This window comes from Schistocerca gregaria, unplaced genomic scaffold, assembly GCF_023897955.1.
Source record: "Schistocerca gregaria isolate iqSchGreg1 unplaced genomic scaffold, iqSchGreg1.2 ptg000481l, whole genome shotgun sequence".
Taxonomy (NCBI): domain Eukaryota; kingdom Metazoa; phylum Arthropoda; class Insecta; order Orthoptera; family Acrididae; genus Schistocerca; species Schistocerca gregaria.
Window position 1 is genome coordinate 219,850 of NW_026061891.1, and position 72,089 is coordinate 291,938.

Sequence of the window (72,089 nt, forward strand, 5' to 3'; positions counted from 1 at the left end):
GGTCACCGGATGGTCGCGCTTTGTCAGTCTAGTTTTCTAATTCGACGCAAAACTGATTGTTAATTTTATTCCTCAAGTACTCTCAGTTACGATGGAACACAAATACTGCGATGGTTTTCAGAACATCGTCTTCCAGCAGATTTATCTCCAAGCATGCCTGGGTCACCACATGATCGTTCTCCTGCGAGTAAAGTTTCGGTTATCCGACGCAAATTTGACAGTTAATTGAGACATTCCCACCATCCTAATGACGATGCAACACAGAAATAGCGTCGCGATTCAATACATTGGTCACTAGCCGACTTATCTCCGAGGGTCTAACGCTGCCTCATACCAGATGGATGTATAATTTGGGTGTCAAATTTCTTGTCTCCGACTCAAAACTCTCAGCTAATTCTCATCGTCAGATCCTGGTATGGACGACGGAACACACAAATAGCGTCGCGATTCAGTACATTGATGTCTAGCGTAAGTATCTATAAGGGTCTATTGGTGCCTCGGTCACCGGATGTTCGCTCTTGGTCAGTCTTGTTTTCAAATCCGACGCAAATTTGACAGTTAATTGCGACATTCCCACCATCCTAACGACGTTGCATCACAGAAATTGCGTCGCGATTCAATACATTGGTCACTAGCCGACTTATCTCCGAGGGTCTATCGCTGCCTCATACCAGATGGACGTACTCTTTGGCAGTCAAGTTTGTTTTCTCCCTCTCATAACTCACAGTTAATTCTTATTGTCAGATCCTGGTATTGACGGTGGAACACACAAATGGCGTCGCGATTCAATAGATCGATGTATAGCGTAACTATCTACAAAGGTCTATTGGTGCTCGGTCACCGGATGGTCGCGTTTTGTCGGTCTAGTTTACAAATCCGACACAAGATTGGCAGTTAATATTATTCCTCCCATACTCTCAATTACGATGGAACACACATACTGCGATGGTTTTCGGAACATCGTCGTCCAGCAGATTTATTTCCGAGCATGCCTTGGTCACCACATGATCGTTGTCCTACGAGTAAAGTTTCGGGAATCCGACGCAAATTTGACAGTTAATTGCGACATTCGCAAAATCCTAATGACGAAGCAACACAGAAATTGCGTCGCGATTCAATACATTGGTCACTAGCCGATTTATCTCCGAGGGTCTAACGCTGCCACATACCAGATGGATGTACAATTTGGCTGTCAAGTTTCTTGTCTCCGACTAATAACTCACAGTTAATTCTTACCGTCAGATCCTGGTATCGACCATGGAACACACAAATAGCGTCGCGATTCAGTACATCGATGTCTAGCGTAACTATCTAGAAGGGTCTATTGGTGCCTCGGTCAGCGGATGTTCTCTCTTTGTCAGTCTAGTTTTCAAATCCGACGCAAATTTGACAATTAATTGCGACATTCCCACCATCCTAACGACGTTGCAACACAGAAATTGCGTCGCGATTCAATACATTGGTCACTAGCCGACTTATCTCCGAGGGTCTATCGCTGCCTCATACCAGATGGACGTACTCTTTGGCAGTCAAGTTTGTTTTCTCCCTCTCATAACTCACAGTTAATTCTTACCGTCAGATCCTGGTATTGACGATGGAACACACAAATAGCGTCGCGATTCAATAGATCGCTGTCCAGCGTGACTATCTACAAGGGTCTATTGGTGCCTCGGTCACCGGATGGTCGCGTTTTGTCATCTAGTTTTCAAATCCGACGCAAATCTGACAGTTAATTTTATTTTCTCTCATCCTCTCAATGACGATAGAACACATACTGCGATGGTTTTCAGTACATCGTCTACCAGCAGATTTATCTCCAAGCATCTATTACTGCCTGGGACACCACATGAACGTTGTCCTACGTGTAAAGTTTCGGGAATCCGACGCAAATTTGACAGTTAATTGCGACATTCCCACCATCCTAACGACGTTGCATCACAGAAATTGCGTCGCGATTCAATACATTGGTCACTAGCCGACTTATCTCCGAGGGTCTATCGCTGCCTCATACCAGATGGACGTACTCTTTGGCAGTCAAGTTTGTTTTCTCCCTCTCATAACTCACAGTTAATTCTTATTGTCAGATCCTGGTATTGACGGTGGAACACACAAATGGCGTCGCGATTCAATAGATCGATGTATAGCGTAACTATCTACAAAGGTCTATTGGTGCTCGGTCACCGGATGGTCGCGTTTTGTCGGTCTAGTTTACAAATCCGACACAAGATTGGCAGTTAATATTATTCCTCCCATACTCTCAATTACGATGGAACACACATACTGCGATGGTTTTCGGAACATCGTCGTCCAGCAGATTTATTTCCGAGCATGCCTTGGTCACCACATGATCGTTGTCCTACGAGTAAAGTTTCGGGAATCCGACGCAAATTTGACAGTTAATTGCGACATTCGCAAAATCCTAATGACGAAGCAACACAGAAATTGCGTCGCGATTCAATACATTGGTCACTAGCCGATTTATCTCCGAGGGTCTAACGCTGCCACATACCAGATGGATGTACAATTTGGCTGTCAAGTTTCTTGTCTCCGACTAATAACTCACAGTTAATTCTTACCGTCAGATCCTGGTATCGACCATGGAACACACAAATAGCGTCGCGATTCAGTACATCGATGTCTAGCGTAACTATCTAGAAGGGTCTATTGGTGCCTCGGTCAGCGGATGTTCTCTCTTTGTCAGTCTAGTTTTCAAATCCGACGCAAATTTGACAATTAATTGCGACATTCCCACCATCCTAACGACGTTGCAACACAGAAATTGCGTCGCGATTCAATACATTGGTCACTAGCCGACTTATCTCCGAGGGTCTATCGCTGCCTCATACCAGATGGACGTACTCTTTGGCAGTCAAGTTTGTTTTCTCCCTCTCATAACTCACAGTTAATTCTTACCGTCAGATCCTGGTATTGACGATGGAACACACAAATAGCGTCGCGATTCAATAGATCGCTGTCCAGCGTGACTATCTACAAGGGTCTATTGGTGCCTCGGTCACCGGATGGTCGCGTTTTGTCATCTAGTTTTCAAATCCGACGCAAATCTGACAGTTAATTTTATTTTCTCTCATCCTCTCAATGACGATAGAACACATACTGCGATGGTTTTCAGTACATCGTCTACCAGCAGATTTATCTCCAAGCATCTATTACTGCCTGGGACACCACATGAACGTTGTCCTACGTGTAAAGTTTCGGGAATCCGACGCAAAGTTGACAGTTAATTGCGACATTCGCAAAATCCTAATGACGAAGCAACACAGAAATTGCGTCGCGATTCAATACATTGGTCACTAGCCGACTTATCTCCGAGGGTCTAACGCTGCTTCATACCAGATGGATGTACAATTTGGCTGTAGAGTTTCTTGTCTCCGTTTCAAAACTCACAGTTAATTCTTACCGTCAGATCCTGGTATCTACTATGGAACACACAAATAGCGTCGGGATTCAATACATCAATGTTTAGCGTAACTTATGTACAAGGGTCTATTGGTGCCTCGGTCACCGGATGGTCGCGCTTTGTCAGTCTAGTTTTCAAATCCGACGCAAAACTGATTGTTAATTTTATTCCTCAAGTACTCTCAATTACGATGGAACACAAATACTGCGATGGTTTTCAGAACATCGTCTTCCAGCAGATTTATCTCCAAGAATGCCTGGGTCACCACATGATCGTTCTCCTGCGAGTAAAGTTTGGGTTATCTGACGCAAATTTGACAGTTAATTGAGACATTCCCACCATCCTAATGACGATGCAACACAGAAATAGCGTCGCGATTCAATACATTGGTCACTAGCCGACTTATCTCCGAGGGTCTAACGCTGCCTCATACCAGATGGATGTATAATTTGGGTGTCAAATTTCTTGTCTCCGACTCAAAACTCTCAGCTAATTCTCACCGTCAGATCCTGGTATGGACGACGGAACACACAAATAGCGTCGCGATTCAGTACATTGATGTCTAGCGTAAGTATCTATAAGGGTCTATTGGTGCCTCGGTCACCGGATGTTCGCTCTTGGTCAGTCTTGTTTTCAAATCCGACGCAAATTTGACAGTTAATTGCGACATTCCCACTATCCTAACGACGTTGCATCACAGAAATTGCGTCGCGATTCAATACATTGGTCACTAGCCGACTTATCTCCGAGGGTCTATCGCTGCCTCATACCAGATGGACGTACTCTTTGGCAGTCAAGTTTGTTTTCTCCCTCTCATAACTCACAGTTAATTCTTATTGTCAGATCCTGGTATTGACGGTGGAACACACAAATGGCGTCGCGCTTCAATAGATCGATGTATAGCGTAACTATCTACAAAGGTCTATTGGTGCTCGGTCACCGGATGGTCGCGTTTTGTCGGTCTAGTTTACAAATCCGACACAAGATTGGCAGTTAATATTATTCCTCCCATACTCTCAATTACGATGGAACACACATACTGCGATGGTTTTCGGAACATCGTCTTCCAGCAGATTTATTTCCGAGCATGCCTAGGTCACCACATGATCGTTGTCCTACGAGTAAAGTTTCGGGAATCCGACGCAAATTTGACAGTTAATTGCGACATTCGCAAAATCCTAATGACGAAGCAACACAGAAATTGCGTCGCGATTCAATACATTGGTCACTAGCCGATTTATCTCCGAGGGTCTAACGCTGCCACATACCAGATGGATGTACAATTTGGCTGTCAAGTTTCTTGTCTCCGACTAATAACTCACAGTTAATTCTTACCGTCAGATCCTGGTATCGACCATGGAACACACAAATAGCGTCGCGATTCAGTACATCGATGTCTAGCGTAACTATCTAGAAGGGTCTATTGGTGCCTCGGTCAGCGGATGTTCTCTCTTTGTCAGTCTAGTTTTCAAATCCGACGCAAATTTGACAATTAATTGCGACATTCCCACCATCCTAACGACGTTGCAACACAGAAATTGCGTCGCGATTCAATACATTGGTCACTAGCCGACTTATCTCCGAGGGTCTATCGCTGCCTCATACCAGATGGACGTACTCTTTGGCAGTCAAGTTTGTTTTCTCCCTCTCATAACTCACAGTTAATTCTTACCGTCAGATCCTGGTATTGACGATGGAACACACAAATAGCGTCGCGATTCAATAGATCGCTGTCCAGCGTGACTATCTACAAGGGTCTATTGGTGCCTCGGTCACCGGATGGTCGCGTTTTGTCATCTAGTTTTCAAATCCGACGCAAATCTGACAGTTAATTTTATTTTCTCTCATCCTCTCAATGACGATAGAACACATACTGCGATGGTTTTCAGTACATCGTCTACCAGCAGATTTATCTCCAAGCATCTATTACTGCCTGGGACACCACATGAACGTTGTCCTACGTGTAAAGTTTCGGGAATCCGACGCAAAGTTGACAGTTAATTGCGACATTCGCAAAATCCTAATGACGAAGCAACACAGAAATTGCGTCGCGATTCAATACATTGGTCACTAACCGACTTATCTCCGAGGGTCTAACGCTGCTTCATACCAGATGGATGTACAATTTGGCTGTAGAGTTTCTTGTCTCCGTTTCAAAACTCACAGTTAATTCTTACCGTCAGATCCTGGTATCTACTATGGAACACACAAATAGCGTCGGGATTCAATACATCAATGTTTAGCGTAACTTATGTACAAGGGTCTATTGGTGCCTCGGTCACCGGATGGTCGCGCTTTGTCAGTCTAGTTTTCAAATCCGACGCAAAACTGACAGTTTATTTTATTTTCTCTCATCCTCTCAATGACGATAGAACACATACTGCGATGGTTTTCAGTACATCGTCTACCAGCAGATTTATCTCCAAGCATCTATTACTGCCTGGGTCACCACATGAACGTTGTCCTACGAGTAAAGTTTCGCGAATCCGACGCAAATTTGACAGTTAATTGCGACATTCGCAAAATCCTAATGACGATGCAACACAGAAATTGCGTCGCGATTCAATACATTGGTCACTAGCCGACTTATCTCCGAGGGTCTAACGCTGCTTCATACCAGATGGATGTACAATTTGGCTTTCAAGTTTCTTGTCTCCGACTCAAAACTCTCAGCTAACTCTCACCGTCAGATCCTGGTATGGACGACGGAACACACAAATAGCGTCGCGATTCAGTACATTGATGTCTAGCGTAACTATCTATAAGGGTCTATTGGTGCCTAGGTCACCGGATGTTCGCTCTTTGTCAGTCTTGTTTTCAAATCCGACGCAAATTTGACAGTTAATTGCGACATTCCCACCATCCTAACGACGTTGCATCACAGAAATTGCGTCGCGATTCAACACAACTAGTCAACTCCGAGGGTCTAACGCTGCTTCATACCAGATGGATGTATAATTTGGCTAAGTTTCTTGTCTCCGACTCAAAACTCTCAGCTAATTCTCACCGTCAGATCCTGGTATGGACGACGGAACACACAAATAGGGGCGTGATTCAGTACATAGATGTGTAGCGTAACTATCTATAAGGGTCTATTGGTGCCTAGGTCACCGGATGTTCGCTCTTTGTCAGTCTTGTTTTCAAATCCGACGCAAATTTGACAGTTAATTGCGACATTCCCACCATCCTAACGACGTTGCATCACAGAAATTGCGTCGCGATTCAATACATTGGTCACTAGTCGACTTATCTCCGAGGGTCTATCGCTGCCTCATACCAGAAGGACGTACTCTTTGGCAGTCAAGTTTGTTTTCTCCCTCTCATAACTCACAGTTAATTCTTATTGTCAGATCTTGGTATTGACGATGGAACACACAAATGGCGTCGCGATTCAATAGATCGATGTGTAGCGTAACTATCTGCAAGGGTCTATTGGTGCCTCGGTCACCGGATGGTCGCGTTTTGTCAGTCTAGTTTACATATCCGACGCAAGATTGGGAGTTAATATTATTCCTCCCATACTCTCAATTACGATGGAACTCACATACTGCGATGGTTTCCAGAACATCGTCTTCTGTATCTCCGAGCATGCCTTGGTCACCACATGATCGTTGTCCTACGAGTAAAGTTTCGGGAATCCGACGCAAATTTGACAGTTAATTGCGACATTCCCACCATCCTAATGACGATGCAACACAGAAATTGCGTCGCGATTCAATACATTGGTCACTAGCCGACTTATCTCCGAGGGTCTATCGCTGCCTCATACCAGATGGACGTACTCTTTGGCAGTCAAGTTTGTTTTCTCCCTCTCATAACTCACAGTTAATTCTTACCGTCAGATCCTGGTATTGACGATGGAACACACAAATAGCATCGCGATTCAATAGATCGATGTCCAGCGTAACTATCTACAAGGGTCTATTGGTGCCTCGGTCACCGGATGGTCGCGTTTTGTCATCTAGTTTTCAAATCCGACGCAAAACTGACAGTTAATTTTATTTTCTCTCATCCTCTCAATGACGATACAACACATACTGCGATGGTTTTCAGTACATCGTCTACCAGCAGATTTATCTCCAAGCATCTATTACTGCCTGGGTCACCACATGAACGTTGTCCTACGAGTAAAGTTTCGGGAATCCGACGCAAATTTGACAGCTAATTGCGACATTCCCACCATCCTAATGACGATGCAACACAGAAATTGCGTCGCGATTCAATACATTGGTCACTAGCCGACTTATCTCCGAGGGTCTAACGCTGCTTCATACCAGATGGATGTAAAATTTGGCTGTCAAGTTTCTTGTCTGCGACTCAAAACTCTCAGCTAATTCTCACCGTCAGATCCTGGTATGGACGACGGAACACACAAATAGCTTCGCGATTCAGTAGATTGATGTCTAGCGTAACTATCTATAAGGGTCTATTGGTGCCTCGGTCACCGGATGTTCGCTCTTTGTCAGTCTTGTTTTCAAATCCGACGCAAATTTGACAGTTAATTGCGACATTCCCACCATCCTAACGACGTTGCATCACAGAAATTGCGTCGCGATTCAATACATTGGTCACTAGCCGACTTATCTTCGAGGGTCTATCGCTGCCTCATACCAGATGGACGTACTCTTTGGCAGTCAAGTTTGTTTTCTCCCTCTCATAACTCACAGTTAATTCTTATTGTCAGATCCTGGTATTGACGGTGGAACACACAAATGGCGTCGCGCTTCAATAGATCGATGTATAGCGTAACTATCTACAAAGGTCTATTGGTGCTCGGTCACCGGATGGTCGCGTTTTGTCGGTCTAGTTTACAAATCCGACACAAGATTGGCAGTTAATATTATTCCTCCCATACTCTCAATTACGATGGAACACACATACTGCGATGGTTTTCGGAACATCGTCTTCCAGCAGATTTATTTCCGAGCATGCCTAGGTCACCACATGATCGTTGTCCTACGAGTAAAGTTTCGGGAATCCGACGCAAATTTGACAGTTAATTGCGACATTCGCAAAATCCTAATGACGAAGCAACACAGAAATTGCGTCGCGATTCAATACATTGGTCACTAGCCGATTTATCTCCGAGGGTCTAACGCTGCCACATACCAGATGGATGTACAATTTGGCTGTCAAGTTTCTTGTCTCCGACTAATAACTCACAGTTAATTCTTACCGTCAGATCCTGGTATCGACCATGGAACACACAAATAGTGTCGCGATTCAGTACATCGATGTCTAGCGTAACTATCTACAAGGGTCTATTGGTGCCTCGGTCAGCGGATGTTCTCTCTTTGTCAGTCTAGTTTTCAAATCCGACGCAAATTTGACAATTAATTGCGACATTCCCACCATCCTAACGACGTTGCAACACAGAAATTGCGTCGCGATTCAATACATTGGTCACTAGCCGACTTATCTCCGAGGGTCTATCGCTGCCTCATACCAGATGGACGTACTCTTTGGCAGTCAAGTTTGTTTTCTCCCTCTCATAACTCACAGTTAATTCTTACCGTCAGATCCTGGTATTGACGATGGAACACACAAATAGCGTCGCGATTCAATAGATCGTTGTCCAGCGTAACTATCTACAAGGGTCTATTGGTGCCTCGGTCACCGGATGGTCGCGTTTTGTCATCTAGTTTTCAAATCCGACGCAAAACTGACAGTTTATTTTATTTTCTCTCATCCTCTCAATGACGATAGAACACATACTGCGATGGTTTTCAGTACATCGTCTACCAGCAGATTTATCTCCAAGCATCTATTACTGCCTGGGTCACCACATGAACGTTGTCCTACGAGTAAAGTTTCGCGAATCCGACGCAAATTTGACAGTTAATTGCGACATTCGCAAAATCCTAATGACGATGCAACACAGAAATTGCGTCGCGATTCAATACATTGGTCACTAGCCGACTAATCTCCGAGGGTCTAACGCTGCTTCATACCAGATGGATGTACAATTTGGCTTTCAAGTTTCTTGTCTCCGACTCAAAACTCTCAGCTAACTCTCACCGTCAGATCCTGGTATGGACGACGGAACACACAAATAGCGTCGCGATTCAGTACATTGATGTCTAGCGTAACTATCTATAAGGGTCTATTGGTGCCTAGGTCACCGGATGTTCGCTCTTTGTCAGTCTTGTTTTCAAATCCGACGCAAATTTGACAGTTAATTGCGACATTCCCACCATCCTAACGACGTTGCATCACAGAAATTGCGTCGCGATTCAACACAACTAGTCAACTCCGAGGGTCTAACGCTGCTTCATACCAGATGGATGTATAATTTGGCTAAGTTTCTTGTCTCCGACTCAAAACTCTCAGCTAAATCTCACCGTCAGATCCTGGTATGGACGACGGAACACACAAATAGGGGCGTGATTCAGTACATAGATGTGTAGCGTAACTATCTATAAGGGTCTATTGGTGCCTAGGTCACCGGATGTTCGCTCTTTGTCAGTCTTGTTTTCAAATCCGACGCAAATTTGACAGTTAATTGCGACATTCCCACCATCCTAACGACGTTGCATCACAGAAATTGCGTCGCGATTCAATACATTGGTCACTAGTCGACTTATCTCCGAGGGTCTATCGCTGCCTCATACCAGAAGGACGTACTCTTTGGCAGTCAAGTTTGTTTTCTCCCTCTCATAACTCACAGTTAATTCTTATTGTCAGATCTTGGTATTGACGATGGAACACACAAATGGCGTCGCGATTCAATTGATCGATGTGTAGCGTAACTATCTGCAAGGGTCTATTGGTGCCTCGGTCACCGGATGGTCGCGTTTTGTCAGTCTAGTTTACATATCCGACGCAAGATTGGGAGTTAATATTATTCCTCCCATACTCTCAATTACGATGGAACTCACATACTGCGATGGTTTCCAGAACATCGTCTTCTGTATCTCCGAGCATGCCTTGGTCACCACATGATCGTTGTCCTACGAGTAAAGTTTCGGGAATCCGACGCAAATTTGACAGTTAATTGCGACATTCCCACCATCCTAATGACGATGCAACACAGAAATTGCGTCGCGATTCAATACATTGGTCACTAGCCGACTTATCTCCGAGGGTCTATCGCTGCCTCATACCAGATGGACGTACTCTTTGGCAGTCAAGTTTGTTTTCTCCCTCTCATAACTCACAGTTAATTCTTACCGTCAGATCCTGGTATTGACGATGGAACACACAAATAGCATCGCGATTCAATAGATCGATGTCCAGCGTAACTATCTACAAGGGTCTATTGGTGCCTCGGTCACCGGATGGTCGCGTTTTGTCATCTAGTTTTCAAATCCGACGCAAAACTGACAGTTAATTTTATTTTCTCTCATCCTCTCAATGACGATACAACACATACTGCGATGGTTTTCAGTACATCGTCTACCAGCAGATTTATCTCCAAGCATCTATTACTGCCTGGGTCACCACATGAACGTTGTCCTACGAGTAAAGTTTCGGGAATCCGACGCAAATTTGACAGCTAATTGCGACATTCCCACCATCCTAATGACGATGCAACACAGAAATTGCGTCGCGATTCAATACATTGGTCACTAGCCGACTTATCTCCGAGGGTCTAACGCTGCTTCATACCAGATGGATATAAAATTTGGCTGTCAAGTTTCTTGTCTGCGACTCAAAACTCTCAGCTAATTCTCACCGTCAGATCCTGGTATGGACGACAGAACACACAAATAGCTTCGCGATTCAGTAGATTGATGTCTAGCGTAACTATCTATAAGGGTCTATTGGTGCCTCGGTCACCGGATGTTCGCTCTTTGTCAGTCTTGTTTTCAAATCCGACGCAAATTTGACAGTTAATTGCGACATTCCCACCATCCTAACGACGTTGCATCACAGAAATTGCGTCGCGATTCAATACATTGGTCACTAGCCGACTTATCTCCGAGGGTCTATCGCTGCCTCATACCAGATGGACGTACTCTTTGGCAGTCAAGTTTGTTTTCTCCCTCTCATAACTCACAGTTAATTCTTATTGTCAGATCCTGGTATTGACGGTGGAACACACAAATGGCGTCGCGCTTCAATAGATCGATGTATAGCGTAACTATCTACAAAGGTCTATTGGTGCTCGGTCACCGGATGGTCGCGTTTTGTCGGTCTAGTTTACAAATCCGACACAAGATTGGCAGTTAATATTATTCCTCCCATACTCTCAATTACGATGGAACACACATACTGCGATGGTTTTCGGAACATCGTCTTCCAGCAGATTTATTTCCGAGCATGCCTAGGTCACCACATGATCGTTGTCCTACGAGTAAAGTTTCGGGAATCCGACGCAAATTTGACAGTTAATTGCGACATTCGCAAAATCCTAATGACGAAGCAACACAGAAATTGCGTCGCGATTCAATACATTGGTCACTAGCCGATTTATCTCCGAGGGTCTAACGCTGCCACATACCAGATGGATGTACAATTTGGCTGTCAAGTTTCTTGTCTCCGACTAATAACTCACAGTTAATTCTTACCGTCAGATCCTGGTATCGACCATGGAACACACAAATAGCGTCGCGATTCAGTACATCGATGTCTAGCGTAACTATCTACAAGGGTCTATTGGTGCCTCGGTCAGCGGATGTTCTCTCTTTGTCAGTCTAGTTTTCAAATCCGACGCAAATTGGACAATTAATTGCGACATTCCCCCCATCCTAACGACGTTGCAACACAGAAATTGCGTCGCGATTCAATACATTGGTCACTAGCCGACTTATCTCCGAGGGTCTATCGCTGCCTCATACCAGATGGACGTACTCTTTGGCAGTCAAGTTTGTTTTCTCCCTCTCATAACTCACAGTTAATTCTTACCGTCAGATCCTGGTATTGACGATGGAACACACAAATAGCGTCGCGATTCAATAGATCGTTGTCCAGCGTAACTATCTACAAGGGTCTATTGGTGCCTCGGTCACCGGATGGTCGCGTTTTGTCATCTAGTTTTCAAATCCGACGCAAAACTGACAGTTTATTTTATTTTCTCTCATCCTCTCAATGACGATAGAACACATACTGCGATGGTTTTCAGTACATCGTCTACCAGCAGATTTATCTCCAAGCATCTATTACTGCCTGGGTCACCACATGAACGTTGTCCTACGAGTAAAGTTTCGCGAATCCGACGCAAATTTGACAGTTAATTGCGACATTCGCAAAATCCTAATGACGATGCAACACAGAAATTGCGTCGCGATTCAATACATTGGTCACTAGCCGACTTATCTCCGAGGGTCTAACGCTGCTTCATACCAGATGGATGTACAATTTGGCTTTCAAGTTTCTTGTCTCCGACTCAAAACTCTCAGCTAACTCTCACCGTCAGATCCTGGTATGGACGACGGAACACACAAATAGCGTCGCGATTCAGTACATTGATGTCTAGCGTAACTATCTATAAGGGTCTATTGGTGCCTAGGTCACCGGATGTTCGCTCTTTGTCAGTCTTGTTTTCAAATCCGACGCAAATTTGACAGTTAATTGCGACATTCCCACCATCCTAACGACGTTGCATCACAGAAATTGCGTCGCGATTCAATACATTGGTCACTAGTCGACTTATCTCCGAGGGTCTATCGCTGCCTCATACCAGAAGGACGTACTCTTTGGCAGTCAAGTTTGTTTTCTCCCTCTCATAACTCACAGTTAATTCTTATTGTCAGATCTTGGTATTGACGATGGAACACACAAATGGCGTCGCGATTCAATAGATCGATGTGTAGCGTAACTATCTGCAAGGGTCTATTGGTGCCTCGGTCACCGGATGGTCGCGTTTTGTCAGTCTAGTTTACATATCCGACGCAAGATTGGGAGTTAATATTATTCCTCCCATACTCTCAATTACGATGGAACTCACATACTGCGATGGTTTCCAGAACATCGTCTTCTGTATCTCCGAGCATGCCTTGGTCACCACATGATCGTTGTCCTACGAGTAAAGTTTCGGGAATCCGACGCAAATTTGACAGTTAATTGCGACATTCCCACCATCCTAATGACGATGCAACACAGAAATTGCGTCGCGATTCAATACATTGGTCACTAGCCGACTTATCTCCGAGGGTCTATCGCTGCCTCATACCAGATGGACGTACTCTTTGGCAGTCAAGTTTGTTTTCTCCCTCTCATAACTCACAGTTAATTCTTACCGTCAGATCCTGGTATTGACGATGGAACACACAAATAGCATCGCGATTCAATAGATCGATGTCCAGCGTAACTATCTACAAGGGTCTATTGGTGCCTCGGTCACCGGATGGTCGCGTTTTGTCATCTAGTTTTCAAATCCGACGCAAAACTGACAGTTAATTTTATTTTCTCTCATCCTCTCAATGACGATACAACACATACTGCGATGGTTTTCAGTACATCGTCTACCAGCAGATTTATCTCAAAGCATCTATTACTGCCTGGGTCACCACATGAACGTTGTCCTACGAGTAAAGTTTCGGGAATCCGACGCAAATTTGACAGCTAATTGCGACATTCCCACCATCCTAATGACGATGCAACACAGAAATTGCGTCGCGATTCAATACTTTGGTCACTAGCCGACTTATCTCCGAGGGTCTAACGCTGCTTCATACCAGATGGATGTACAATTTGGCTGTCAAGTTTCTTGTCTGCGACTCAAAACTCTCAGCTAATTCTCACCGTCAGATCCTGGTATGGACGACGGAACACACAAATAGCTTCGCGATTCAGTAGATTGATGTCTAGCGTAACTATCTATAAGGGTCTATTGGTGCCTCGGTCACCGGATGTTCGCTCTTTGTCAGTCTTGTTTTCAAATCCGACGCAAATTTGACAGTTAATTGCGACATTCCCACCATCCTAACGACGTTGCATCACAGAAATTGCGTCGCGATTCAATACATTGGTCACTAGTCGACTTATCTCCGAGGGTCTATCGCTGCCTCATACCAGATGGACGTACTCTTTGGCAGTCAAGTTTGTTTTCTCCCTCTCATAACTCACAGTTAATTCTTACCGTCAGATCCTGGTATTGACGATGGAACACACAAATGGCATCGCGATTCAATAGATCGATGTCCAGCGTAACTATGTACAAGGGTCTATTGGTGCCTCGGTCACCGGATGGTCGCGTTTTGTCAGTCTAGTTTACAAATCCGACGCAAGATTGGCAGTTAATTTTATTCCTCCCATACTCTCAATTACGATGGAACACACATACTGCGATGGTTTTCAGAACATTGTCTTCCAGCAGACCTATCTCCGAGCATGCGTGGGTCACCACATGATCGTTGTCCTACGAGTAAAGTTTCGGGAATCCGACGCAAATTTGGCAGTTAATTGCGACATTCGCACCATCCTAATGACGATGCAACACAGAAATTGCGTCGCGATACAATACATTGGTCACTAGCCGACTTATCTCCGAGGGTCTAACGCTGCTTCATACCAGATGGATGTATCATTTGGCTGTCAAGTTTCTTGTCTCCGACTCAAAACTCTCAGCTAATTCTCACCGTCAGATCCTGGTATGGACGACGGAACACACTAATAGCGTCGTGATTCAGTATATTGATGTGTAGCGTAACTATCTATAAGGGTCTATTGGTGCCTAGGTCACCGGATGTTCGCTCTTGGTCAGTCTTGTTTTCAAATCCGACGCAAATTTGACAGTTAATTGCGACATTCCCACCATCCTAACGAAGTTGCATGACAGAAATTGCGTCGCGATTCAATACGTTGGTCACTAGTCGACTTATCTCCGAGGGTCTATCGCTGCCTCATACCAGATGGACGTACTCTTTGGCAGTCAAGTTTGTTTTCTCCCTCTCATAACTCACAGTTAATTCTTATTGTCAGATCTTGGTATTGACGATGGAACACACAAATGGCGTCGCGATTCAATAGATCGATGTATAGCGTAACTATCTGCAAGGGTCTATTGGTGCCTCGGTCACCGGATGGTCGCGTTTTGTCAGTCTAGTTTACATATCCGACGCAAGATTGGCAGTTAATATTATTCCTCCCATACTCTCAATTACGATGGAACTCTCATACTGCGATGGTTTCCAGAACATCGTCTTCCTGCAGATTTATCTCCGAGCATGCCTTGGTCACCACATGATCGTTGTCCTACGAGTAAAGTTTCGGGAATCCGACGCAAATTTGACAATTAATTGCGACATTCCCACCATCATAACGACGTTGCAACACAGAAATTGCGTCGCGATTAAATACATTGGTCACTAGCCGACTTATCTCCGAGGGTCTAACGCTGCTTCATACCAGATGGATGTACAATTTGGCTGTCAAGTTTCTTGTCTCCGACTCAAAACTCTCAGCTAATTCTCACCGTCAGATCCTGGTAAGGACGACGGAACACACAAATAGCGTCGCGATTCAGTACATTGATGTGTAGCGTAACTATCTATAAGGGTCTATTGGTGCCTCGGTCACCGGATGTTCGCTCTTTGTCAGTCTTGTTTTCAAATCCGACGCAAATTTGACAGTTAATTGCGACATTCCCACCATCCTAACGACGTTGCATCACAGAAATTGCGTCGCGATTCAATACATTGGTCACTAGTCAACTTATCTCCGAGGGTCTATCGCTGCCTCATACCAGACGGACGTACTCTTTGGAAGTCAAGTTTGTTTTCTCCCTCTCATAACTCACAGTTAATTCTTACCGTCAGATCCTGGTATTGACGATGGAACACACAAATGGCCTCGCGATTCAATAGATCGATGTCCAGCGTAACTACCTACAAGGGTCTATTGGTGCCTCGGTCACCGGATGGTCGCGTTTTGTCAGTCTAGTTTACAAATCCGACGCAAGATTGGCAGTTAATTTTATTCCTCCCATACTCTCAATTACGATGGAACACACATACTGCGATGGTTTTCGGAACATCGTTTTCCAGCAGATTTATTTCCGAGCATGCCTTGGTCACCACATGATCGTTGTCCTACGAGTAAAGTTTCGGGAATCCGACGCAAATTTGACAGTTAATTGCGACATTCGCAAAATCCTAATGACGAAGCAACACAGAAATTGCGTCGCGATTCAATACATTGGTCACTAGCCGATTTATCTCCGAGGGTCTAACGCTGCCACATACCAGATGGATGTACAATTTGGCTGTCAAGTTTCTTGTCTCCGACTAATAACTCACAGTTAATTCTTACCGTCAGATCCTGGTATCGACCATGGAACACACAAATAGCATCGCGATTCAGTACATCGATGTCTAGCGTAACTATCTACAAGGGTCTATTGGTGCCTCGGTCAGCGGATGTTCTCTCTTTGTCAGTCTAGTTTTCAAATCCGACGCAAATTTGACAATTAATTGCGACATTCCCACCATCCTAACGACGTTGCAACACAGAAATTGCGTCGCGATTCAATATATTGGTCACTAGCCGACTTATCTCCGAGGGTCTAACGCTGCCTCATACCAGATGGACGTACTCTTTGGCAGTCAAGTTTGTTTTCTCCCTCTCATAACTCACAGTTAATTCTTACCGTCAGATCCTGGTATTGACGATGGAACACACAAATAGCGTCGCGATTCAATAGATCGATGTCCAGCGTAACTATCTACAAGGGTCTATTGGTGCCTCGGTCACCGGATGGTCGCGTTTTGTCATCTAGTTTTCAAATCCGACGCAAAACTGACAGTTTATTTTATTTTCTCTCATCCTCTCAATGACGATAGAACACATACTGCGATGGTTTTCAGTACATCGTCTACCAGCAGATTTATCTCCAAGCATCTATTACTGCCTGGGTCACCACATGAACGTTGTCCTACGAGTAAAGTTTCGGGAATCCGACGCAAATTTGACAGTTAATTGCGACATTCGCAAAATCCTAATGACGATGCAACACAGAAATTGCGTCGCGATTCAATACATTGGTCACTAGCCGACTTATCTCCGAGGGTCTAACTCTGCTTCATACCAGATGGATGTACAATTTGGCTTTCAAGTTTCTTGTCTCCGACTCAAAACTCTCAGCTAACTCTCACCGTCAGATCCTTGTATGGACGACGGAACACACAAATAGCGTCGCGATTCAGTACATTTATGTCTAGCGTAACTATCTATAAGGGTCTATTGGTGCCTAGGTCACCGGATGTTCGCTCTTTGTCAGTCTTGTTTTCAAATCCGACGCAAATTTGACAGTTAATTGCGACATTCCCACCATCCTAACGACGTTGCATCACAGAAATTGCGTCGCGATTCAACACATTGGTCACTAGTCGACTTATCTCCGAGGGTCTATCGCTGCCTCATACCAGGTGGACGTACTCTTTGGCAGTCAAGTTTGTTTTCTCCCTCTCATAACTCACAGTTAATTCTTACCGTCAGATCCTGGTATTGACGATGGAACACATAAATGGCATCGCGATTCAAGAGATCGATGTCCAGCGTAACTATCTACAAGGGTCTATTGGTGCCTCGGTCACCGGATGGTCGCGTTTTGTCAGTCTAGTTTACAAAACCGACGCAAGATTGGCAGTTAATTTTATTCCTCCCATACTCTCAATTACGATGGAACACACATACTTCGATGGTTTTCAGAACATTGTCTTCCAGCAGATTTATCTCCGAGCATGCCTGGGTCACCACATGATCGTTGTCCTACGAGTAAAGTTTCGGGAATCCGACGCAAATTTGACAGTTAATTGCGACATTCGCACCATCCTAATGACGATGCAACACAGTAATTGCGTCGCGATTCAATACATTGGTCACTAGCCGACATATCTCCGAGGGTCTAACGCTGCTTCATACCAGATGGATGTATAATTTGGCTAAGTTTCTTGTCTCCGACTCAAAACTCTAAGCTAATTCTCACCGTCAGATCCTGGTATGGACGACGGAACACACAAATAGCGTCGTGATTCAGTACATTGATGTGTAGCGTAACTATCTATAAGGGTCTATTGGTGCCTAGGTCACCGGATGTTCGCCCTTGGTCAGTCTTGTTTTCAAATCCGACGCAAATTTGACAGTTAATTGCGACATTCCCACCATCCTAACGACGTTGCATCACAGAAATTGCGTCGCGATTCAATACATTGGTCACTAGTCGACTTATCTCCGAGGGTCTATCGCTGCCTCATACCAGATGGACGTACTCTTTGGCAATCAAGTTTGTTTTCTCCCTCTCATAACTCACAGTTAATTCTTATTGTCAGATCTTGGTATTGACGATGGAACACACAAATGGCGTCGCGATTCAATAGATCGATGTGTAGCGTAACTATCTGCAAGGGTCTATTGGTGCCTCGGTCACCGGATGGTCGCGTTTTGTCAGTCTAGTTTACATATCCGACGCAAGATTGGCAGTTAATATTATTCCTCCCATACTCTCAATTACGATGGAACTCACATACTGCGATGGTTTCCAGAACATCGTCTTCTGTATCTCCGAGCATGCCTTGGTCACCACATGATCGTTGTCCTACGAGTAAAGTTTCGGGAATCCGACGCAAATTTGACAGTTAATTGCGACATTCCCACCATCCTAATGACGATGCAACACAGAAATTGCGTCGCGATTCAATACATTGGTCACTAGCCAACTTATCTCCGAGGGTCTAACGCTGCTTCATACCAGATGGATGTACAATTTGTCTGTCAAGTTTCTTGTCTGCGACTCAAAACTCTCAGCTAATTCTCACCGTCAGATCCTGGTATGGACGACGGAACACACAAATAGCTTCGCGATTCAGTAGATTGATGTCTAGCGTAACTATCTATAAGGGTCTATTGGTGCCTCGGTCACCGGATGTTCGCTCTTTGTCAGTCTTGTTTTCAAATCCGACGCAAATTTGACAGTTAATTGCGACATTCCCACCATCCTAACGACGTTGCATCACAGAAATTGCGTCGCGATTCAGTACATTGGTCACTAGTCGACTTATCTCCGAGGGTCTATCGATGCCTCATACCAGATGGACGTACTCTTTGGCAGTCAAGTTTGTTTTCTCCCTCTCATAACTCACAGTTAATTCTTACCGTCAGATCCTGGTATTGACGATGGAACACACAAATGGCATCGCGATTCAATAGATCGATGTCCAGCGTAACTATGTACAAGGGTCTATTGGTGCCTCGGTCACCGGATGGTCGCGTTTTGTCAGTCTAGTTTACAAATCCGACGCAAGATTGGCAGTTAATTTTATTCCTCCCATACTCTCAATTACGATGGAACACACATACTGCGATGGTTTTCAGAACATTGTTTTCCAGCAGACTTATCTCCGAGCATGCGTGGGTCACCACATGATCGTTGTCCTACGAGTAAAGTTTCGAGAATCCGACGCAAATTTGGCAGTTAATTGCGACATTCGCACCATCCTAATGACGATGCAACACAGAAATTGCGTCGCGATACAATACATTGGTCACTAGCCGACTTATCTCCGAGGGTCTAACGCTGCTTCATACCAGATGGATGTACAATTTGGCTGTCAAGTTTCTTGTCTCCGACTCAAAACTCTCAGCTAATTCTCACCGTCAGATCCTGGTATGGACGACGGAACACACAAATAGCGTCGTGATTCAGTACATTGATGTGTAGCGTAACTATCTATAAGGGTCTATTGGTGCCTAGGTCACCGGATGTTCGCTCTTGGTCAGTCTTGTTTTCAAATCCGACGCAAATTTGACAGTTAATTGCGACATTCCCACCATCCTAACGACGTTGCATCACAGAAATTGCGTCGCGATTCAATACATTGGTCACTAGCCGACTTATCTCCGAGGGTCTATCGCTGCCTCATACCAGATGGACGTACTCTTTGGCAGTCAAGTTTGTTTTCTCCCTCTCATAACTCACAGTTAATTCTTATTGTCAGATCTTGGTATTGACGATGGAACACACAAATGGCGTCGCGATTCAATAGATCGATGTATAGCGTAACTATCTACAAGGGTCTATTGGTGCCTCGGTCACCGTATGGTCGCGATTTTTCATCTAGTTTTCAAATCCGACGCAAAACTGACAGTTAATTTATGTTGTCTCATCCTCTCAATGACGACGGAACACACATACTGCAATGGTTTTCAGAACATCGTCTTCCAGCAGATTTATCTCCGAGCATGCCTTGGTCACCACATGATCATTGTCCTACGAGTAAAGTTTCGGGAATCCGACGCAAATTTGACAGTTAATTGCGACATTCGCACCATCCTAATGACGATGCAACACAGTAATTGCGTCGCGATTCAATACATTGGTCACTAGCCGACATATCTCCGAGGGTCTAACGCTGCTTCATACCAGATGGATGTATAATTTGGCTAAGTTTCTTGTCTCCGACTCAAAACTCTAAGCTAATTCTCACCGTCAGATCCTGGTATGGACGACGGAACACACAAATAGCGTCGTGATTCAGTACATTGATGTGTAGCGTAACTATCTATAAGGGTCTATTGGTGCCTAGGTCACCGGATGTTCGCCCTTGGTCACTCTTGTTTTCAAATCCGACGCAAATTTGACAGTTAATTGCGACATTCCCACCATCCTAACGACGTTGCATCACAGAAATTGCGTCGCGATTCAATACATTGGTCACTAGTCGACTTATCTCCGAGGGTCTATCGCTGCCTCATACCAGATGGACGTACTCTTTGGCAATCAAGTTTGTTTTCTCCCTCTCATAACTCACAGTTAATTCTTATTGTCAGATCTTGGTATTGACGATGGAACACACAAATGGCGTCGCGATTCAATAGATCGATGTGTAGCGTAACTATCTGCAAGGGTCTATTGGTGCCTCGGTCACCGGATGGTCGCGTTTTGTCAGTCTAGTTTACATATCCGACGCAAGATTGGCAGTTAATATTATTCCTCCCATACTCTCAATTACGATGGAACTCACATACTGCGATGGTTTCCAGAACATCGTCTTCTGTATCTCCGAGCATGCCTTGGTCACCACATGATCGTTGTCCTACGAGTAAAGTTTCGGGAATCCGACGCAAATTTGACAGTTAATTGCGACATTCCCACCATCCTAATGACGATGCAACACAGAAATTGCGTCGCGATTCAATACATTGGTCACTAGCCAACTTATCTCCGAGGGTCTAACGCTGCTTCATACCAGATGGATGTACAATTTGTCTGTCAAGTTTCTTGTCTGCGACTCAAAACTCTCAGCTAATTCTCACCGTCAGATCCTGGTATGGACGACGGAACACACAAATAGCTTCGCGATTCAGTAGATTGATGTCTAGCGTAACTATCTATAAGGGTCTATTGGTGCCTCGGTCACCGGATGTTCGCTCTTTGTCAGTCTTGTTTTCAAATCCGACGCAAATTTGACAGTTAATTGCGACATTCCCACCATCCTAACGACGTTGCATCACAGAAATTGCGTCGCGATTCAGTACATTGGTCACTAGTCGACTTATCTCCGAGGGTCTATCGCTGCCTCATACCAGATGGACGTACTCTTTGGCAGTCAAGTTTGTTTTCTCCCTCTCATAACTCACAGTTAATTCTTACCGTCAGATCCTGGTATTGACGATGGAACACACAAATGGCATCGCGATTCAATAGATCGATGTCCAGCGTAACTATGTACAAGGGTCTATTGGTGCCTCGGTCACCGGATGGTCGCGTTTTGTCAGTCTAGTTTACAAATCCGACGCAAGATTGGCAGTTAATTTTATTCCTCCCATACTCTCAATTACGATGGAACACACATACTGCGATGGTTTTCAGAACATTGTTTTCCAGCAGACTTATCTCCGAGCATGCGTGGGTCACCACATGATCGTTGTCCTACGAGTAAAGTTTCGAGAATCCGACGCAAATTTGGCAGTTAATTGCGACATTCGCACCATCCTAACGACGTTGCAACACAGAAATTGCGTCGCGATTCAATATATTGGTCACTAGCCGACTTATCTCCGAGGGTCTAACGCTGCCTCATACCAGATGGACGTACTCTTTGGCAGTCAAGTTTGTTTTCTCCCTCTCATAACTCACAGTTAATTCTTACCGTCAGATCCTGGTATTGACGATGGAACACACAAATAGCGTCGCGATTCAATAGATCGATGTCCAGCGTAACTATCTACAAGGGTCTATTGGTGCCTCGGTCACCGGATGGTCGCGTTTTGTCATCTAGTTTTCAAATCCGACGCAAAACTGACAGTTTATTTTATTTTCTCTCATCCTCTCAATGACGATAGAACACATACTGCGATGGTTTTCAGTACATCGTCTACCAGCAGATTTATCTCCAAGCATCTATTACTGCCTGGGTCACCACATGAACGTTGTCCTACGAGTAAAGTTTCGGGAATCCGACGCAAATTTGACAGTTAATTGCGACATTCGCAAAATCCTAATGACGATGCAACACAGAAATTGCGTCGCGATTCAATACATTGGTCACTAGCCGACTTATCTCCGAGGGTCTAACTCTGCTTCATACCAGATGGATGTACAATTTGGCTTTCAAGTTTCTTGTCTCCGACTCAAAACTCTCAGCTAACTCTCACCGTCAGATCCTTGTATGGACGACGGAACACACAAATAGCGTCGCGATTCAGTACATTTATGTCTAGCGTAACTATCTATAAGGGTCTATTGGTGCCTAGGTCACCGGATGTTCGCTCTTTGTCAGTCTTGTTTTCAAATCCGACGCAAATTTGACAGTTAATTGCGACATTCCCACCATCCTAACGACGTTGCATCACAGAAATTGCGTCGCGATTCAACACATTGGTCACTAGTCGACTTATCTCCGAGGGTCTATCGCTGCCTCATACCAGGTGGACGTACTCTTTGGCAGTCAAGTTTGTTTTCTCCCTCTCATAACTCACAGTTAATTCTTACCGTCAGATCCTGGTATTGACGATGGAACACATAAATGGCATCGCGATTCAAGAGATCGATGTCCAGCGTAACTATCTACAAGGGTCTATTGGTGCCTCGGTCACCGGATGGTCGCGTTTTGTCAGTCTAGTTTACAAAACCGACGCAAGATTGGCAGTTAATTTTATTCCTCCCATACTCTCAATTACGATGGAACACACATACTTCGATGGTTTTCAGAACATTGTCTTCCAGCAGATTTATCTCCGAGCATGCCTGGGTCACCACATGATCGTTGTCCTACGAGTAAAGTTTCGGGAATCCGACGCAAATTTGACAGTTAATTGCGACATTCGCACCATCCTAATGACGATGCAACACAGTAATTGCGTCGCGATTCAATACATTGGTCACTAGCCGACATATCTCCGAGGGTCTAACGCTGCTTCATACCAGATGGATGTATAATTTGGCTAAGTTTCTTGTCTCCGACTCAAAACTCTAAGCTAATTCTCACCGTCAGATCCTGGTATGGACGACGGAACACACAAATAGCGTCGTGATTCAGTACATTGATGTGTAGCGTAACTATCTATAAGGGTCTATTGGTGCCTAGGTCACCGGATGTTCGCCCTTGGTCAGTCTTGTTTTCAAATCCGACGCAAATTTGACAGTTAATTGCGACATTCCCACCATCCTAACGACGTTGCATCACAGAAATTGCGTCGCGATTCAATACATTGGTCACTAGTCGACTTATCTCCGAGGGTCTATCGCTGCCTCATACCAGATGGACGTACTCTTTGGCAATCAAGTTTGTTTTCTCCCTCTCATAACTCACAGTTAATTCTTATTGTCAGATCTTGGTATTGACGATGGAACACACAAATGGCGTCGCGATTCAATAGATCGATGTGTAGCGTAACTATCTGCAAGGGTCTATTGGTGCCTCGGTCACCGGATGGTCGCGTTTTGTCAGTCTAGTTTACATATCCGACGCAAGATTGGCAGTTAATATTATTCCTCCCATACTCTCAATTACGATGGAACTCACATACTGCGATGGTTTCCAGAACATCGTCTTCTGTATCTCCGAGCATGCCTTGGTCACCACATGATCGTTGTCCTACGAGTAAAGTTTCGGGAATCCGACGCAAATTTGACAGTTAATTGCGACATTCCCACCATCCTAATGACGATGCAACACAGAAATTGCGTCGCGATTCAATACATTGGTCACTAGCCAACTTATCTCCGAGGGTCTAACGCTGCTTCATACCAGATGGATGTACAATTTGTCTGTCAAGTTTCTTGTCTGCGACTCAAAACTCTCAGCTAATTCTCACCGTCAGATCCTGGTATGGACGACGGAACACACAAATAGCTTCGCGATTCAGTAGATTGATGTCTAGCGTAACTATCTATAAGGGTCTATTGGTGCCTCGGTCACCGGATGTTCGCTCTTTGTCAGTCTTGTTTTCAAATCCGACGCAAATTTGACAGTTAATTGCGACATTCCCACCATCCTAACGACGTTGCATCACAGAAATTGCGTCGCGATTCAGTACATTGGTCACTAGTCGACTTATCTCCGAGGGTCTATCGATGCCTCATACCAGATGGACGTACTCTTTGGCAGTCAAGTTTGTTTTCTCCCTCTCATAACTCACAGTTAATTCTTACCGTCAGATCCTGGTATTGACGATGGAACACACAAATGGCATCGCGATTCAATAGATCGATGTCCAGCGTAACTATGTACAAGGGTCTATTGGTGCCTCGGTCACCGGATGGTCGCGTTTTGTCAGTCTAGTTTACAAATCCGACGCAAGATTGGCAGTTAATTTTATTCCTCCCATACTCTCAATTACGATGGAACACACATACTGCGATGGTTTTCAGAACATTGTTTTCCAGCAGACTTATCTCCGAGCATGCGTGGGTCACCACATGATCGTTGTCCTACGAGTAAAGTTTCGAGAATCCGACGCAAATTTGGCAGTTAATTGCGACATTCGCACCATCCTAATGACGATGCAACACAGAAATTGCGTCGCGATACAATACATTGGTCACTAGCCGACTTATCTCCGAGGGTCTAACGCTGCTTCATACCAGATGGATGTACAATTTGGCTGTCAAGTTTCTTGTCTCCGACTCAAAACTCTCAGCTAATTCTCACCGTCAGATCCTGGTATGGACGACGGAACACACAAATAGCGTCGTGATTCAGTACATTGATGTGTAGCGTAACTATCTATAAGGGTCTATTGGTGCCTAGGTCACCGGATGTTCGCTCTTGGTCAGTCTTGTTTTCAAATCCGACGCAAATTTGACAGTTAATTGCGACATTCCCACCATCCTAACGACGTTGCATCACAGAAATTGCGTCGCGATTCAATACATTGGTCACTAGCCGACTTATCTCCGAGGGTCTATCGCTGCCTCATACCAGATGGACGTACTCTTTGGCAGTCAAGTTTGTTTTCTCCCTCTCATAACTCACAGTTAATTCTTATTGTCAGATCTTGGTATTGACGATGGAACACACAAATGGCGTCGCGATTCAATAGATCGATGTATAGCGTAACTATCTACAAGGGTCTATTGGTGCCTCGGTCACCGTATGGTCGCGATTTTTCATCTAGTTTTCAAATCCGACGCAAAACTGACAGTTAATTTATGTTGTCTCATCCTCTCAATGACGACGGAACACACATACTGCAATGGTTTTCAGAACATCGTCTTCCAGCAGATTTATCTCCGAGCATGCCTTGGTCACCACATGATCATTGTCCTACGAGTAAAGTTTCGGGAATCCGACGCAAATTTGACAGTTAATTGCGACATTCGCACCATCCTAATGACGATGCAACACAGTAATTGCGTCGCGATTCAATACATTGGTCACTAGCCGACATATCTCCGAGGGTCTAACGCTGCTTCATACCAGATGGATGTATAATTTGGCTAAGTTTCTTGTCTCCGACTCAAAACTCTAAGCTAATTCTCACCGTCAGATCCTGGTATGGACGACGGAACACACAAATAGCGTCGTGATTCAGTACATTGATGTGTAGCGTAACTATCTATAAGGGTCTATTGGTGCCTAGGTCACCGGATGTTCGCCCTTGGTCACTCTTGTTTTCAAATCCGACGCAAATTTGACAGTTAATTGCGACATTCCCACCATCCTAACGACGTTGCATCACAGAAATTGCGTCGCGATTCAATACATTGGTCACTAGTCGACTTATCTCCGAGGGTCTATCGCTGCCTCATACCAGATGGACGTACTCTTTGGCAATCAAGTTTGTTTTCTCCCTCTCATAACTCACAGTTAATTCTTATTGTCAGATCTTGGTATTGACGATGGAACACACAAATGGCGTCGCGATTCAATAGATCGATGTGTAGCGTAACTATCTGCAAGGGTCTATTGGTGCCTCGGTCACCGGATGGTCGCGTTTTGTCAGTCTAGTTTACATATCCGACGCAAGATTGGCAGTTAATATTATTCCTCCCATACTCTCAATTACGATGGAACTCACATACTGCGATGGTTTCCAGAACATCGTCTTCTGTATCTCCGAGCATGCCTTGGTCACCACATGATCGTTGTCCTACGAGTAAAGTTTCGGGAATCCGACGCAAATTTGACAGTTAATTGCGACATTCCCACCATCCTAATGACGATGCAACACAGAAATTGCGTCGCGATTCAATACATTGGTCACTAGCCAACTTATCTCCGAGGGTCTAACGCTGCTTCATACCAGATGGATGTACAATTTGTCTGTCAAGTTTCTTGTCTGCGACTCAAAACTCTCAGCTAATTCTCACCGTCAGATCCTGGTATGGACGACGGAACACACAAATAGCTTCGCGATTCAGTAGATTGATGTCTAGCGTAACTATCTATAAGGGTCTATTGGTGCCTCGGTCACCGGATGTTCGCTCTTTGTCAGTCTTGTTTTCAAATCCGACGCAAATTTGACAGTTAATTGCGACATTCCCACCATCCTAACGACGTTGCATCACAGAAATTGCGTCGCGATTCAGTACATTGGTCACTAGTCGACTTATCTCCGAGGGTCTATCGCTGCCTCATACCAGATGGACGTACTCTTTGGCAGTCAAGTTTGTTTTCTCCCTCTCATAACTCACAGTTAATTCTTACCGTCAGATCCTGGTATTGACGATGGAACACACAAATGGCATCGCGATTCAATAGATCGATGTCCAGCGTAACTATGTACAAGGGTCTATTGGTGCCTCGGTCACCGGATGGTCGCGTTTTGTCAGTCTAGTTTACAAATCCGACGCAAGATTGGCAGTTAATTTTATTCCTCCCATACTCTCAATTACGATGGAACACACATACTGCGATGGTTTTCAGAACATTGTTTTCCAGCAGACTTATCTCCGAGCATGCGTGGGTCACCACATGATCGTTGTCCTACGAGTAAAGTTTCGAGAATCCGACGCAAATTTGGCAGTTAATTGCGACATTCGCACCATCCTAATGACGATGCAACACAGAAATTGCGTCGCGATTCAATACATTGGTCACTAGCCGACTTATCTCAGAGGGTCTAACGCTGCTTCATAACAGATGGATGTATAATTTGGATGTCAAGTTTCTTGTCTCCGACTCAAAACTCTCAGCTAATTCTCACCGTCAGATCCTGGTATGGACGACGGAACACACAAATAGCGTCGTGATTCAGTACATTGATGTGTAGCGTAACTATCTATAAGGGTCTATTGGTGCCTCGGTCACCGGATGTTCGCTCTTGGTCAGTCTTGTTTTCAAATCCGACGCAAATTTGACAGTTAATTGCGACATTCCCACCATCCTAACGACGTTGCATCACAGAAATTGCGTCGCGATTCAATACATTGGTCACTAGCCGACTTATCTCCGAGGGTCTATCGCTGCCTCATACCAGATGGACGTACTCTTTGGCAGTCAAGTTTGTTTTCTCCCTCTCATAACTTACAGTTAATTCTTATTGTCAGATCTTGGTATTGACGATGGAACACACAAATGGCGTCGCGATTCAATAGATCGATGTATAGCGTAACTATCTACAAGGGTCTATTGGTGCCTCGGTCACCGGATGGTCGCGATTTGTCATCTAGTTTTCAAATCCGACGCAAAACTGACAGTTAATTTATGTTGTCTCATCCTCTCAATGACGACGGAACACACATACTGCAATGGTTTTCAGAACATCGTCTTCCAGCAGATTTATCTCCGAGCATGCCTTGGTCACCACATGATCATTGTCCTACGAGTAAAGTTTCGGGAATCCGACGCAAATTTGACAGTTAATTGCGACATTCCAACCATCCTAATGACGATGCAACACAGAAATTGCGTCGCGATTCAATACATTGGTCACTAGCCGACTTATCTCCGAGGGTCTAACGCTGCTTCATACCAGATGGATGTACAATTTGGCTGTCAAGTTTCTTGTCTCCGACTCAAAACTCTCAGCTAATTCTCACCGTCAGATCCTGGTATGGACGACGGAACACACAAATAGCGTCTCGATTCAGTACATTGATGTCTAGCGTAACTATGTAGATGAGTCTATTTGTGCTTCGGTCACCGGATGGTCGCGCTTTGTCAGTCTAGTTTTCAAATCCGACGCAAAACTGACAGTTAATTCCGACATTCCCACCATCCTAACTACGTTGCATCACAGAAATTGCGTCGCGATTCAGTACATTGGTCACTAGTCGACTTATCTCCGAGGGTCTATCGCTGCCCCATACCAGATGGACGTACTCTTTGGCAGTCAAGTTTGTTTTCTCCCTCTCATAACTCACAGTTAATTCTTACCGTCAGATCCTGGTATTGACGATGGAACACACAAATGGCGTCGCTATTCAATAGATCGATGTCCAGCGTAACTATCTACAAGGGTCTATTGGTGCCTCGGTCACCGGATGGTCGCGTTTTGTCATCTAGTTTTCAAATCCGACGCAAAACTGACAGTTAATTTTATTTTCTCTCATCCTCTCAATGACGATAGAACACATACTGCGATGGTTTTCAGTACATCGTCTACCAGCAGATTTATGTCCAAGCATCAATTACTGCCTGGGTCACCACATGAACGTTGTCCTACGAGTAAAGTTTCGGGAATCCCACACAAATTTGACAGTTTATTGCGACATTCCCACCATCCTAATGACGATGCAACACAGAAATTGCGTCGCGATTCAATACATTGGTCACTAGCCGACTTATCTCCGAGGGTTTAACGCTGCTTCATACCAGATGGATGTACAATTTGGCTGTCAAGTTTCTTGTCTCCGACTCGTAACTCACAGTTAATTCTTACCGTCAGATCCTGGTATCGACCATGGAACACACAAATAGCGTCGCGATTCAGTACATACATGTCTAGAGTAACTATCTACAAGTGTCTATTGGTGCCTCGGTCACCGGATGTTCTCTCTTTGTCAGACTAGTTTTCAAATCCGACGCAAATTTGACAATTAATTGCGACATTCCCACCATCCTAACGACGTTGCAACACAGAAATTGCGTCGCGATTAAATACATTGGTCACTAGCCGACTTATCTCCGAGGGTCTAACGCTGCCTCATACCAGATGGACGTACTCTTTGGCAGTCAAGTTTGTTTTCTCCCTCTCATAACTCACAGTTAATTCTTACCGTCAGATCCCGGTATTGACGATGGAACACACAAATAGCGTCGCGATTTAATAGATCGATGTCCAACGTAACTATCTGCAAGGGTCTATTGGTGCCTCGGTCACCGGATGGTCGCGTTTTGTCATCTAGTTTTCAAATCCGACGCAAAACTGACAGTTAATTTTATTTTCTCTCATCCTCTCAATGACGATAGAACACATACTGCGATGGTTTTCAGTACATCGTCTACCAGCAGATTTATGTCCAAGCATCAATTACTGCCTGGGTCACCACATGAACGTTGTCCTACGAGTAAAGTTTCGGGAATCCCACACAAATTTGACAGTTTATTGCGACATTCCCACCATCCTAATGACGATGCAACACAGAAATTGCGTCGCGATTCAATACATTGGTCACTAGCCGACTTATCTCCGAGGGTTTAACGCTGCTTCATACCAGATGGATGTACAATTTGGCTGTCAAGTTTCTTGTCTCCGACTCAAAACTCTCAGCTAATTCTCACCGTCAGATCCTGGTATGGACGACGGAACACACAAATAGCGTCGCGATTCAGTACATTGATGTCTACTGTGTCTATTGGTGCCTCGGTCACCGGATGTCTGCTCTTTGTCAGTCTTGTTTGCATATCCGACGCAAATTTGACAGTTAATTCCGACATTCCCACCATCCTAACTACGTTGCATCACAGAAATTGCGTCGCGATTCAGTACATTGGTCACTAGTCGACTTATCTCCGAGGGTCTATCGCTGCCTCATACCAGATGGACGTACTCTTTGGCAGTCAAGTTTGTTTTCTCCCTCTCATAACTCACAGTTAATTCTTACCGTCAGATCCTGGTATTGACGATGGAACACACAAATGGCCTCGCGATTCAATAGATCGATGTCCAGCGTAACTACCTACATGGGTCTATTGGTGCCTCGGTCACCGGATGGTCGCGTTTTGTCAGTCTAGTTTACAAATCCGACGCAAGATTGGCAGTTAATTTTATTCCTCCCATACTCTCAATTACGATGGAACACACATACTGCGATGGTTTTCAGAACATTGTCTTCCAGCAGATTTATCTCAGAGCATGCCTGGGTCACCACATGATCGTTGTCCTACGAGTAAATTTTCATGAATCCGACGCAAATTTGACAGTTAATTCCGACATTCGCACCATCCTAATGACGATGCAACACAGAAATTGCGTCGCGATTCAATACATTGGTCACTAGCCGACTTATCTCAGAGGGTCTAACGCTGCTTCATAACAGATGGATGTATAATTTGGATGTCAAGTTTCTTGTCTCCGACTCAAAACTCTCAGCTAATTCTCACCGTCAGATCCTGGTATGGACGACGGAACACACAAATAGCGTCGTGATTCAGTACATTGATGTGTAGCGTAACTATCTATAAGGGTCTATTGGTGCCTCGGTCACCGGATGTTCGCTCTTGGTCAGTCTTGTTTTCAAATCCGACGCAAATTTGACAGTTAATTGCGACATTCCCACCATCCTAACGACGTTGCATCACAGAAATTGCGTCGCGATTCAATACATTGGTCACTAGCCGACTTATCTCCGAGGATCTATCGCTGCCTCATACCAGATGGACGTACTCTTTGGCAGTCAAGTTTGTTTTCTCCCTCTCATAACTCACAGTTAATTCTTATTGTCAGATCTTGGTATTGACGATGGAACACACAAATGGCGTCGCGATTCAATAGATCGATGTATAGCGTAACTATCTACAAGGGTCTATTGGTGCCTCGGTCACCGTATGGTCGCGATTTGTCATCTAGTTTTCAAATCCGACGCAAAACTGACAGTTAATTTATGTTGTCTCATCCTCTCAATGACGACGGAACACACATACTGCTATGGTTTTCAGAACATCGTCTTCCAGCAGATTTATCTCCGAGCATGCCTTGGTCACCACATGATCGTTGTCCTACGAGAAAAGTTTCGGGAATCCGACGCAAATTTGACAGTTAATTGCGACTATCCCACCATCCTAATTCCGATGCAACACAGAAATCGCGTCGCGATTCAATACATTGGTCGCTAGCCGACTTATCTCCGAGGGTCTAACGCTGCCTCATACCAGATGGATGTACAATTTGGCTGTCAAGTTTCTTGTCTCCGACTCGTAACTCACAGTTAATTCTTACCGTCAGATCCTGGTATCGACCATGGAACTCACAAATAGCGTCGCGATTCAGTACATCGATGTCTAGCGTAACTATCTACAAGGGTCTATTGGTGCCTCGGTCACCTGATGTTCTCTCTTTGTCAGTCTAGTTTACAAATCCGACGCAAATTTGACAATTAATTGCGACATTCCCAATATCCTAACGACGTTGCAACACAGAAATTGCGTCGCGATTAAATACATTGGTCACTAGCCGACTTATCTCTGAGGGTCTATCGCTGCCTCATACCAGATGGACGTACTCTTTGGCAGTCAAGTTTGTTTTCTCCCTCTCATAACTCACAGTTAATTCTTACCGTCAGATCCTGGTATTGACGATGGAACACACAAATAGCGTCGTGATTCAATAGATCGATGTCCAGCGTAACTATCTACAAGGGTCTATTGGTGCCTCGGTCACCAGATGGTCGCGTTTTGTCATCTAGTTTTCAAATCCGACGCAAAACTGACAGTTAATTTTATTTTCTCTCATCCTCTCAATGACGATACAACACACACTGCGATGGTTTTCAGTACATCGTCTACCAGCAGATTTATCTCAAAGCATCTATTACTGCCTGGGTCACCACATGAACGTTGTCCTACGAGTAAAGTTTCGGGAATCCGACGCAAATTTGACAGTTAATTGCGACATTCCCACCATCCTAATGACGATGCAACACAGAAATTGCGTCGCGATTCAATACATTGGTCACTAGCCGACTTATCTCCGAGGGTCTATCGCTGCCTCATACCAGATGGACGTACTCTTTGGCAGTCAAGTTTGTTTTCTCCCTCTCATAACTCACAGTTAATTCTTACCGTCAGATCCTGGTATTGACGATGGAACACACAAATGGCGTCGCTATTCAATAGATCGATGTCCAGCGTAACTATCTACAAGGGTCTATTGGTGCCTCGGTCACCGGATGGTCGCGTTTTGTCAGTCTAGTTTACAAATCCGACGCAACATTGGCAGTTAATTTTATTCCTCCCATACTCTCAATTACGATAGGACACACATACTGCGATGGTTTTCAGAACATTGTCTTCCAGCAGATTTATCTCCGAGCATGCCTGGGTCACCACATGATCGTTGTCCTACGAGTAAAGTTTCGGGAATCCGACGCAAATTTGACAGTTAATTGCGACATTCGCACCATCCTAATGACGATGCAACACAGAAATTGCGTCGCGATTCAATACATTGGTCACTAGCCGACTTATCTCCGAGGGTCTAACGCTGCTTCATACCAGATGGATGTATAATTTGGCTGTCAAGTTTCTTGTCTCCGACTCAAAACTCTCAGCTAATTCTCACCGTCAGATCCTGGTATGGACGACGGAACACACAAATAGCGTCGCGATTCAGTACATTGATGTCTAGCGTAACTATCTATAAGGGTCTATTGGTGCCTCGGTCACCGGATGTTCGCTCTTGGTCAGTCTTGTTTTCAAATCCGACGCAAATTTGACAGTTATTTGCGACATTCCCATCATCCTAACGACGTTGCATCACAGAAATTGCGTCGCGATTCAATACATTGGTCACTAGCCGACTTATCTCCGAGGGTCTATCGCTGCCTCATACCAGATGGACGTACACTTTGGCAGTCAAGTTTGTTTTCTCCCTCTCATAACTCACAGTTAATTCTTATTGTCAGATCTTGGTATTGACGATGGAACACACAAATGGCGTCGCGATTCAATAGATCGATGTCCAGCGTAACTATCTACAAGGGTATATTGGTGCCTCGGTCACCGGATGGTCGGGTTTTGTCATCTAGTTTTCAAATCCGACGCAAAACTGCAGTTAATTTATGTTGTCTCATCCTCTCAATGACGACGGAACACACATACTGCTATGGTTTTCAGAACATCGTCTTCCAGCAGATTTATCTCCGAGCATGCCTTGGTCACCACATGATCGTTGTCCTACGAGAAAAGTTTCGGGAATCCGACGCAAATTTGACAGTTAATTGCGACTATCCCACCATCCTAATTCCGATGCAACACAGAAATCGCGTCGCGATTCAATACATTGGTCGCTAGCCGACTTATCTCCGAGGGTCTAACGCTGCCTCATACCAGATGGATGTACAATTTGGCTGTCAAGTTTCTTGTCTCCGACTCGTAACTCACAGTTAATTCTTACCGTCAGATCCTGGTATCGACCATGGAACTCACAAATAGCGTCGCGATTCAGTACATCGATGTCTAGCGTAACTATCTACAAGGGTCTATTGGTGCCTCGGTCACCTGATGTTCTCTCTTTGTCAGTCTAGTTTACAAATCCGACGCAAATTTGACAATTAATTGCGACATTCCCAATATCCTAACGACGTTGCAACACAGAAATTGCGTCGCGATTAAATACATTGGTCACTAGCCGACTTATCTCTGAGGGTCTATCGCTGCCTCATACCAGATGGACGTACTCTTTGGCAGTCAAGTTTGTTTTCTCCCTCTCATAACTCACAGTTAATTCTTACCGTCAGATCCTGGTATTGACGATGGAACACACAAATAGCGTCGCGATTCAATAGATCGATGTCCAGCGTAACTATCTACAAGGGTCTATTGGTGCCTCGCTCACCGGATGGTCGCGTTTTGTCAGTCTAGTTTACAAAACCGACGCAAGATTGGCAGTTAATTTTATTCCTCCCATACTCTCAATTACGATGGAACACACATACTTCGATGGTTTTCCAGCAGATTTATCTCCGAGCATGCCTGGGTCACCACATGATCGTTGTCCTACGAGTAAAGTTTCGGGAATCCGACGCAAATTTGACAGTTAATTGCGACATTCGCACCATCCTAATGACGATGCAACACAGTAATTGCGTCGCGATTCAATACATTGGTCACTAGCCGACATATCTCCGAGGGTCTAACGCTGCTTCATACCAGATGGATGTATAATTTGGCTAAGTTTCTTGTCTCCGACTCAATACTCTAAGCTAATTCTCACCGTCAGATCCTGGTATGGACGACGGAAAACACAAATAGCGTCGTGATTCAGTACATTGATGTGTAGCGTAACTATCTATAAGGGTCTATTGGTGCCTAGGTCACCGGATGTTCGCCCTTGGTCAGTCTTGTTTTCAAATCCGACGCAAATTTGACAGTTAATTGCGACATTCCCACCATCCTAACGACGTTGCATCACAGAAATTGCGTCGCGATTCAATACATTGGTCACTAGTCGACTTATCTCCGAGGGTCTATCGCTGCCTCATACCAGATGGACGTACTCTTTGGCAATCAAGTTTGTTTTCTCCCTCTCATAACTCACAGTTAATTCTTATTGTCAGATCTTGGTATTGACGATGGAACACACAAATGGCGTCGCGATTCAATAGATCGATGTGTAGCGTAACTATCTGCAAGGGTCTATTGGTGCCTCGGTCACCGGATGGTCGCGTTTTGTCAGTCTAGTTTACATATCCGACGCAAGATTGGCAGTTAATATTATTCCTCCCATACTCTCAATTACGATGGAACTCACATACTGCGATGGTTTCCAGAACATCGTCTTCTGTATCTCCGAGCATGCCTTGGTCACCACATGATCGTTGTCCTACGAGTAAAGTTTCGGGAATCCGACGCAAATTTGACAGTTAATTGCGACATTCCCACCATCCTAATGACGATGCAACACAGAAATTGCGTCGCGATTCAATACATTGGTCACTAGCCAACTTATCTCCGAGGGTCTAACGCTGCTTCATACCAGATGGATGTACAATTTGTCTGTCAAGTTTCTTGTCTGCGACTCAAAACTCTCAGCTAATTCTCACCGTCAGATCCTGGTATGGACGACGGAACACACAAATAGCTTCGCGATTCAGTAGATTGATGTCTAGCGTAACTATCTATAAGGGTCTATTGGTGCCTCGGTCACCGGATGTTCGCTCTTTGTCAGTCTTGTTTTCAAATCCGACGCAAATTTGACAGTTAATTGCGACATTCCCACCATCCTAACGACGTTGCATCACAGAAATTGCGTCGCGATTCAGTACATTGGTCACTAGTCGACTTATCTCCGAGGGTCTATCGCTGCCTCATACCAGATGGACGTACTCTTTGGCAGTCAAGTTTGTTTTCTCCCTCTCATAACTCACAGTTAATTCTTACCGTCAGATCCTGGTATTGACGATGGAACACACAAATGGCATCGCGATTCAATAGATCGATGTCCAGCGTAACTATGTACAAGGGTCTATTGGTGCCTCGGTCACCGGATGGTCGCGTTTTGTCAGTCTAGTTTACAAATCCGACGCAAGATTGGCAGTTAATTTTATTCCTCCCATACTCTCAATTACGATGGAACACACATACTGCGATGGTTTTCAGAACATTGTTTTCCAGCAGACTTATCTCCGAGCATGCGTGGGTCACCACATGATCGTTGTCCTACGAGTAAAGTTTCGAGAATCCGACGCAAATTTGGCAGTTAATTGCGACATTCGCACCATCCTAATGACGATGCAACACAGAAATTGCGTCGCGATACAATACATTGGTCACTAGCCGACTTATCTCCGAGGGTCTAACGCTGCTTCATACCAGATGGATGTACAATTTGGCTGTCAAGTTTCTTGTCTCCGACTCAAAACTCTCAGCTAATTCTCACCGTCAGATCCTGGTATGGACGACGGAACACACAAATAGCGTCGTGATTCAGTACATTGATGTGTAGCGTAACTATCTATAAGGGTCTATTGGTGCCTAGGTCACCGGATGTTCGCTCTTGGTCAGTCTTGTTTTCAAATCCGACGCAAATTTGACAGTTAATTGCGACATTCCCACCATCCTAACGACGTTGCATCACAGAAATTGCGTCGCGATTCAATACATTGGTCACTAGTCGACTTATCTCCGAGGGTCTATCACTGCCTCATACCAGATGGACGTACTCTTTGGCAGTCAAGTTTGTTTTCTCCCTCTCATAACTCACAGTTAATTCTTATTGTCAGATCTTGGTATTGACGATGGAACACACAAATGGCGTCGCGATTCAATAGATCGATGTATAGCGTAACTATCTGCAAGGGTCTATTGGTGCCTCGGTCACCGGATGGTCGCGTTTTGTCAGTCTAGTTTACATATCCGACGCAAGATTGGCAGTTAATATTGTTCCTCCCATACTCTCAATTACGATGGAACTCTCATACTGCGATGGTTTCCAGAACATCGTCTTCCAGCAGATTTATCTCCGAGCATGCCTTGGTCACCACATGATCGTTGTCCTACGAGTAAAGTTTCGGGAATCCTACGCAAATTTGACAATTAATTGCGACATTCCCACCATCCTAACGACGTTGCAACACAGAAATTGCGTCGCGATTAAATACATTGGTCACTAGCCGACTTATCTCCGAGGGTCTAACGCTGCTTCATACCAGATGGATGTACAATTTGGCTGTCAAGTTTCTTGTCTCCGACTCAAAACTCTCAGCTAATTCTCACCGTCAGATCCTGGTAAGGACGACGGAACACACAAATAGCGTCGCGATTCAGTACATTGATGTGTAGCGTAACTATCTATAAGGGTCTATTGGTGCCTCGGTCACCGGATGTTCGCTCTTTGTCAGTCTTGTTTTCAAATCCGACGCAAATTTGACAGTTAATTGCGACATTCCCACCATCCTAACGACGTTGCATCACAGAAATTGCGTCGCGATTCTATACATTGGTCACTAGTCAACTTATCTCCGAGGGTTTATCGCTGCCTCATACCAGGCGGACGTACTCTTTGGAAGTCAAGTTTGTTTTCTCCCTCTCATAACTCACAGTTAATTCTTACCGTCAGATCCTGGTATTGACGATGGAACACACAAATGGCCTCGCGATTCAATAGATCGATGTCCAGCGTAACTACCTACATGGGTCTATTGGTGCCTCGGTCACTGGATGGTCGCGTTTTGTCAGTCTAGTTTACAAATCCGACGCAAGATTGGCAGTTAATTTTATTCCTCCCATACTCTCAATTACGATGGAACACACATACTGCGATGGTTTTCAGAACATTGTCTTCCAGCAGATTTATCTCAGAGCATGCCTGGGTCACCACATGATCGTTGTCCTACGAGTAAATTTTCATGAATCCGACGCAAATTTGACAGTTAATTGCGACATTCGCACCATCCTAATGACGATGCAACACAGAAATTGCGTCGCGATTCAATACATTGGTCACTAGCCGACTTATCTCAGAGGGTCTAACGCTGCTTCATAACAGATGGATGTATAATTTGGATGTCAAGTTTCTTGTCTCCGACTCAAAACTCTCAGCTAATTCTCACCGTCAGATCCTGGTATGGACGACGGAACACACAAATAGCGTCGTGATTCAGTACATTGATGTGTAGCGTAACTATCTATAAGGGTCTATTGGTGCCTCGGTCACCGGATGTTCGCTCTTGGTCAGTCTTGTTTTCAAATCCGACGCAAATTTGACAGTTAATTGCGACATTCCCACCATCCTAACGACGTTGCATCACAGAAATTGCGTCGCGATTCAATACATTGGTCACTAGCCGACTTATCTCCGAGGGTCTATCGCTGCCTCATACCAGATGGACGTACTCTTTGGCAGTCAAGTTTGTTTTCTCCCTCTCATAACTCACAGTTAATTCTTATTGTCAGATCTTGGTATTGACGATGGAACACACAAATGGCGTCGCGATTCAATAGATCGATGTATAGCGTAACTATCTACAAGGGTCTATTGGTGCCTCGGTCACCGTATGGTCGCGATTTGTCATCTAGTTTTCAAATCCGACGCAAAACTGACAGTTAATTTATGTTGTCTCATCCTCTCAATGACGACGGAACACACATACTGCAATGGTTTTCAGAACATCGTCTTCCAGCAGATTTATCTCCGAGCATGCCTTGGTCACCACATGATCATTGTCCTACGAGTAAAGTTTCGGGAATCCGACGCAAATTTGACAGTTAATTGCGACATTCGCACCATCCTAATGACGATGCAACACAGTAATTGCGTCGCGATTCAATACATTGGTCACTAGCCGACTTATCTCCGAGGGTCTAACGCTGCTTCATACCAGATGGATGTATAATTTGGCTAAGTTTCTTGTCTCCGACTCAAAACTCTAAGCTAATTCTCACCGTCAGATCCTGGTATGGACGACGGAACACACAAATAGCGTCGTGATTCAGTACATTGATGTGTAGCGTAACTATCTATAAGGGTCTATTGGTGCCTAGGTCACCGGATGTTCGCCCTTGGTCAGTCTTGTTTTCAAATCCGACGCAAATTTGACAGTTAATTGCGACATTCCCACCATCCTAACGACGTTGCATCACAGAAATTGCGTCGCGATTCAATACATTGGTCACTAGTCGACTTATCTCCGAGGGTCTATCGCTGCCTCATACCAGATGGACGTACTCTGGCAATCAAGTTTGTTTTCTCCCTCTCATAACTCACAGTTAATTCTTATTGTCAGATCTTGGTATTGACGATGGAACACACAAATGGCGTCGCGATTCAATAGATCGATGTGTAGCGTAACTATCTGCAAGGGTCTATTGGTGCCTCGGTCACCGGATGGTCGCGTTTTGTCAGTCTAGTTTACATATCCGACGCAAGATTGGCAGTTAATATTATTCCTCCCATACTCTCAATTACGATGGAACTCACATACTGCGATGGTTTCCAGAACATCGTCTTCTGTATCTCCGAGCATGCCTTGGTCACCACATGATCGTTGTCCTACGAGTAAAGTTTCGGGAATCCGACGCAAATTTGACAGTTAATTGCGACATTCCCACCATCCTAATGACGATGCAACACAGAAATTGCGTCGCGATTCAATACATTGGTCACTAGCCAACTTATCTCCGAGGGTCTAACGCTGCTTCATACCAGATGGATGTACAATTTGTCTGTCAAGTTTCTTGTCTCCGACTCAAAACTCTCAGCTAATTCTCACCGTCAGATCCTGGTATGGACGACGGAACACACAAATAGCTTCGCGATTCAGTAGATTGATGTCTAGCGTAACTATCTATAAGGGTCTATTGGTGCCTCGGTCACCGGATGTTCGCTCTTTGTCAGTCTTGTTTTCAAATCCGACGCAAATTTGACAGTTAATTGCGACATTCCCACCATCCTAACGACGTTGCATCACAGAAATTGCGTCGCGATTCAGTACATTGGTCACTAGTCGACTTATCTCCGAGGGTCTATCGCTGCCTCATACCAGATGGACGTACTCTTTGGCAGTCAAGTTTGTTTTCTCCCTCTCATAACTCACAGTTAATTCTTACCGTCAGATCCTGGTATTGACGATGGAACACACAAATGGCATCGCGATTCAATAGATCGATGTCCAGCGTAACTATGTACAAGGGTCTATTGGTGCCTCGGTCACCGGATGGTCGCGTTTTGTCAGTCTAGTTTACAAATCCGACGCAAGATTGGCAGTTAATTTTATTCCTCCCATACTCTCAATTACGATGGAACACACATACTGCGATGGTTTTCAGAACATTGTTTTCCAGCAGACTTATCTCCGAACATGCGTGGGTCACCACATGATCGTTGTCCTACGAGTAAAGTTTCGAGAATCCGACGCAAATTTGGCAGTTAATTGCGACATTCGCACCATCCTAATGACGATGCAACACAGAAATTGCGTCGCGATTCAATACATTGGTCACTAGCCGACTTATCTCAGAGGGTCTAACGCTGCTTCATAACAGATGGATGTATAATTTGGATGTCAAGTTTCTTGTCTCCGACTCAAAACTCTCAGCTAATTCTCACCGTCAGATCCTGGTATGGACGACGGAACACACAAATAGCGTCGTGATTCAGTACATTGATGTGTAGCGTAACTATCTATAAGGGTCTATTGGTGCCTCGGTCACCGGATGTTCGCTCTTGGTCAGTCTTGTTTTCAAATCCGACGCAAATTTGACAGTTAATTGCGACATTCCCACCATCCTAACGACGTTGCATCACAGAAATTGCGTCGCGATTCAATACATTGGTCACTAGCCGACTTATCTCCGAGGGTCTATCGCTGCCTCATACCAGATGGACGTACTCTTTGGCAGTCAAGTTTGTTTTCTCCCTCTCATAACTCACAGTTAATTCTTATTGTCAGATCTTGGTATTGACGATGGAACACACAAATGGCGTCGCGATTCAATAGATCGATGTATAGCGTAACTATCTACAAGGGTCTATTGGTGCCTCGGTCACCGGATGGTCGCGATTTGTCATCTAGTTTTCAAATCCGACGCAAAACTGACAGTTAATTTATGTTGTCTCATCCTCTCAATGACGACGGAACACACATACTGCAATGGTTTTCAGAACATCGTCTTCCAGCAGATTTATCTCCGAGCATGCCTTGGTCACCACATGATCATTGTCCTACGAGTAAAGTTTCGGGAATCCGACGCAAATTTGACAGTTAATTGCGACATTCCAACCATCCTAATGACGATGCAACACAGAAATTGCGTCGCGATTCAATACATTGGTCACTAGCCGACTTATCTCCGAGGGTCTAACGCTGCTTCATACCAGATGGATGTACAATTTGGCTGTCAAGTTTCTTGTCTCCGACTCAAAACTCTCAGCTAATTCTCACCGTCAGATCCTGGTATGGACGACGGAACACACAAATAGCGTCTCGATTCAGTACATTGATGTCTAGCGTAACTATGTAGATGAGTCTATTTGTGCTTCGGTCACCGGATGGTCGCGCTTTGTCAGTCTAGTTTTCAAATCCGACGCAAAACTGACAGTTAATTGTATTCCTCTCATACTCTCAATTACGATGGAACACACATTCTGCGATGGTTTCCAGAACATCGTCTTCCAGCAGATTTATCTCCAAGCATCTATTACTGCCTGGGTCACCACATGATCGTAGTCTCACGAGTAAAGTTTCGGGGATCCGACGCAAATTTGAGAGTTAATTGCGACTATCCCACCATCCTAATGCAGATGCAACACAGAAATCGCGTCGCGATTCAATACATTGGTCACTAGCCGACTTATCTCCGAGGGTCTAACGCTGCCTCATACCAGATGGATGTACAATTTGGCTGTCAAGTTTCTTGTCTCCGACTCGTAACTCACAGTTAATTCTTACCGTCAGATCCTGGTATCGACCATGGAACACACAAATAGCGTCTCGATTCAGTACATACATGTCTAGAGTAACTATCTACAAGGGTCTATTGGTGCCTCGGTCACCGGATGTTCTCTCTTTGTCAGACTAGTTTTCAAATCCGACGCAAATTTGACAATTAATTGCGACATTCCCACCATCCTAACGACGTTGCAACACAGAAATTGCGTCGCGATTAAATACATTGGTCACTAGCCGACTTATCTCCGAGGGTCTAACGCTGCCTCATACCAGATGGACGTACTCTTTGGCAGTCAAGTTTGTTTTCTCCCTCTCATAACTCACAGTTAATTCTTACCGTCAGATCCTGGTATTGACGATGGAACACACAAATAGCGTCGCGATTTAATAGATCGATGTCCAACGTAACTATCTGCAAGGGTCTATTGGTGCCTCGGTCACCGGATGGTCGCGTTTTGTCATCTAGTTTTCAAATCCGACGCAAAACTGACAGTTAATTTTATTTTCTCTCATCCTCTCAATGACGATAGAACACATACTGCGATGGTTTTCAGTACATCGTCTACCAGCAGATTTATGTCCAAGCATCAATTACTGCCTGGGTCACCACATGAACGTTGTCCTACGAGTAAAGTTTCGGGAATCCCACACAAATTTGACAGTTTATTGCGACATTCCCACCATCCTAATGACAACACAGAAATTGCGTCGCGATTCAATACATTGGTCACTAGCCGACTTATCTCCGAGGGTTTAACGCTGCTTCATACCAGATGGATGTACAATTTGGCTGTCAAGTTTCTTGTCTCCGACTCAAAACTCTCAGCTAATTCTCACCGTCAGATCCTGGTATGGACGACGGAACACACAAATAGCGTCGCGATTCAGTACATTGATGTCTACTGTGTCTATTGGTGCCTCGGTCACCGGATGTCTGCTCTTTGTCAGTCTTGTTTTCATATCCGACGCAAATTTGACAGTTAATTCCGACATTCCCACCATCCTAACTACGTTGCATCACAGAAATTGCGTCGCGATTCAGTACATTGGTCACTAGTCGACTTATCTCCGAGGGTCTATCGCTGCCTCATACCAGATGGACGTACTCTTTGGCAGTCAAGTTTGTTTTCTCCCTCTCATAACTCACAGTTAATTCTTACCGTCAGATCCTGGTATTGACGATGGAACACACAAATGGCGTCGCTATTCAATAGATCGATGTCCAGCGTAACTATCTACAAGGGTCTATTGGTGCCTCGGTCACCGGATGGTCGCGTTTTGTCAGTCTAGTTTACAAATCCGACGCAACATTGGCAGTTAATTTTATTCCTCCCATACTCTCAATTACGATGGAACACACATACTGCGATGGTTTTCAGAACATTGTCTTCCAGCAGATTTATCTCCGAGCATGCCTGGGTCACCACATGATCGTTGTCCTACGAGTAAAGTTTCGGGAATCCGACGCAAATTTGACAGTTAATTGCGACATTCGCACCATCCTAATGACGATGCAACACAGAAATTGCGTCGCGATTCAATACATTGGTCACTAGCCGACTTATCTCCGAGGGTCTAACGCTGCTTCATACCAGATGGATGTATAATTTGGCTGTCAAGTTTCTTGTCTCCGACTCAAAACTCTCAGCTAATTCTCACCGTCAGATCCTGGTATGGACGACGGAACACACAAATAGCTTCGCGATTCAGTAGATTGATGTCTAGCGTAACTATCTATAAGGGTCTATTGGTGCCTCGGTCACCGGATGTTCGCTCTTTGTCAGTCTTGTTTTCAAATCCGACGCAAATTTGACAGTTAATTGCGACATTCCCACCATCCTAACGACGTTGCATCACAGAAATTGCGTCGCGATTCAGTACATTGGTCACTAGTCGACTTATCTCCGAGGGTCTATCGCTGCCTCATACCAGATGGACGTACTCTTTGGCAGTCAAGTTTGTTTTCTCCCTCTCATAACTCACAGTTAATTCTTACCGTCAGATCCTGGTATTGACGATGGAACACACAAATGGCATCGCGATTCAATAGATCGATGTCCAGCGTAACTATGTACAAGGGTCTATTGGTGCCTCGGTCACCGGATGGTCGCGTTTTGTCAGTCTAGTTTACAAATCCGACGCAAGATTGGCAGTTAATTTTATTCCTCCCATACTCTCAATTACGATGGAACACACATACTGCGATGGTTTTCAGAACATTGTTTTCCAGCAGACTTATCTCCGAGCATGTGTGGGTCACCACATGATCGTTGTCCTACGAGTAAAGTTTCGAGAATCCGACGCAAATTTGGCAGTTAATTGCGACATTCGCACCATCCTAATGACGATGCAACACAGAAATTGCGTCGCGATTCAATACATTGGTCACTAGCCGACTTATCTCAGAGGGTCTAACGCTGCTTCATAACAGATGGATGTATAATTTGGATGTCAAGTTTCTTGTCTCCGACTCAAAACTCTCAGCTAATTCTCACCGTCAGATCCTGGTATGGACGACGGAACACACAAATAGCGTCGTGATTCAGTACATTGATGTGTAGCGTAACTATCTATAAGGGTCTATTGGTGCCTCGGTCACCGGATGTTCGCTCTTGGTCAGTCTTGTTTTCAAATCCGACGCAAATTTGACAGTTAATTGCGACATTCCCACCATCCTAACGACGTTGCATCACAGAAATTGCGTCGCGATTCAATACATTGGTCACTAGCCGACTTATCTCCGAGGGTCTATCGCTGCCTCATACCAGATGGACGTACTCTTTGGCAGTCAAGTTTGTTTTCTCCCTCTCATAACTCACAGTTAATTCTTATTGTCAGATCTTGGTATTGACGATGGAACACACAAATGGCGTCGCGATTCAATAGATCGATGTATAGCGTAACTATCTACAAGGGTCTATTGGTGCCTCGGTCACCGGATGGTCGCGATTTGTCATCTAGTTTTCAAATCCGACGCAAAACTGACAGTTAATTTATGTTGTCTCATCCTCTCAATGACGACGGAACACACATACTGCAATGGTTTTCAGAACATCGTCTTCCAGCAGATTTATCTCCGAGCATGCCTTGGTCACCACATGATCATTGTCCTACGAGTAAAGTTTCGGGAATCCGACGCAAATTTGACAGTTAATTGCGACATTCCAACCATCCTAATGACGATGCAACACAGAAATTGCGTCGCGATTCAATACATTGGTCACTAGCCGACTTATCTCCGAGGGTCTAACGCTGCTTCATACCAGATGGATGTACAATTTGGCTGTCAAGTTTCTTGTCTCCGACTCAAAACTCTCAGCTAATTCTCACCGTCAGATCCTGGTATGGACGACGGAACACACAAATAGCGTCTCGATTCAGTACATTGATGTCTAGCGTAACTATGTAGATGAGTCTATTTGTGCTTCGGTCACCGGATGGTCGCGCTTTGTCAGTCTAGTTTTCAAATCCGACGCAAAACTGACAGTTAATTGTATTCCTCTCATACTCTCAATTACGATGGAACACACATTCTGCGATGGTTTCCAGAACATCGTCTTCCAGCAGATTTATCTCCAAGCATCTATTACTGCCTGGGTCACCACATGATCGTAGTCTCACGAGTAAAGTTTCGGGGATCCGACGCAAATTTGAGAGTTAATTGCGACTATCCCACCATCCTAATGCAGATGCAACACAGAAATCGCGTCGCGATTCAATACATTGGTCACTAGCCGACTTATCTCCGAGGGTCTAACGCTGCCTCATACCAGATGGATGTACAATTTGGCTGTCAAGTTTCTTGTCTCCGACTCGTAACTCACAGTTAATTCTTACCGTCAGATCCTGGTATCGACCATGGAACACACAAATAGCGTCTCGATTCAGTACATACATGTCTAGAGTAACTATCTACAAGGGTCTATTGGTGCCTCGGTCACCGGATGTTCTCTCTTTGTCAGACTAGTTTTCAAATCCGACGCAAATTTGACAATTAATTGCGACATTCCCACCATCCTAACGACGTTGCAACACAGAAATTGCGTCGCGATTAAATACATTGGTCACTAGCCGACTTATCTCCGAGGGTCTAACGCTGCCTCATACCAGATGGACGTACTCTTTGGCAGTCAAGTTTGTTTTCTCCCTCTCATAACTCACAGTTAATTCTTACCGTCAGATCCTGGTATTGACGATGGAACACACAAATAGCGTCGCGATTTAATAGATCGATGTCCAACGTAACTATCTGCAAGGGTCTATTGGTGCCTCGGTCACCGGATGGTCGCGTTTTGTCATCTAGTTTTCAAATCCGACGCAAAACTGACAGTTAATTTTATTTTCTCTCATCCTCTCAATGACGATAGAACACATACTGCGATGGTTTTCAGTACATCGTCTACCAGCAGATTTATGTCCAAGCATCAATTACTGCCTGGGTCACCACATGAACGTTGTCCTACGAGTAAAGTTTCGGGAATCCCACACAAATTTGACAGTTTATTGCGACATTCCCACCATCCTAATGACGATGCAACACAGAAATTGCGTCGCGATTCAATACATTGGTCACTAGCCGACTTATCTCCGAGGGTTTAACGCTGCTTCATACCAGATGGATGTACAATTTGGCTGTCAAGTTTCTTGTCTCCGACTCAAAACTCTCAGCTAATTCTCACCGTCAGATCCTGGTATGGACGACGGAACACACAAATAGCGTCGCGATTCAGTACATTGATGTCTACTGTGTCTATTGGTGCCTCGGTCACCGGATGTCTGCTCTTTGTCAGTCTTGTTTTCATATCCGACGCAAATTTGACAGTTAATTCCGACATTCCCACCATCCTAACTACGTTGCATCACAGAAATTGCGTCGCGATTCAGTACATTGGTCACTAGTCGACTTATCTCCGAGGGTCTATCGCTGCCCCATACCAGATGGACGTACTCTTTGGCAGTCAAGTTTGTTTTCTCCCTCTCATAACTCACAGTTAATTCTTACCGTCAGATCCTGGTATTGACGATGGAACACACAAATGGCGTCGCTATTCAATAGATCGATGTCCAGCGTAACTATCTACAAGGGTCTATTGGTGCCTCGGTCACCGGATGGTCGCGTTTTGTCAGTCTAGTTTACAAATCCGACGCAACATTGGCAGTTAATTTTATTCCTCCCATACTCTCAATTACGATGGAACACACATACTGCGATGGTTTTCAGAACATTGTCTTCCAGCAGATTTATCTCCGAGCATGCCTGGGTCACCACATGATCGTTGTCCTACGAGTAAAGTTTCGGGAATCCGACGCAAATTTGACAGTTAATTGCGACATTCGCACCATCCTAATGACGATGCAACACAGAAATTGCGTCGCGATTCAATACATTGGTCACTAGCCGACTTATCTCCGAGGGTCTAACGCTGCTTCATACCAGATGGATGTATAATTTGGCTGTCAAGTTTCTTGTCTCCGACTCAAAACTCTCAGCTAATTCTCACCGTCAGATCCTGGTATGGACGACGGAACACACAAATAGCGTCGCGATTCAGTACATTGATGTCTAGCGTAACTATCTATAAGGGTCTATTGGTGCCTCGGTCACCGGATGTTCGCTCTTGGTCAGTCTTGTTTTCAAATCCGACGCAAATTTGACAGTTATTTGCGACATTCCCATCATCCTAACGACGTTGCATCACAGAAATTGCGTCGCGATTCAATACATTGGTCACTAGCCGACTTATCTCCGAGGGTCTATCGCTGCCTCATACCAGATGGACGTACACTTTGGCAGTCAAGTTTGTTTTCTCCCTCTCATAACTCACAGTTAATTCTTATTGTCAGATCTTGGTATTGACGATGGAACACACAAATGGCGTCGCGATTCAATAGATCGATGTCCAGCGTAACTATCTACAAGGGTATATTGGTGCCTCGGTCACCGGATGGTCGGGTTTTGTCATCTAGTTTTCAAATCCGACGCAAAACTGCAGTTAATTTATGTTGTCTCATCCTCTCAATGACGACGGAACACACATACTGCTATGGTTTTCAGAACATCGTCTTCCAGCAGATTTATCTCCGAGCATGCCTTGGTCACCACATGATCGTTGTCCTACGAGAAAAGTTTCGGGAATCCGACGCAAATTTGACAGTTAATTGCGACTATCCCACCATCCTAATTCCGATGCAACACAGAAATCGCGTCGCGATTCAATACATTGGTCGCTAGCCGACTTATCTCCGAGGGTCTAACGCTGCCTCATACCAGATGGATGTACAATTTGGCTGTCAAGTTTCTTGTCTCCGACTCGTAACTCACAGTTAATTCTTACCGTCAGATCCTGGTATCGACCATGGAACTCACAAATAGCGTCGCGATTCAGTACATCGATGTCTAGCGTAACTATCTACAAGGGTCTATTGGTGCCTCGGTCACCTGATGTTCTCTCTTTGTCAGTCTAGTTTACAAATCCGACGCAAATTTGACAATTAATTGCGACATTCCCAATATCCTAACGACGTTGCAACACAGAAATTGCGTCGCGATTAAATACATTGGTCACTAGCCGACTTATCTCTGAGGGTCTATCGCTGCCTCATACCAGATGGACGTACTCTTTGGCAGTCAAGTTTGTTTTCTCCCTCTCATAACTCACAGTTAATTCTTACCGTCAGATCCTGGTATTGACGATGGAACACACAAATAGCGTCGTGATTCAATAGATCGATGTCCAGCGTAACTATCTACAAGGGTCTATTGGTGCCTCGGTCACCAGATGGTCGCGTTTTGTCATCTAGTTTTCAAATCCGACGCAAAACTGACAGTTAATTTTATTTTCTCTCATCCTCTCAATGACGATACAACACACACTGCGATGGTTTTCAGTACATCGTCTACCAGCAGATTTATCTCAAAGCATCTATTACTGCCTGGGTCACCACATGAACGTTGTCCTACGAGTAAAGTTTCGGGAATCCGACGCAAATTTGACAGTTAATTGCGACATTCCCACCATCCTAATGACGATGCAACACAGAAATTGCGTCGCGATTCAATACATTGGTCACTAGCCGACTTATCTCCGAGGGTCTATCGCTGCCTCATACCAGATGGACGTACTCTTTGGCAGTCAAGTTTGTTTTCTCCCTCTCATAACTCACAGTTAATTCTTACCGTCAGATCCTGGTATTGACGATGGAACACACAAATAGCGTCGCGATTCAATAGATCGATGTCCAGCGTAACTATCTACAAGAGTCTATTGGTGCCTCGGTCACCGGATGGTCGCGTTTTGTCATCTAGTTTTCAAATCCGACGCAAAACTGACAGTTAATTTTATTTTCTCTCATCCTCTCAATGACGATAGAACACATACTGCGATGGTTTTCAGTACATCGTCTACCAGCAGATTTATCTCCAAGCATCTATTACTGCCTGGGTCACCAAATGAACGTTGTCCTACGAGTAAAGTTTCGGGAATCCGACGCCAATTTGACAGCTAATTGCGACATTCCCACCATCCTAATGACGATGCATCACAGAAATTGCGTCGCGATTCAATACATTGGTCACTAGCCGACTTATCTCCGAGGGTCTAACGCTGCTTCATACCAGATGGATGTACAATTTGGCTGTCAAGTTTTTTGTCTCCGACTCAAAACTCTCAGCTAATTCTCACCGTCAGATCCTGGTATGGACGACGGAACACACAAATAGCGTCGCGATTCAGTACATTGATGTCTAGCGTAACTATCTATAAGGGTCTATTGGTGCCTCGGTCACCGAATGTTCTCTCTTTGTCAGTCTAGTTTTCAAATCCGACGCAAATTTGACAGTTAATTGCGACATTCCCACCATCCTAACGACGTTGCATCACAGAAATTGCGTCGCGATTCAATACATTGGTCACTAGTCGACTTATCTCCGAGGGTCTATCGCTGCCTCATACCAGATGGACGTACTCTTTGGCAGTCAAGTTTGTTTTCTCCCTCTCATAACTCACAGTTAATTCTTACCGTCAGATCCTGGTATTGACGATGGAACACACAAATGGCATCGCGATTCAATAGATCGATGTCCAGCGTAACTATCTACAAGGGTCTATTGGTGCCTCGGTCACCGGATGGTCGCGTTTTGTCAGTCTAGTTTACAAATCCGACGCAAGATTGGCAGTTAATTTTATTCCTCCCATACTCTCAATTACGATGGAACACACATACTGCGATGGTTTTCAGAACATTGTCTTCCAGCAGATTTATCTCCGAGCATGCCTGGGTCACCACATGATCGTTGTCCTACGAGTAAAGTTTCGGGAATCCGACGCAAATTTGACAGTTAATTGCGACATTCGCACCATCCTAATGACGATGCAACACAGAAATTGCGTCGCGATTCAATACATTGGTCACTAGCCGACTTATCTCCGAGGGTCTAACGCTGCATCATACCAGATGGATGTATAATTTGGCTGTCAAGTTTCTTGTCTCCGACTCAAAACTGTCAGCTAATTCTCACCGTCAGATCCTGGTATGGACGACGGAACACACAAATAGCGTCGTGATTCAGTACAATGATGTGTAGCGTAACTATCTATAAGGGTCTATTGGTGCCTCGGTCACCGGATGTTCGCTCTTGGTCAGTCTTGTTTTCAAATCCGACGCAAATTTGACAGTTAATTGCGACATTCCCACCATCCTAACGACGTTGCATCACAGAAATTGCGTCGCGATTCAATACATTGGTCACTAGCCGACTTATCTCCGAGGGTCTATCGCTGCCTCATACCAGATGGACGTACTCTTTGGCAGTCAAGTTTGTTTTCTCCCTCTCATAACTCACAGTTAATTCTTATTGTCAGATCTTGGTATTGACGATGGAACACACAAATGGCGTCGCGATTCAGTAGATCGATGTATAGCGTAACTATCTACAAGGGTCTATTGGTGCCTCGGTCACCGGAAGGTCGCGTTTTGTCAGTCTAGTTTACATATCCGACGCAAGATTGGCAGTTAATATTATTCCTCCCATACTCTCAATTACGATGGAACACACATACTGCGATGGTTTTCAGAACATCGTCTTCCAGCAGATTTATCTCCGAGCATGCCTTGGTCACCACATGATCGTTGTCCTACGAGTAAAGTTTCGGGAATCCGACGCAAATTTGACAGTTAATTGCGACATTCGCACCATCCTAATGACGATGCAACACAGAAATTGCGTCGCGATTCAATACATTGGTCACTAGCCGACTTATCTCCGAGGGTCTAACGCTGCCTCATACCAGATGGATGTACAATTTGGTTGTCAAGTTTCTTGTCTCCGACTCAACTCACAGTTAATTCTTACCGTCAGATCCTGGTATCGACCATGGAACACACAAATAGCGTCGCGATTCAGTACATTGATGTCTAGCGTAACTATCTATAAGATTCTATTGGTGCCTCGGTCACCGGATGTTCGCTCTTTGTCAGTCTTGTTTTCAAATCCGACGCAAATTTGACAGTTAATTGCGACATTCCCACCATCCTAACGACGTTGCATCACAGAAATTGCGTCGCGATTCAATACATTGGTCACTAGTCCACTCATCTCCGAGGGTCTATCGCTGCCTCATACCAGATGGACGTACTCTTTGGCAGTCAAGTTTGTTTTCTCCCTCTCATAACTCACAGTTAATTCTTATCGTCAGATCCTGGTATTGACGATGGAACACACAAATGGCGTCGCGATTCAATAGATCGATGTCCAGCGTAACTATCTACAAGGGTCTATTGGTGCCTCGGTCACCGGATGGTCGCGTTTTGTCAGTCTAGTTTACAAATCCGACGCAAGATTGGCAGTTAATTTTATTCCTCCCATACTGTCAATTACGATGGAACACACATACTGCGATGGTTTTCAGAACATTGTCTTCCAGCAGATTTATCTCCGAGCATGCCTGGGTCACCACATGATCGTTGTCCTACGAGTAAAGTTTCGGGAATCTGACGCAAATTTGACAGTTAATTGCGACATTCGCACCATCCTAATGACGATGCAACACAGAAATTGCGTCGCGATTCAATACATTGGTCACTAGCCGACTTATCTCCGAGGGTCTAACGCTGCTTCATACCAGATGGATGTATAATTTGGCTGTCAAGTTTCTTGTCTCCGACTCAAAACTCTCAGCTAATTCTCACCGTCAGATCCTGGTATGGACGACGGAACACACAAATAGCGTCGTGATTCAGTACATTGATGTGTAGCGTAACTATCTATAAGGGTCTATTGGTGCCTCGGTCACCGGATATTCGCTCTTGGTCAGTCTTGTTTTCAAATCCGACGCAAATTTGACAGTTAATTGCGACATTCCCACAATCCTAACGACGTTGCATCACAGAAATTGCGACGCGATGCAATACATTGGTCACTAGCCGACTTATCTCCGAGGGTCTATCGCTGCCTCATACCAGATGGACGTACTCTTTGGCAGTCAAGTTTGTTTTCTCCCTCTCATAACTCACAGTTAATACTTATTGTCAGATCTTGGTATTGACGATGGAACACACAAATGGCGTCGCGATTCAATATATCGATGTCCTGCGTAACTATCTGCAAGGGTCTATTGGTGCCTCGGTCACCGGATGGTCGCGTTTTGTCAGTCTAGTTTACATATCCGACGCAAGATTGGCAGTTAATATTATTCCTCCCATACTCTCAATTACGATGGAACACACATACTGCGATGGTTTTCAGAACATCGTCTACCAGCAGATTTATCTCCGAGCATGCCTTGGTCACCAGATGATCATTGTCCTACGAGTAAAGTTTCGGGAATCCGACGCAAATTTGACAGTTAATTGCGACATTCCCACCATCCTAATGACGATGCAACACAGAAATTGCGTCGCGATTCAATACATTGGTCACTAGCCGACTTATCTCCGAGGGTCTAACGCTGCTTCATACCAGATGGATGTACAATTTTGCTGTCAAGTTTCTTGTCTCCGACTCAAAACTCTCAGCTAATTCTCACCGTCAGATCCTGGTATGGACGATGGAACACACAAATAGCGTCTCGATTCAGTACATTGATGTGTAGCGTAACTATCTAGAAGAGTCTATTTGTGCTTCGGTCACCGGATGGTCGCGCTTTGTCAGTCTAGTTTTCAAATCCGACGCAAAACTGACAGTTAATTGTATTCCTCTCATACTCTCAATTACGATGGAAAACACATTCTGCGATGGTTTAGAGAACATCGTCTTCCAGCAGATTTATCTCCAAGCATCTATTACTGCCTGGGTCACCACATGATCGTTGTCCTACGAGTAAAGTTTCGGGGATCCGACGCAAATTTGAGAGTTAATTGCGACTATCCCACCATCCTAATGCCGATGCAACACAGAAATCGCGTCGCGATTCAATACATTGGTCACTAGCCGACTTATCTCCGAGGGTCTATCGCTGCCTCATACCAGATGGACGTACTCTTTGGCAGTCAAGTTTGTTTTCTCCCTCTCATAACTCACAGTTAAATCTTACCGTCAGATCCTGGTATTGACGATGGAACAAACAAATAGCGTCGCTATTCAATAGATCGATGTCCAGCGTAACTATCTACAAGGGTCTATTGGTGCCTCGGTCACCGGATGGTCGCGTTTTGTCATCTAGTTTTCAAATCCGACGCAAAACTGACAGTTAATTTTATTTTCTCTCATCCTCTCAATGACGTTAGAACACATACTGCGATGGTTTTCAGTACATCGTCTACCAGCAGATTTATCTCCAAGCATCTATTACTGCCTGGGTCACCACATGAACGTTGTCCTACGAGTAAAGTTTCGGGAATCCGACGCAAATTTGACAGTTAATTGCGACATTCGCACCATCCTAATGACGATGCAACTCAGAAATTGCGTCGCGATTCAATACATTGGTCACTAGCCGACTTATCTCCGAGGGTCTAACGCTGCTTCATACCAGATGGATGTATAATTTGGCTGTCAAGTTTCTTGTCTCCGACTCAAAACTCTCAGCTAATTCTCACCGTCAGATCCTGGTATGGACGACGGAACACACAAATAGCGTCGTGATTCAGTACATTGATGTGTAGCGTAACTATCTATAAGGGTCTATTGGTGCCTCGGTCACCAGATGTTCGCTCTTGGTCAGTCTTATTTTCAAATCCGACGCAAATTTGACAGTTAATTGCGACATTCCCACCATCCTAACGACGTTGCATCACAGAAATTGCGTCGCGATTCAATACATTGGTCACTAGCCGACTTATCTCCGAGGGTCTATCGCTGCCTAATACCAGATGGACGTACTCTTTGGCAGTCAAGTTTGTTTTCTCCCTCTCATAACTCACAGTTAATTCTTATTGTCAGATCTTGGTATTGACGATGGAACACACAAATGGCGTCGCGATTCAATATATCGATGTCCTGCGTAACTATCTGCAAGGGTCTATTGGTGCCTCGGTCACCGGATGGTCGCGTTTTGTCAGTCTAGTTTACATATCCGACGCAAGATTGGCAGTTAATATTATTCCTCCCATACTCTCAATTACGATGGAACACACATACTGCGATGGTTTTCAGAACATCGTCTACCAGCAGATTTATCTCCGAGCATGCCTTGGTCACCAGATGATCATTGTCCTACGAGTAAAGTTTCGGGAATCCGACGCAAATTTGACAGTTAATTGCGACATTCCCACCATCCTAATGACGATGCAACACAGAAATTGCGTCGCGATTCAATACATTGGTCACTAGCCGACTTATCTCCGAGGGTCTAACGCTGCTTCATACCAGATGGATGTACAATTTTGCTGTCAAGTTTCTTGTCTCCGACTCAAAACTCTCAGCTAATTCTCACCGTCAGATCCTGGTATGGACGATGGAACACACAAATAGCGTCTCGATTCAGTACATTGATGTGTAGCGTAACTATCTAGAAGAGTCTATTTGTGCTTCGGTCACCGGATGGTCGCGCTTTGTCAGTCTAGTTTTCAAATCCGACGCAAAACTGACAGTTAATTGTATTCCTCTCATACTCTCAATTACGATGGAAAACACATTCTGCGATGGTTTAGAGAACATCGTCTTCCAGCAGATTTATCTCCAAGCATCTATTACTGCCTGGGTCACCACATGATCGTTGTCCTACGAGTAAAGTTTCGGGGATCCGACGCAAATTTGAGAGTTAATTGCGACTATCCCACCATCCTAATGCCGATGCAACACAGAAATCGCGTCGCGATTCAATACATTGGTCACTAGCCGACTTATCTCCGAGGGTCTATCGCTGCCTCATACCAGATGGACGTACTCTTTGGCAGTCAAGTTTGTTTTCTCCCTCTCATAACTCACAGTTAATTCTTACCGTCAGATCCTGGTATTGACGATGGAACAAACAAATAGCGTCGCTATTCAATAGATCGATGTCCAGCGTAACTATCTACAAGGGTCTATTGGTGCCTCGGTCACCGGATGGTCGCGTTTTGTCATCTAGTTTTCAAATCCGACGCAAAACTGACAGTTAATTTTATTTTCTCTCATCCTCTCAATGACGTTAGAACACATACTGCGATGGTTTTCAGTACATCGTCTACCAGCAGATTTATCTCCAAGCATCTATTACTGCCTGGGTCACCACATGAACGTTGTCCTACGAGTAAAGTTTCGGGAATCCGACGCAAATTTGACAGTTAATTGCGACATTCGCACCATCCTAATGACGATGCAACTCAGAAATTGCGTCGCGATTCAATACATTGGTCACTAGCCGACTTATCTCCGAGGGTCTAACGCTGCTTCATACCAGATGGATGTATAATTTGGCTGTCAAGTTTCTTGTCTCCGACTCAAAACTCTCAGCTAATTCTCACCGTCAGATCCTGGTATGGACGACGGAACACACAAATAGCGTCGTGATTCAGTACATTGATGTGTAGCGTAACTATCTATAAGGGTCTATTGGTGCCTCGGTCACCAGATGTTCGCTCTTGGTCAGTCTTATTTTCAAATCCGACGCAAATTTGACAGTTAATTGCGACATTCCCACCATCCTAACGACGTTGCATCACAGAAATTGCGTCGCGATTCAATACATTGGTCACTAGCCGACTTATCTCCGAGGGTCTATCGCTGCCTCATACCAGATGGACGTACTCTTTGGCAGTCAAGTTTTTTTTCTCCCTCTCATAACTCACAGTTAATTCTTATTGTCAGATCTTGGTATTGACAATGGAACACACAAATGGCGTCGCGATTCAATATATCGATGTCCTGCGTAACTATCTGCAAGGGTCTATTGGTGCCTCGGTCACCGGATGGTCGCGTTTTGTCAGTCTAGTTTACATATCCGACGCAAGATTGGCAGTTAATATTATTCCTCCCATACTCTCAATTACGATGGAACACACATACTGCGATGGTTTTCAGAACATCGTCTTCCAGCAGATTTATCTCCGAGCATGCCTTGGTCACCACATGATCGTTGTCCTACGAGTAAAGTTTCGGGAATCCGACGCAAATTTGACAGTTAATTGCGACATTCCCACCATCCTAATGACGATGCAACACAGAAATTGCGTCGCGATTCAATACATTGGTCACTAGCCGACTTATCTCCGAGGGTCTAACGCTGCTTCATACCAGATGGATGTACAATTTTGCTGTCAAGTTTCTTGTCTCCGACTCAAAACTCTCAGCTAATTCTCACCGTCAGATCCTGGTATGGACGACGGAACACACAAATAGCGTCTCGATTCAGTACATTGATGTGTAGCGTAACTATCTAGAAGAGTCTATTTGTGCTTCGGTCACCGGATGGTCGCGCTTTGTCAGTCTAGTTTTCAAATCCGACGCAAAACTGACAGTTAATTGTATTCCTCTCATACTCTCAATTACGATGGAACACACATTCTGCGATGGTTTAGAGAACATCGTCTTCCAGCAGATTTATCTCCAAGCATCTATTACTGCCTGGGTCACCACATGATCATTGTCCTACGAGTAAAGTTTCGGGGATCCGACGCAAATTTGAGAGTTAATTGCGACTATCCCACCATCCTAATGCCGATGCAACACAGAAATCGCGTCGCGATTCAATACATTGGTCACTAGCCGACTTATCTCCGAGGGTCTAACGCTGCCTCATACCAGATGGATGTACAATTTGGCTGTCAAGTTTCTTGTCTCCGACTCGTAACTCACAGTTAATTCTTACCGTCAGATCCTGGTATCGACCATGGAACACACAAATAGCGTCGCGATTCAGTACATCGATGTCTAGCGTAACTATCTACAAGGGTCTATTGGTGCCTCGGTCACCGGATGTTCTCCCTTTGTCAGTCTAGTTTTCAAATCCGACGCAAATTTGACAATTAATTGCGACATTCCCAGCATCCTAACGACGTTGCAACACAGAAATTGCGTCGCGATTAAATACATTGGTCACTAGCCGACTTATCTCCGAGGGTCTATCGCTGCCTCATACCAGATGGACGTACTCTTTGGCAGTCAAGTTTGTTTTCTCCCTCTCATAACTCACAGTTAATTCTTACCGTCAGATCCTGGTATTGACGATGGAACAAACAAATAGCGTCGCTATTCAATAGATCGATGTCCAGCGTAACTATCTACAAGGGTCTATTGGTGCCTCGGTCACCGGATGGTCGCGTTTTGTCATCTAGTTTTCAAATCCGACGCAAAACTGACAGTTAATTTTATTTTCTCTCATGCTCTCAATGACGATAGAACACATACTGCGATGGTTTTCAGTACATCGTCTACCAGCAGATTTATCTCCAAGCATCTATTACTGCCTGGGTCACCACATGAACGTTGTCCTACGAGTAAAGTTTCGGGAATCCGACGCAAATTTGACAGTTAATTGCGACATTCGCACCATCCTAATGACGATGCAACACAGAAATTGCGTCGCGATTCAATACATTGGTCACTAGCCGACTTATCTCCGAGGGTCTAACGCTGCTTCATACCAGATGGATGTATAATTTGGCTGTCAAGTTTCTTGTCTCCGACTCAAAACTCTCAGCTAATTCTCACCGTCAGATCCTGGTATGGACGACGGAACACACAAATAGCGTCGTGATTCAGTACATTGATGTGTAGCGTAACTATCTATAAGGGTCTATTGGTGCCTCGGTCACCAGATGTTCGCTCTTGGTCAGTCTTGTTTTCAAATCCGACGCAAATTTGACAGTTAATTGCGACATTCCCACCATCCTAACGACGTTGCATCACAGAAATTGCGTCGCGATTCAATACATTGGTCACTAGCCGACTTATCTCCGAGGGTCTATCGCTGCCTCATACCAGATGGACGTACTCTTTGGCAGTCAAGTTTGTTTTCTCCCTCTCATAACTCACAGTTAATTCTTATTGTCAGATCTTGGTATTGACGATGGAACACACAAATGGCGTCGCGATTCAATATATCGATGTCCTGCGTAACTATCTGCAAGGGTCTATTGGTGCCTCGGTCACCGGATGGTCGCGTTTTGTCAGTCTAGTGTACATATCCGACGCAAGATTGGCAGTTAATATTATTCCTCCCATACTCTCAATTACGATGGAACACACATACTGCGATGGTTTTCAGAACATCGTCTTCCAGCAGATTTATCTCCGAGCATGCCTTGGTCACCACATGATCCTTGTCCTACGAGTAAAGTTTCGGGAATCCGACGCAAATTTGAGAGTTAATTGCGACTATCCCACTATCCTAATGGCGATGCAACACAGAAATCGCGTCGCGATTCAATACATTGGTCACTAGCCGACTTATCTCCGACTGTCTAACGCTGCTTCATACCAGATGGATGTACAATTTGGCTGTCAAGTTTTTTGTCTCCGACTCAAAACTCTCAGCTAATTCTCACCGTCAGATCCTGGTATGGACGACGGAACACACAAATAGCGTCTCGATTCAGTACATTGATGTCTAGGGTAACTATCTAGAAGAGTCTATTTGTGCTTCGGTCACCGGATGGTCGCGCTTTGTCAGTCTAGTTTTCAAATCCGACGCAAAACTGACAGTTAATTGTATTCCTCTCATACTCTCAATTACGCTGGAACACACATTCTGCGATGGTTTCCAGAACATCGTCTTCCAGCAGATTTATCTCCAAGCATCTATTACTGCCTGGGTCACCACATGATCGTTGTCCTACGAGTAAAGTTTCGGGGATCCGACGCAAGTTTGAGAGTTAATTGCGACTATCCCACTATCCTAATGCCGATGCAACACAGAAATCGCGTCGCGATTCAATACATTGGTCACTAGCCGACTTATCTCCGAGGGTCTAACGCTGCCTCATACCAGATGGATGTACAATTTGGCTGTCAAGTTTCTTGTCTCCGACTCGTAACTCACAGTTGATTCTTATCGTCAGATCCTGGTATCGACCATGGAACACACAAATAGCGTCGCGAGTCAGTACATCGATGTCTAGCGTAACTATCTACAAGGGTCTATTGGTGCCTCGGTCACCGGATGTTCTCTCTTTGTCAGTCTAGTTTTCAAATCCGACGCAAATTTGACAATTAATTGCGACATTCCCACCATCCTAACGACGTTGCAACACAGAAATTGCGTCGCGATTAAATACATTGGTCACTAGCCGACTTATCTCCGAGGGTCTATCGCTGCCTCATACCAGATGGACGTACTCTTTGGCAGACAAGTTTGTTTTCTCCCTCTCATAACTCACAGTTAATTCTTACCGTCAGATCCTGGTATTGACGATGGAACACACAAATAGCGTCGCGATTCAATAGATCGATGTCCAGCGTAACTATCTACAAGGGTCAATTGGTGCCTCGGTCACCGGATGGTCGCGTTTTGTCATCTAGTTTTCAAATCCGACGCAAAACAGACAGATAATTTTATTTTCTCTCATCATCTCAATGACGATAGAACACATACTGCGATGGTTTTCAGTACATCGTCTACCAGCAGATTTATCTCCAAGCATCTATTACTGCCTGGGTCACCACATGAACGTTGTCCTACGAGTAAAGTTTCGGGAATCCGACGCAAATTTGACAGTTAATTGCGACATTCCCACCATCCTAATGACGATGCAACACAGAAATTGCGTCGCGATTCAATACATTGGTCACTAGCCGACTTATCTCCGAGGGTCTAACGCTGCTTCATACCAGATGGCTGTCAAGTTTCTTGTCTCCGACTCAAAACTCTCAGCTAATTCTCACCGTCAGATCCTGGTATGGACGACGGAACACACAAATAGCGTCGCGATTCAGTACATTGATGTCTAGCATAACTATCTATAAGGGTCTATTGGTGCCTCGGTCACCGGATGTTCGCTCTTTGTCAGTCTTGTTTTCAAATCCGACGCAAATTTGACAGTTAATTGCGACATTCCCACCATCCTAACGACGTTGCATCACAGAAATTGCGTCGCGATTCAATACATTAGTCACTAGTCGACTTATCTCCGAGGGTCTAACGCTGCTTCATACCAGATGGATGTACAATTTGGCTGTCAAGTTTCTTGTCTCCGACTCAAAACTCTCAGCTAATTCTCACCGTCAGATCCTGGTATGGACGACGGAACACACAAATAGCGTCTCGATTCAGTACATTGATGTCTAGCGTAACTATCTAGAAGAGTCTATTTGTGCTTCGGTCACCGGATGGTCGCGCTTTGTCAGTCTAGTTTTCAAATCCGACGCAAAACTGACAGTTAATTGTATTCCTCTCATACTCTCAATTACGATGGTACACACATTCTGCGATGGTTTCCAGAACATCGTCTTCCAGCAGATTTATCTCCAAGCATCTATTACTGCCTGTGTCACCACATGATCGTTGTCCTACGAGTAGAGTTTCGGGTATCCGACGCAAATTTGAGAGTTAATTGCGACTATCCCACCATCCTAATGCCGATGCAACACAGAAATCGCGACGCGATTCAATACATTGGTCACTAGCCGACTTATCTCCGAGGGTCTAACGCTGCCTCATACCAGATGGATGTACAATTTGGCTGTCAAGTTTCTTGTCTCCGACTCGTAACTCACAGTTAATTCTTACCGTCAGATCCTGGTATCGACCATGGAACTCACAAATAGCGTCGCGATTCAGTACATTGATGTCTAGCGTAACTATCTATAAGGGTCTATTGGTGCCTCGGTCACCGGATGTTCGCTCTTGGTCAGTCTTGTTTTCAAATCCGACGCAAATTTGACAGTTAATTGCGACATTCCCACCATCCTAATGACGTTGCATCACAGAAATTGCGTCGCGATTCAATACATTGGTCACTAGCCGACTTATCTCCGAGGGTCTATCGCTGCCTCATACCAGATGGACGTACTCTTTGGCAGTCAAGTTTGTTTTCTCCCTCTCATAACTCACAGTTAATTCTTATTGTCAGATCTTGGTATTGACGATGGAACACACAAATGGCGTCGCGATTCAATAGATCGATGTATAGCGTAACTATCTACAAGGGTCTATTGGTGCCTCGGTCACCGGATGGTCGCGTTTTGTCAGTCTAGTTTACAAATCCGACGCAAGATTGGCAGTTAATTTTATTCCTCCCATACTCTCAATTACGATGGAACACACATACTGCGATGGTTTTCAGAACATCGTCTTCCAGCAGATTTATCTCCGAGCATGCCTTGGTCACCACATGATCGTTGTCCTACGAGTAAAGTTTCGGGAATCCGACGCAAATTTGACAGTTAATTGCTACATTCCCACCATCCTAACGACGTTGCAACACAGAAATTGCGTCGCGATTAAATACATTGGTCACTAGCCGACTTATCTCCGAGGGTCTAACGCTGCCTCATACCAGATGGATGTACAATTTGGCTGTAAAGTTTCTTGTCTCCGACTCGTAACTCACAGTTAATTCTTACCGTCATATCCTGGTATCGACCATGGAACACACAAATAGCGTCGCGATTCAGTACATCGTTGTCTAGCGTAACTATCTACAAGGGTCTATTGGTGCCTCGGTCACCGGATGTTCCCTCTTTCTCAGTCTAGTTTTCAAATCCGACGCAAATTTGACAATTAATTGCGACATTCCCACCATCCTAACGACGTTGCAACACAGAAATTGCGTCGCGATTAAATACATTGGTCACCAGCCGACTTATCTCCGAGGGTCTAACGCTGCCTCATACCAGATGGACGTACTCTTTGGCAGTCAAGTTTGTTTTCTCCCTCTCATAACTCACAGTTAATTCTTACCGTCAGATCCTGGTATTGACGATGGAACACACAAATAGCGTCGCGATTCAATAGATCGATGTCCAGCGTAACTATCTACAATGGTCTATTAGTGCCTCGGTCACCGGATGGTCGCGTTTTGTCATCTAGTTTTCAAATCCGACGCAAAACTGACAGTTAATTTTATTTTCTCTCATCCTCTCAATGACGATAGAACACATACTGCGATGGTTTTCAGTACATCGTCTACCAGCAGATTTATCTCCAAGCATCTATTACTGCCTGGGTCACCACATGAACGTTGTCCTACGAGTAAAGTTTCGGGAATCCGACGCAAATTTGACAGTTAATTGCGACATTCGCACCATCCTAATGACGATGCAACACAGAAATTGCGTCGCGATTCAATACATTGGTCACTAGCCGACTTATCTCCGAGGGTCTAACGCTGCTTCATACCAGATGGATGTACAATTTGGCTGTCAAGTTTCTTGTCTCCGACTCAAAACTCTCAGCTAATTCTCACCGTCAGATCCTGGTATGGACGATGGAACACACAAATAGCGTCGCGATTCAGTACATTGATGTCTAGCGTAACTAACTATAAGGGTCTATTGGTGCCTCGGTCACCGGATGTTCGCTCTTTGTCAGTCTTGTTTTCAAATCCGACGCAAATTTGACAGTTAATTGCGACATTCCCACCATCCTAACGACGTTGCATCACAGAAATTGCGTCGCGATTCAATACATTGGTCACTAGCCGACTTATCTCCGAGGGTCTAACGCTGCTTCATACCAGATGGATGTACAATTTGGCTGTCAAGTTTCTTGTCTCCGACTCAAAACTCTCAGCTAATTCTCACCGTCAGATCCTGGTATGGACGACGGAACACACAAATAGCTTCGCGATTCAGTACATTGATGTCTAGCGTAACTATCTATAAGGGTCTATTGGTGCCTCGGTCACCGGATGTTCGCTCTTTGTCAGTCAGTTTTCTCCCTCTCATAACTTACAGTTAATTCTTACCGTCAGGTCCTGGTATTGACAATGGAACACACAAATAGCGTCGCGATTCAATAGATCGATGTCCAGTGTAACTATCTGCAAGGGTCTATTGGTGCCTCGGTCACCGGATGGTCGCGTTTTGTCAGTCTAGTTTACATATCCGACGCAAGATTGACAGTTAATATTATTCCTCCCATACTCTCAATTACGATGGAACACACATACTGCGATGGTTTTCAGAACATCGTCTTCCAGCAGATTTATCTCCGATCATGCCTTGGTCACCACATGATCGTTGTCCTACGAGTAAAGTTTCGGGAATCCGACGCAAATTTGACAGTTAATTGCGACATTCCCACCATCCTAATGACGATGCAACACAGAAATTGCGTCGCGATTCAATACATTGGTCACTAGCCGACTTATCTCCGAGGGTCTAACGCTGCTTCATACCAGATGGATGTACAATTTGGCTGTCAAGTTTCTTGTCTCCGACTCAAAACTCTCAGCTAATTGTCACCGTCAGATCCTGGTATGGACGACGGAACACACAAATAGCGTCTCGATTCAGTACATTGATGTCTAGCGTAACTACCTAGAAGAGTCTATTTGTGCTTTGGTCACCGGATGGTCGCGCTTTGTCAGTCTAGTTTTCAAATCCGACGCAAAACTGACAGTTAATTGTATTCCTCTCATACTCTCAATTACGATGGTACACACATTCTGCGATGGTTTCCAGAACATCGTCTTCCAGCAGATTTATCTCCAAGCATCTATTACTGCCTGTGTCACCACATGATCGTTGTCCTACGAGTAAAGTTTCGGGGATCCGACGCAAATTTGAAAGTTAATTGCGACTATACCACCATCCCAATGCCGATGCAACACAGAAATCGCGTCGCGATTCAATACATTGGTCACTAGCCGACTTATCTCCGAGGGTCTAACGCTGCCTCATACCAGATGGATGTACAATTTGGCTGTCATGTTTCTTGTCTCCGACTCGTAACTCACAGTTAATTCTTACCGCCAGATCCTGGTATCGATCATGGAACACACAAATAGCGTCGCGATTCAGTACATCGATGTTTAGCGTAACTATCTACAAGGGTCTATTGGTGCCTCGGTCACCGGATGTTCTCTCTTTGTCAGTCTAGTTTTCAAATCCGACGCAAATTTGACAATTAATAGCGACATTCCCACCATCCTAACGACGTTGCAACACAGAAATTGCGTCGCGATTAAATACATTGGTCACTAGCCGACTTATCTCCGAGGGTCTATCGCTGCCTCATACCAGATGGGCGTACTCTTTGGCAGTCAAGTTTGTTTTCTCCCTCTCATAACTCACAGTTAATTCTTACCGTCAGATCCTGGTATTGACGATGGAACACACAAATGGCGTCGCGATTCAATAGATCGATGTCCAGCGTAACTATCTACAAGGGTCTATTGGTGCCTCGGTCACCGGATGGTCGCGTTTTGTCATCTAGTTTTCAAATCCGACGCAAAACTGACAGGTTGTCCTACGAGTAAAGTTTCGGGAATCCGACGCAAATTTGACAGTTAATTGCGACATTCGCACCATCCAAATGACGATGCAACACAGAAATTGCGTCGCGATTAAATACATTGGTCACTAGCCGATTTATCTCCGAGGGTCTATCGCTGCCTCATACCAGATGGACGTACTCTTTGGCAGTCAAGTTTGTTTTCTCCCTCTCATAACTCACAGTTAATTGTTACCGTCAGATCCTGGTATTGACGATGGAACAAACAAATAGCGTCGCGATTCAATAGATCGATGTCCAGCGTAACTATCTACAAGGGTCTATTGGTGCCTCGGTCACCGGATGGTCGCGTTTTGTCATCTAGTTTTCAAATCCGACGCAAAACTGACAGTTAATTTTATTTTCTCTCATCCTCTCAATGACGATAGAACACATACTGCGATGGTTTTCAGTACATCGTCTACCAGCAGATTTATCTCCAAGCATCTATTACTGCCTGGGTCACCACATGAACGTTGTCCTACGAGTAAAGTTTCGGGAATCCGACGCAAATTTGACAGTTAATTGTGACATTCCCACCATCCTAATGACGATGCAACACAGAAATTGCGTCGCGATTCAATACATTGGTCACTAGCCGACTTATCTCCGAGGGTCTAACGCTGCTTCATACCAGATGGATGTACAATTTGGCTGTCAAGTTTCTTGTCTCCGACTCAAAACTCTCAGCTAATTCTCACCGTCAGATCCTGGTATGGACGACGGAACACACAAATAGCGTCGCGATTCAGTACATTGATGTGTAGCGTAACTATCTATAAGTGTCTATTGGTGCCTCGGTCACCGGATGTTCGCTCTTGGTCAGTCTTGTTTTCAAATCCGACGCAAATTTGACAGTTTATTGCGACATTCCCACCATCCTAACGACGTTGCATCACAGAAATTGCACCGCGATTCAATACATTTGTCACTAGTCGACTTATCTCGGAGGGTCTATCGCTGCCTCATACCAGATGGACGTACTCTTTGGCAGTCAAGTTTGTTTTCTCCCTCTCATAACTCACAGTTAATTCTTACCGTCAGATCCTGGTATTGACGATTGAACACACAAATGGCGTCGCGATTCAATAGATCGATGTCTAGCGTAACTATCTACAAGGGTCTATTGGTGCCTCGGTCACCGGATGGTCGCGTTTTGTCAGTCTAGTTTACAAATCCGACGCAAAATTGGCAGTTAATTTTATTCCTCCCATACTCTCAATAACGATGAAACACACATACTGCGATGGTTTTCAGAACATTGTCTTCCAGCAGATTTATCTCCGAGCATGCCTGGGTCGCCACATGATCGTTGTCCTACGAGTAAAGTTTCGGGGATCCAAAGCAAATTTGAGAGTTAATTGCGACTATCCCACCATCCTAATGCCGATGCAACACAGAAATCGCGTCGCGATTCAATACATTGGTCACTAGCCGACTTATCTCCGAGGGTCTAACGCTGCCTCATACCAGATGGATGTACAATTTGGCTGTCAACTTTCTTGTCTCCGACTCGTAACTCACAGTTAATTCTTACCGTCAGATCCTGGTATCGACCATGGAACACACAAATAGCGTCGCGATTCAGTACATCGATGTCTAGCATAACTATCTACAAGGGTCTATTGGTGCCTCGGTCACCGGATGTTGTCTCTTTGTCAGTCTAGTTTTCAAATCCGACGCAAATTTGACAATTAATAGCGACATTCCCATCATCCTAACGACGTTGCAACACAGAAATTGCGTCGCGATTAAATACATTGGTCACTAGCCGATTTATCTCCGAGGGTCTATCGCTGCCTCATACCAGATGGACGTACTCTTTGGCAGTCAAGTTTGTTTTCTCCCTCTCATAACTCACAGTTACTTCTTACCGTCAGATCCTGGTATTGACTATGGAACACACAAATAGCGTCGCGATTCAATAGATCGATGTCCAGCGTAACTATCTACAAGGGTCTATTGGTGCCTCGGTCACCGGATGGTCGCGTTTTGTCATCTAGTTTTCAAATCCGACGCAAAACTGACAGTTAATTTTATTTTCTCTCATCCTCTCAATGACGATAGAACACATACTGCGATGGTTTTCAGTACATCGTCTACCAGCAGATTTATCTCCAAGCATCTATTACTGCCTGGGTCACCACATGAACATTGTCCTACGAGTAAAGTTTCATGAATCCGACGCAAATTTGACAGTTAATTGTGACATTCCCACCATCCTAATGACGATGCAACACAGAAATTGCGTCGCGATTCAATACATTGGTCACTAGCCGACTTATCTCCGAGGGTCTAACGCTGCTTCATACCAGATGGATGTACAATTTGGCTGTCAAGTTTCTTGTCTCCGACTCAAAATTCTCAGCTAATTCTCACCGTCAGATCCTGGTATGGACGACGGAACACACAAATAGCGTCGCGATTCAGTACATTGATGTGTAGCGTAACTATCTATAAGTGTCTATTGGTGCCTCGGTCACCGGATGTTCGCTCTTGGTCAGTCTTGTTTTCAATTCCGACGCAAATTTGACAGTTAATTGCGACATTCCCACCATCCTAACGACGTTGCATCACAGAAATTGCACCGCGATTCAATTCATTGGTCACTAGTCGACTTATCTCCGAGGGTCTATCGCTGCCTCATACCAGATGGACGTACTCTTTGGCAGTCAAGTTTGTTTTCTCCCTCTCATAACTCACAGTTAATTCTTATTGTCAGATCTTGGTATTGACGATGGAACACACAAATGGCGTCGCGATTCAATAGATCGATGTATAGCGTAACTATCTACAAGGGTCTATTGGTGCCTCGGTCACCGGATGGTCGCGTTTTGTCAGTCTAGTTTACATATCCGACGCAAGATTGGCAGTTAATATTATTCCTCCCATACTCTCAATTACGATGGAACACACATACTGCGATGGTTTTCAGAACATCGTCTTCCAGCAGATTTATCTCCGAGCATGCCTTGGTCACAACATGATCATGTCCTACGAGTAAAGTTTCGGGAATCCGACGCAAATTTGACAGTTAATTGCGACATTCCCACCATCCTAATGACGATGCAACACAGAAATTGCGTCGCGATTCAATACATTGGTCACTAGCCGACTTATCTCCGAGGGTCTAACGCTGCTTCATACCAGATGGATGTACAATTTGGCTGTCAAGTTTCTTGTCTCCGACTCATAACTCACAGTTAATTCTTACCGTCAGATCCTGGTATCGACCATGGAACACACAAATAGCGTCGCGATTCAGTACATCGATGTCTAGCGTAACTATCTACAAGGGTCTATTGGTGCCTCGGTCACCGGATGTTCTGTCTTGGTCAGTCTTGTTTTCAAATCCGACGCAAATTTGACAGTTAATTGCGACATTCCCACCATCCTAACGACGTTGCATCACAGAAATTGCACCGCGATTCAATACATTGGTCACTAGTCGACTTATCTCCGAGGGTCTATCGCTGCCTCATACCAGATGGACGTACTCTTTGGCAGTCAAGTTTGTTTTCTCCCTCTCATAACTCACAGTTAATTCTTATTGTCAGATCTTGGTATTGACGATGGAACACACAAATGGCGTCGCGATTCAATAGATCGATGTATAGCGTAACTATCTACAAGGGTCTATTGGTGCTCGGTCACCGGATGGTCGCGTTTTGTCAGTCTAGTTTACATATCCGACGCAAGATTGGCAGTTAATATTATTCCTCCCATACTCTCAATTACGATGGAACACACATACTGCGATGGTTTTCAGAACATCGTCTTCCAGCAGATTTATCTCCAAGCATCTATTACTGCCTGTGTCACCACATAATCGTTGTCCTACGAGTAAAGTTTCGGGGATCCGACGCAAATTTGAGAGTTAATTGCGACTATCCCACCATCCTAATGCCGATGCAACACAGAAATCGCGTCGCGATTCAATACATTGGTCACTAGCCGACTTATCTCCGAGGGTCTAACGCTGCCTCATACCAGATGGATGTACAATTTGGCTGTCAACTTTCTTGTCTCCGACTCGTAACTCACAGTTAATTCTTACCGTCAGATCCAGGTATCGACCATGGAACACACAAATAGCGTCGCGATTCAGTACATCGATGTCTAGCGTAACTATCTACAAGGGTCTATTGGTGCCTCGGTCACCGGATGTTGTCTCTTTGTGAGTCTAGTTTTCAAATCCGACGCAAATTTGACAATTAATAGCGACATTCCCATCATCCTAACGACGTTGCAACACAGAAATTGCGTCGCGATTAAATACATTGGTCACTAGCCGATTTATCTCCGAGGGTCTATCGCTGCCTCATACCAGATGGACGTACTCTTTGGCAGTCAAGTTTGTTTTCTCCCTCTCATAACTCACAGTTAATTGTTACCGTCAGATCCTGGTATTGACGATGGAACAAACAAATAGCGTCGCGATTCAATAGATCGATGTCCAGCGTAACTATCTACAAGGGTCTATTGGTGCCTCGGTCACCGGATGGTCGCGTTTTGTCATCTAGTTTTCAAATCCGACGCAAAACTGACAGTTAATTTTATTTTCTCTCATCCTCTCAATGACGATAGAACACATACTGCGATGGTTTTCAGTACATCGTCTACCAGCAGATTTATCTCCAAGCATCTATTACTGCCTGGGTCACCACATGAACGTTGTCCTACGAGTAAAGTTTCGGGAATCCGACGCAAATTTGACAGTTAATTGTGACATTCCCACCATCCTAATGACGATGCAACACAGAAATTGCGTCGCGATTCAATACATTGGTCACTAGCCGACTTATCTCCGAGGGTCTAACGCTGCTTCATACCAGATGGATGTACAATTTGGCTGTCAAGTTTCTTGTCTCCGACTCAAAACTCTCAGCTAATTCTCACCGTCAGATCCTGGTATGGACGACGGAACACACAAATAGCGTCTCGATTCAGTACATTGATGTCTAGCGTAACTACCTAGAAGAGTCTATTTGTGCTTTGGTCACCGGATGGTCGCGCTTTGTCAGTCTAGTTTTCAAATCCGACGCAAAACTGACAGTTAATTGTATTCCTCTCATACTCTCAATTACGATGGTACACACATTCTGCGATGGTTTCCAGAACATCGTCTTCCAGCAGATTTATCTCCAAGCATCTATTACTGCCTGTGTCACCACATGATCGTTGTCCTACGAGTAAAGTTTCGGGGATCCGACGCAAATTTGAAAGTTAATTGCGACTATACCACCATCCCAATGCCGATGCAACACAGAAATCGCGTCGCGATTCAATACATTGGTCACTAGCCGACTTATCTCCGAGGGTCTAACGCTGCCTCATACCAGATGGATGTACAATTTGGCTGTCATGTTTCTTGTCTCCGACTCGTAACTCACAGTTAATTCTTACCGCCAGATCCTGGTATCGATCATGGAACACACAAATAGCGTCGCGATTCAGTACATCGATGTTTAGCGTAACTATCTACAAGGGTCTATTGGTGCCTCGGTCACCGGATGTTCTCTCTTTGTCAGTCTAGTTTTCAAATCCGACGCAAATTTGACAATTAATAGCGACATTCCCACCATCCTAACGACGTTGCAACACAGAAATTGCGTCGCGATTAAATACATTGGTCACTAGCCGACTTATCTCCGAGGGTCTATCGCTGCCTCATACCAGATGGGCGTACTCTTTGGCAGTCAAGTTTGTTTTCTCCCTCTCATAACTCACAGTTAATTCTTACCGTCAGATCCTGGTATTGACGATGGAACACACAAATGGCGTCGCGATTCAATAGATCGATGTCCAGCGTAACTATCTACAAGGGTCTATTGGTGCCTCGGTCACCGGATGGTCGCGTTTTGTCATCTAGTTTTCAAATCCGACGCAAAACTGACAGGTTGTCCTACGAGTAAAGTTTCGGGAATCCGACGCAAATTTGACAGTTAATTGCGACATTCGCACCATCCAAATGACGATGCAACACAGAAATTGCGTCGCGATTAAATACATTGGTCACTAGCCGATTTATCTCCGAGGGTCTATCGCTGCCTCATACCAGATGGACGTACTCTTTGGCAGTCAAGTTTGTTTTCTCCCTCTCATAACTCACAGTTAATTGTTACCGTCAGATCCTGGTATTGACGATGGAACAAACAAATAGCGTCGCGATTCAATAGATCGATGTCCAGCGTAACTATCTACAAGGGTCTATTGGTGCCTCGGTCACCGGATGGTCGCGTTTTGTCATCTAGTTTTCAAATCCGACGCAAAACTGACAGTTAATTTTATTTTCTCTCATCCTCTCAATGACGATAGAACACATACTGCGATGGTTTTCAGTACATCGTCTACCAGCAGATTTATCTCCAAGCATCTATTACTGCCTGGGTCACCACATGAACGTTGTCCTACGAGTAAAGTTTCGGGAATCCGACGCAAATTTGACAGTTAATTGTGACATTCCCACCATCCTAATGACGATGCAACACAGAAATTGCGTCGCGATTCAATACATTGGTCACTAGCCGACTTATCTCCGAGGGTCTAACGCTGCTTCATACCAGATGGATGTACAATTTGGCTGTCAAGTTTCTTGTCTCCGACTCAAAACTCTCAGCTAATTCTCACCGTCAGATCCTGGTATGGACGACGGAACACACAAATAGCGTCGCGATTCAGTACATTGATGTGTAGCGTAACTATCTATAAGTGTCTATTGGTGCCTCGGTCACCGGATGTTCGCTCTTGGTCAGTCTTGTTTTCAAATCCGACGCAAATTTGACAGTTTATTGCGACATTCCCACCATCCTAACGACGTTGCATCACAGAAATTGCACCGCGATTCAATACATTTGTCACTAGTCGACTTATCTCGGAGGGTCTATCGCTGCCTCATACCAGATGGACGTACTCTTTGGCAGTCAAGTTTGTTTTCTCCCTCTCATAACTCACAGTTAATTCTTACCGTCAGATCCTGGTATTGACGATTGAACACACAAAT